Below are 72089 nucleotides of genomic sequence, written 5' to 3'. Positions count from 1 at the left end.
GATAAGTTTTGAATGAATCCCTCGTTAGGAAGAGAATGATAAAGGTTTCTGGAGATATTATCTTAGTCATCATTTACAGAGGGATGTTATACCATCCACTTTGCATCATCAGCCACAATCCCTTATGGAGAAGAACAGCAGCTTGGGTAGAACAGAATGAGTCAGTATGCGCTTTCTTATTCCCCTATGGCTTTTTCCGTCTGCTTTTTCTTTATTAGTGGGATTCTTAGTCATTAATAATAATAACAATCCTCTCAAAATATAACATCTTATAGTCCTATCAGCCTAGGTCAACTGTCCCCAACCATTAGATAATGATCTACTAGTAGATCTCAAAGCCTTACCTGGGTGGTCTCCAAGCCATGTAGATCAAGGGCTGAAAGGTTGATATGTAGGTCAGCTTCTCCAATCACATGTTCCTCTCTAAGATTTACAGAGAAGCCTACTGGAGGGAGGTTGCATGCAACAATCTGGTTCAGGGGTAACTAATCATTTAAATTAGCAACTCATATTTCCCTGCATGTCTGCAACCATCACAAACTTCAGTTAAATACAAGTGACTCCAAGAAATGGTTGCCATTTTATTCCTTTTAAGATGATTTTACAATCCCGAAAGAGAGAAAATAAAATTAGTGTGGTGAAGGTTCATTCCTGGAGGTCTTGATTACTATGACCAAAATAAGAAGAGGCAGAGCAAAAGTGAAAGATTGCTTTCACCAAAAATCACTCTCAAATTGTGGACAGTGGAATGACTGTTACTACCCAGTGATTAGGCACTACAAAAGATTTCAAGATATCCAGTACAATAGTCTCAGAGGGGGTTGGGAAATACTGGGTGATTGTTTGAAATACAAGTCAACTAATCACCCAGTCACATTTCCCAGGACATTAAATAGACAAGTGGGATGGAATTATGCTATTCTTATTAAGCCACTCAACTGGAAACTGATAAAACAAAGGATAGGCCAACAATGGATCCCTACAGCTCCCCTCCATCCCTTCCCTTGCATCCTTATTCAGAACAGGAAAGTAGGTAAAATGAACAAAATATTTCAGATTGGCAGCAAGCCATAGCGGAAGAAACATGCTATCTACAGATAAAATCAATGCCTTTAAACAGGAAGTTGCAGAAGAATGGAAACTTAACCAAATAGTAAATGAAGGTGCCCCTGCAGCTGATGAATCAGAAGATGAAGCTATTGCTTGGAATGATGAAAGAAGACAAAGAAAGATCAAGTGGTGCCTGTGGAAGAAGAGTCTATAACTGTTTGACGTAATAGAAAACTATATTAATGTTATCATGAGCTTATTTAAAAATATTAAAGCTCCATTGGACAGAATTCCAGGGATGTTCTCCTCCAAAAGTTACATATCATCAAATCTGTCAAATATTAAAAATATTCCAAAGCAAGTATGGTGAATTTATTTTAAACTCTAGTCATTCCCTGTTAAGTATTTACTTAAAGGTTTGCAAATAAAGAGGAAAGAATAGCCTAGTTTAAAGGCCACAAACAGAAAGCTGTCTCACGGGGAGGGGGAAGGGAAATCTGGGATGAAGTAAGAGAGTAGCATTGACATATATACACTACCAAATGTAAAATAGCTAGCTAGTGGGAAGCAGCTTCAGAGCACAGGGAGATCAGCTCAGTGCTTTGTGACCACCTAGAGGGGTGGGATAGGGAGGGTGGGAGGGAGATGCAAGAGGGAGGAGACATGGGGATATATGTATATGTATAGCTAATTCACTTTGTTATAAAGCAGAAACTAACACACCATTGTAAAGCAATTATACTCCAATAAAGATGTTAAAAAATAATAGTAATAAATTTAAAAAAAGAAAGCTGTGTCTCATAATAGTAGAGATTATGGATGTCACAGCACTGTCTACAAGAAGTGTTAATGAATAACCTCGATCGGGCCTCTCACCGCTGCGGCCCCCCCACCCCCCACCCCCTGCCGCGGAGCACAGACTCTGGACGCTCAGGCCCAACGGCCAAGGCCCACGGGCCCAGCCGCTCCGTGGCATGCGGGGTCCTCGAGACCAGGGCACGAACCCGCGTCCCCTGCATCGGCAGGCGGACCCCCAACCACTGCGCCACCAGGGAAGCCCCCTCGATTAACTTTTTTATGAAAATTGGAATTTTACATAAGCTCCAGCCTCAAAGAGCAGGAGCTGAGCTGGACAGAAGGGGAAGACAAGTCACCTATTTAGAAAAGTATTCACATGCTAAGTTAAATAAGAATTTCTAGAAGAACCAAAATAAAAGCTATACTGATTACAACTGCTCCAAGTTGAATATTAGGAGGTTGGGCACTCAGTTATAAGATTTTGGAATTTTAGGCAAGCATTTAGGAAACAACAAAATATAGCACTGAAGCAACATGCCTTAAACAAAATGGGAAATTATTTAATGGATAATTATTCAAATGTTACCCACTAGACTACCTGGACAAAATTTGCTATCCACACTCATTAGCCATCTGAAAGTACTGGGTTCTGAACTGTTGCAGAATTTTTAATACAAGATGCTCATGCCAATACCCAGAGCTATTGCAAAATATTTCTAGGTAATATTGTAAAAAACAGCACTAGACAGCACTGCTTTAAATTCCACCATGTGGACATTTACCATCTACTAAATAATTCTAGAAAATACCCACTCAAACTGTGACAAGAATAATATGAATGGTGAACAAGGTTGATTTTAAAGTAGCCAAAATAGGCTCGCTTGCCTATCTGGCGTGATTTACAAGACATTGGGAAAGGCATATGCCCCAAATTACCTCTTTAACTAATGGTTGAAATTCCATCCTTAAGGATTCACTAATAAAAGTTTTCCAAAGCTGGTAGTTTTCAGCACATCTTTTATCCCCAAACTGAAATGTAATTATTCCACAAGAAGGCCAAACACAGATCTTTTTATAATTATCAGTTGTTAACACCATAGTACTTTAACAGTTAAATTCACAAATGTGACTAGTTGAGAGTACTACACTCTATGGTGGAAAGGACCCTTAGGGCAAGATTGCAGCAGAAGATATTAAAATAAAGGAAGGAGGAAGAAAACTTCGCTTACTTGATTTGTTATTGGGCCAAAAGTCGGTCCTGTGTACAGACCTTGATAATAGGTGATGCAAAATTCCTGTAAAGGCAGAATAAGAGTAAAATTATGGACATGGATATAGGGGTTAGCAATGTAAATGAAGGAATGACACTTATTCCATAGCGAGAAAGGAATGTGGAAATGCTAGAGAGTGAAAAGATAGAGATTTGAGGTGAAGAGAAGAAAAAGGACTCATTTATACGAACATCCTGGCAAGGTCAATGTAAGGACTACTGAAAGAGAAAGTGAGTTTGGAGTTTAGGACTTAAGGATACTTACTAGTAATCATTTGGAAATAGGATAGAGGTTTATAAAGAATCTCAAGTTTTTTTGGTGACACTTGACTGCCGGCTTATAAGAATGGACAAAACAGACAGAAGTCTCAGACTACTAATGACAAAATATCATGTCTCACCTGAAAGCTGCAAATGAACCATAGGCTTTTCACATGGAGGCAAAGGAGAGGAATAATAAATATTGAAAATTTAAATTGCCCCCAAACTGTCACACTTGAAATAAACCTTTTAGGGCAAGTATGATTATAATCTATATAATAGTATTGAGGAAATGACTAGCTCTACACCACTAAAATAAGAGTGGGTGATGGTGTATTTGTTCCTTAATTATACTACAACAACCTAAGAGGAAAATCCACCTTGAAAACTGAGTTTCATTATTCTGATTTATATTGGCTTAGGCAATACTTTAAATGTAAAGCTACATCTAATTATCTTTTTTAAAAATTTATTATTTAATTTATTTTTGGCTGTGTTGGGTCTTCATTGCTGTGCACGGGCTTTCTCTAGTTGTGAGCAGGGGCTACTCTTTGTTGCAGTGCATGGGCTTCTCACTGCAGCAGCTTCTCTTGTTTCAGAGCACAGACTCTAGGCACATGGGCTTCAGTAGTTGTGGCACACAGGCTTAGTTGCTCCACGGCATGTGGGATCTTCCCAGACCAGGTCTCGAACCCGTGTCCCCTGCATTGGCAGGCGGATTCTTAGCCACTGCGCCACCAGGGAAGCCCATACATCTAATTAATCTTAAGGCTAAAAACAGATAGCTTGGTTAGTGACACTGAAGGGTTTGGTGATTTAGGATGATGGTCATTGAAAATAACATTCAGATCAAATTCTTCAGAGATTTATAAAAATACTATACAACATTTAGATAAACTAAAAGTTTCCATTTTGTTTTAAAAAGGAAGAGTGATTGAGGCACACATTTAACTTACAAATATATGTGGCAATTCTTAAATTATATTGACCAAAATAAAACTAATGGTCCCAAGATTCACCAGCAAATTAAGAGAGACTGACACGGAAAAATATAGGGTTGATTTTAAAACAAGAGACAAGACCTCACCACATTTGGTTCACCAATAATTATCTTTCAAATAAAGCTGATAAAAGAACTCTATGGCTATTTCTCATCATCATCATGAAATGCATTGGGGAGGAGCTATAACAACAAACCAATAAAGTCTGGCCAAGAGACAAAGACTTTGACCATTAAGCAAACCCTCTGACATAGTTCACTTGTTCACTTGTGCAATATTCAGATGTAGCTATTATGCTTACTATCTAAACTTTTTATAGTACTTTCACAGTTCACAAAGCCTTTCACAAACATCATCTCTGTTAGTCATTACAACCAATAATTTAAGTTTGGTTTCCCATAGACTAACTAGCTTGTGCAAGGTCACAGCAACAGAGCCAGAACATAAAATCTGACCTTCAGATTCTAAGTCTCTCTCATGCTGCTTTTCCACAGTTGTCTCTCAATACGTATATATTTAAAAACTTACATAAAAAAATAATTAAGAATGTAGCTTTAGTAAATGGGGAGATAAATTTCCAGGCATCAGTTTGGTAACTAGAGAGGGTTGATAAATCCTGGTTATAGATCATGTCCACGTGTGATCTACAAAATGACATTTATAGAGACTATTTCAAGTTATCAGGATATTTATATCCCCAAAGCAAATTACTGTAAGAATATTGGGCAACTGATTTCATGTTATGAAGAATTTACGCCAGATTAGCAACAAACAAAGAGCATCTCTTAGGAGATGGTTTCTTCCTGGGTGCTTGTATTTGGGTCCAGGTAGAGCTAAATTCTTCCAGTCTCATCATTAACAATCCAAGAGGATGAGGGGCTCCAATAACAATTCTGCCTTTTATTAATTTGTGACCTTGGATAAGTGACTTAACATATGTAAGCTTTACTTCTTTCAACTGTGAAATGGGGATTGTAATGAAGATGAATAGTTATAGCTTATATGAAAATACCTTGCATGTAATATGCCATTTTTATAAAATTAATTCTTAGTTTATTAATTAATTCATAGTCTGTAGATCAGACAAAAGACACTCCCTTGTGCATAAACAGGAGGTAAGAGGGGCAGAACTAAGGCACTCCCTCTCCTTGTGAACATAGTGGCAGTAAGTATAGCTGATCTTAAAATAACATGAAGCATTGAACACTTATACAAGGGTCTCAGCTATTAAGAACCCATGAATAAATCGCCAGGAAGCCAGTAGGAAGGAATATCAATCAGGAAACAATTTATGTACTTGTCTTTCATTAGTTCTTGTTTTCCAAAACCAGTCACATAAGCTAGGTTTGCTCTCATAAGATTTGGGGATCCAAATTTTAGAATAAATTAACTTCTGTACCTAGTTGTCTGAAGTTTTAGTTAGTTTGTTTACCATCATATAAATCTTTTCAGTTCCCTCTGTATACACATGAAAAATGCTTACAAAACAATAAATTCCTATTTCTAACATGTGTGACAGTTTCATAAAATCTCAGTACTGGAAAGAAACCAAAATCCCATCTTTCTCAATACTATGAAGTTATTTGTACTCTCCACAGCCTAAAAACTCTTCACAAACAACATTTGTAGAAATTTGTCCATACATCTTTATAACAAAGCTAATTCTATGGTAAAGTACATTTGACAGAGTTAAAGCTCAGGCAAACTGTTATAATAAACTTTGATAGGATGTGTGAAATGGAGATAACTGCAGAAGCCCTAATGACTCCAGAGAATTATACCTTACTCAGTTGGAACTACTAAAAGCAGTAGATCTATGGCAAAATTTAATTCACCTAATTAGAAGCTGGTCAAGAAAATGCCTTTGGGATTTTATCAGCTTAAATTGGCCTAAAGAACATACTCTCTTCAACAGTCAAGTATTGCTTAGAAATTTGCTATAACAATTGCTGTGATTCACAACAAGTAACCTACGTGAAGTAGCCTACACAGTATGATATACTTCCCTGCATTTTTTTATTCTGCACATATTACATGATCTTCAAGGAAAAAATGTATGTAGATAGAACACATCATCTAATCACATGGGTAGGCACATCCGTGAATCACACCCAGGCTCACTAACGATTTTTTAAAACATCTGATTGATGTGGCAGCTTAGAAACCAATTGTATCCTTGTAGCTTCAGTTGCAAAAATTAATTTTGCACTGATTTAACAGATTGCTTTGGTGTGGGAGAAACAGAGCAATCAATGGTGATATCAGCAGCCTCTTTGTCATGCAGACCTTAAGAAGTTGGCTATAATCGGTCTTAAGCACAGAGAAGCCACTGCTGTCATCATCAGCATTGAGTGCTCAGTTTCTCTGGTGCTAAAACGAGCTGATAAAAACAAAAGGAAGAAGACTTGCGCTTGAAACATGAAATGAAAGATGTGTATATTAAATATGTGAATTAGTGCTTAAATTGAAAACAGGAGAGATTTATAGAAAGAACATGGTTTATATTCTAAATACCATACAGAAGTGGATTGGAATTGTCATGGGGAACTCGAAGGGAAATGCTAGAGCTGGTGGCTGGGTAGGTAGAGGAAGGGAGGGCAGAATTCACCAAGTGTATTTGTAACATGAATATGAAAGACTATAGGCGTTACTATCTCTTCATTCAATAAGTCCTTTTCATGGAGACTATTTGATATACACTATTTCTGAAGATCTTTAAACAAGGTAAAAATGCAAGTTCATAATTATACAGGAATCATCCAGTTCGATCTTATTTTCATTCCTCATTCTTCCCAAGAGGCAACTTTATCACATTGTTCTGAATTTATAAAGAGTTTTTCTTCTAAGAATATTAAGCCATGTCAGATGTAGGATCACATTTCTTCCATCTCTATAAGGTAGCTGGAGGAAGGTATGTAAAGGGAGGTGGAAGGGCAGATCTGATTATTTCTATAAACATAGCAAACCTATGATTTGTAACAATTCACCCAGGTAATCGTAGGAAGTTGAATAAAAAGTACAGCCCAGAATTCAACACTGATTTCCAAGACAAAGAGAAAGAATGAAAGAATGCTCCCTGTGAGAATGTTTTGGGAAAGAGAAGTGTCATTTCATCCATGATAATGCTTATTTTCTTCATGAAATTCTTTTTTCAGACAAAGTGAGATTCTTCAGAGTAGCTAACAAGAATAAATAAATCGCTGAATATGATCTTAGGAAGCACTGCTTTTTTCAGACTGCCATATTAACTCTAATCTTACTTGATTGTATAAATTGGAGAGAATTATGTGAGCTCTAAACCCCAAGGCCTGAACCCTAACTCAGTTCCAGACAGAAAAACAAATCCCAGTCTAATTTTATTCACTTAGAAATATTTGAGTGCCTACCACATGCAAAGCACCAAATAAGAAGAGATAAAAGACATGTCCATGCCTGCTCATACTCTAAATAGTAGGGATAAGACATGCATACATACAAAAAAGTGGGTAGGTTAAGTTGGGTCAAGAGAAAAGGAGGCAGTTAGGAAGGTGTTACAATACTGCAGTAACCCACGTTAAAAACAAACAAACAAGCAACAAGAAAACAAAACCTAAAGCATGAATTAGTGCAGTGGCAGTAGAATTAAAAAGGGAGAGGCTGATGTGAAAGATGTTTCAGAAATGATGAATGTAGCAACTAATTTTATGTGATGCATGAGAAGGGGCAAAGAATGACTCCTAAGTTCCTAGTTTTAATAACTAGGAGAATGATCATATCATTTATAGAACCAGGTAGTTCAAGAGGAAAAGTAGATTCATAAGGGAAACAGAGGCATTTGATTTCAGGCATGATGAATTTCTGGCAAAAGTTCTCCAATCTTATTTCTTCATCCTCCAAACCACTGATCTTTAAACTTTGTACACCCTATCAGTAAATTTTGGATATGTGCCCCCTAAATTTGTAGGGGACAATCTAATTATATGTAAAACTTATACAAAAAGTAGAAAATGTAAAAGAGTGAGTTAAAAGTAACTATAAATAATTATACTATTGTTCTTACCATATTCCAATAGCTTGTTTTGCACAGCCCATGTTGCAGACCGCTTATCTAAATAATTTAGCTATACCTTGTCTTTCCAATTTGAAAAACTGAAAAAAAATATTGATTTGTCTAACCAAAGTTATTGATAAGAAATTCAGATTATAGAAAAAACATACTTTGAATTTCTAAGGTAAAAAAATAGTAAAATACTTATCATTAATAATGCTCTCTGAATTTCAAGCTTTGCCATCAATTCAAAAGGCATGGAGATTCCTACAACACTTTATCAGTTTCACATGTATATCCTGCACTAGTGAAACTTTACAAAATGGCAAACTAAGACTCTCCAAAAAGACAGTACCCAAAATTAGAAGAGCAGGAAAATAAGTCCCTGTTTAGTACAATTTCTCTTTGCTTTTATATTTTGTGAAGGAAGGATTTTAATCTTCACAAAAATTTATGAGGTACCATCCATCTGAAAAAAAGCAAAAACCCCAAAACCAGGGCTTAAAAGTATTAAATCACTTACCCAAGGTCACTTAGTTAATATGTACTAGAGTCTCATATTTGAGATCAAGTTTTTACCTCAAGTTACTCTCTATTTACTAGACCACAGCTGCCTTAAGTTATTTTGCTTCCTTTTGATGTTTAAGCCTGCTTCAATCCTCCTATTAACACACATACTTTAAATTCCCACCTGGTCTCTAACCCAAGCTTAAAATGGACAAAAAAAGTGACAGACTAGTATTTCTCTCCTTTTCTTTCCTATTAGACAAAGGTCATATTCTCACAATTTTCCAGCTTTCATTTCTATCACCCTGACTTCTGGGTCAGTTTTGTATCAAAAATGGCTGCTTCTGAAACATGAGCTCTGTCGACTGGAATTTTAGTTACACTTCTGGGGTTGGTTAGGACAGTCCAAGTGCTCTGAAGTCTGAGGGCATATAATTTATCCTTGTTAAATCCAGATAACTCAAACTGGCAAGACAGAGATCATTTCACCTTCAATAAGTTAGCAAGGGTTCACAAAGAACGAGTTGTGCCAAACTAACCTTATTTCCTTTTTGATAGTGTGAATAGTCTGAAAGATTAGATGAATGCTTTATAGCTAGCATATCTGAATTGAACAAAACATCATCTTCCTGTTGTTAGGACAGACAAAATGTGGCCTGAGGTAATAGAAGGATTTGTAGTTAGGTAACCAACCATTCCACCAAATGTATTAATTAATTAGTTGTTGACAAGAGTGGAAAGTTATAGGCTCTCCTATTTTATTCACATTGCTATCAGGGCCCCAAAATGAAAATAGAAAAGGAATGCTTTTAAACTTGGCAAATGACAAAACTGGAAGGGAGAGCACATGAATGTGATGCCAATCTGAAAGGATGGATAAAATCTAGCCACATGAAATGGAAAAAGTAATTAATGCAAAATATCTTAGTTTATGAAATTATCTATACAAGGAGACCTGCCTTAACAGCAGTATCAATATAGTGGTCACTGAAAGTTTTTTTGTTGTTGATTGTAAGCACAATAAGCCAGTATCTGCTGGAAAAAAAAATCCAGGAACAGAAAACACCACCACCAATACACAAAGCTAATGCAATTTAAAACAAAGTTAATGTCATTTAAAACAGTACAGTCCAGATCAAGCTCTTACACAGTTCTCTGAATGGAGCATACCATATCCACTGTGTAAATATTTGAGGGAGGGCACATTTGAAGAATCAGGACATTGGCAAACTGTATGTAAACAAAGGCAGGAAACCATCCTTAAGGAAGAAACTGGAGGGTTGGGAGGTGGGGAAGGGGATTGTGCGCCCAGTAGCAACTTTCAAAAGTTTTAAGGCCTGAGAAATAAAGACTGATTTATTCTCATTTTGATAAGGCTAATATCTAAATCATCAATTAATAGCACTGTCAGTGTTTCAATAACTGAAACATGAGACCCATGTGGGGTTATGTAAACCAGATTATTCCAGAGTGTTAAGTCACTACTTGTTTATATACATGATGTACTTTTGATATTTTCTCTTATTCTTTCAGATATTATTATTGTATGCTCTCATTTAGTTTTTTTTTTTAACATCTTTATTGGGGTATAATTGCTTTACAATGGTGTGTTAGTTTCTGCTTTATAACAGAGTGAGTCAGTTATACATATATATATGTTCCCATATCTCTTCCCTCTTTGTCTCCCTCCCTCCCACCCTCCCTATCCCACCCCTCCAGACAGCCACAAAGAACCGAGCCGGTTTCCCTGTGCCATGCGGCTGCTTCCCACTGGCTATCTACCTTACGTTTGTTAGTATATATATGTCCATGTCTCTCTCTCGCCCTATCACACCTCACCCTTCCCCCTCCCCATATCCTCAAGTCTGTTCTCCAGTAGGTCTGTGTCTTTATTCCTATTTTACCCCTAGGTTCTTCATAACATTTTTTCCCTTAAATTCCATATGTATGTGTCAGCATACGGTATTTGTCCTTCTCTTTCTGACTTACTTCACTCTGTATGACAGACTCTAGATCTATCCACCTCATTACAAATAGCTCAATTTCGTTTCTTTTTATGGCTGAGTAATATTCCATTGTATATATGTGCCACATCTTCTTTATCCATTCATCCGACGATGAGCACTTAGATTGTTTCCACCTCCGGGCTATTCTAAATAGAGCTGCAATGAACATTTTGGTACATGACTCTTTCTGAATTCTGGTTTCCTCAGGGTATATACCTAGTAGTGGGACTGCTGGGTCATTAGTTTTAAACAATAGTGATATAGCTCAGGAACTAGAGGGATTCAAAGTTAGGGCAACTACCAAATTTACTTCTATAGTTAGGGAGTTGCTTGATTCTGGAGAGAAGCTGAGCTATACCTGTAGTTACGGATAGATAGAAGGGCTTATTTATCCAATCTATCATATCTATCATAATTCATATCGCAATTATGAATGAGAAGAAAAGTAGGTAGGTAGTCTTCCTAGGTATGTCTGTGCTCAATAACTTTCTTAAAGTAGGGTCATCCCTAGGATATTGAGAGCCCTAGGGGAATCACTTGTTGTTCTCCCTCTCTCAACACTTGTGTTACAAGAAATAACAAGGAGTCTGAGAGTGAAAAAGTAGTCACTTAGAGGTCAGCCTCAGGGTGCAGGTATGGAGAGGAAAGGAAGCCACCCCTCGCTGCTGTAACTTGGAGCAGCAGGTGGGGGTGGCTGCAGAGGGGGAATGGGATGTTTATGTGTTTGCAACATATGCTTCAGGTCTTTTAGTACCAGTTGATGAAGTGCCTCCCTTACTTTCTATCTGCCCACAGGGGTACCTAAAATTTACAACCCCATGAAGATCAGCACCGCTTGTCATATTCTAGGGACAGTTCTGCCTACTGACTAGGGGAGAGAAAATGCCCATTTTTCAGCTCACCTTAACAACCAGAACAATGCTTGAAGTTAATGATTCAAAGAGAGATTACCTGCTTAATCTCTGTGTCTCTCTGTTTCTGAATGCCAATACTGGTGTACTTCTCTAGAACAGCAACCACACTTCAAATGGATGGCTGTGATCAAAAGACGGCCTAGTGGTCCTCACAAGGGGTGTATAAGACCTGCCTGTTTATTTCCAGTGCTCTGCAGGAAGAAAAATCAATGTTTGGCAAGGTTATCAGCTTGAATAGCAGAAATAAACATTTTCTTAAAAATGGAAGAATAAAAGAAAGCAATAACCAAGAACTGTCTGTTAGAAAAGAGATTAGAAAATGGATGCTAAAGAAAGCAAAGTTGAATTATGGAAAGCTCACTGCAGTGAAAGCACTGTCTTAACCACTGGACTTGCAGGGAATTCCCTTCATGGATTTTTAAAGTCAACAATTACTTCTCTAAACTCCCTTGATTATATTCAATATAAGCTCCTTTCCCAATCAAGACTATTATAATTCTTTTTTTTAATTTTACTGAAGTATAGTTGATTTATAATCAACTGTACAGCAAAGTGATTCAGTTATACATATATATCCTTTTCCATATTCTTTTCCATTATGGTTTATCACAGAATATTGAATATAGTTCCCTGTGCTATATAGTAGGACCTTGTTGTTTATACTTCTTATATATAATAGTTTGTGTCTCCTAATCCCAAACCCCCAATCCTTCCTTCACCCACCTGCCCTCCCCCTTGGCAGCCACAAGTCTGTTCCCTATGTTCTCTGAGTCTGTTTCTGTTTCATAGATATGTTCATTTGTGTCGTATTTTAGATACCACATATAAATGATATTATATGGTATTTGTCTTTCTCCCTCTGAATTACTTCACTTAATATGATAATCTCTAGGTCCATCCATATTGCTGCAAAAGGCATTATTTCATTCTTTTTTATGGCTGAGTAATATTCCATTGTGAATATATATATATATATATATATATATATATATATATATATGCCACATCTTTACCCATTCATCTATCGATGGACATTTAGGTTGTTTCCATGTCTTGGCTAACAATATTCTAATTGTTTAATATGCTCTGCCCCATAAAATAAAATAAGATATTGGACAGATGTACAGACATAGGCTGGTTAAGGCATAGGCTGGTTATGAAGGAAAGCAGATTCCAGAGGCTTAGAGGTCTGAAAGTTGTCAAGAGGATGAAAGATGTGTAATGTCAATTAGCTTTCATCTGAGAGCAACATCTATTTTTTTCTGGTTGATTTTAACCTATTTGCTGGGTGTGGTTGTACAGGTGTAGATCACAGCCAGAAGAAATTACAAAGATTATTGGTGAATTCTGCCCTTACTAGAAAACCAGTGTGGGAGATAGTAGAGCACTTCTGTCTCTTTTTACCTGGTCCCTTCTCTGAGAGGGAAAACAGTAGTCATTAAACATCTTATCCTGCAACTTAGTGACACCTCTTGGGGCCTATCTCTTGGCTGAGCTCACTCTTTGTATTTCCCCAAGTTTGCTGCCTTTTCCATCCTCCAGTTCCTCTTCCACTGACTGTTTTACTGTTTCTCCCCTTTCTGCCTAGCCCTCTGCCCCTCATTTCTTGCCTTTTCCTTGGCTCCCTGGGATATGTTGGCCTCACAGATCTATCACCAATCACTTTCTCTAAAGTCATTTTAAACCAAAATCTTTCAGGATGCCCTTGACCCATATTTCATTTATAAACCAATAAATATCAAGTTGACAGGAAAGACTGGACAGAATCAAACTCAAATCCAAATGTTGAGAAAAATTTTCCATCTTCTCATTTAGTATTTTTCTAGTTTCTCAGTGGTATTTTTCTTTATTCTAATTGTGAATTATGCAGATTTATTTGAAGGACATTTCTTCTTCTGTATTTTATATACTATATATTTTAAAATGTCTAACACTAACAATGTTCTAAGTAATAATAACAGCATTGAATACTATAATTCAGTTGTATTGGGGAGGACATGAGGATGCCTCAAAGAAACTCTTGATAAAGAAGCAGCCTAGGGTAGAGAAAACAGCACTGAACTAGGAGTTGAGGTCTCCATTCTAGTCCCATATGCATCATTTAATTCCTGTGTAACTTTAGGCAAGTTACTTTCCTTTCCCAGCATAACAGCAGCAAAAATGATAATAGTTTATGTGTATTGCCTATTTACTATCTGCCAAGTAATTAAAGAAGCACTTTAGATGCCCTATTCTATGTAATCTTTACAACACCCCTACAAGATATAAACTATTATAATTAATATTTGTAGTTTAGGTAACCGAAGCTCAGAGAAGTTGAGAAAATTGCCCAAAGTTTCACATAGCCTAAGGCTATGGACGTTTTCAGAACCAAAGTTCAAGCAGCTAGTAAGTATCAGAACAAGGATTCAAACTCAGGTACATCTGACTCCTTAGTTCACAATTTTAACCAGTAGGAAATGCTGCTGTTTTACAATAGTTTTTTGAGCCTTAGCTTCTACATTCATAAAAATAAGGGGATTGGGCTGATTTCTAGAGTCCCCTGTAGCTCTAACAGGTTAAGAGTCTCCCATCAAAGGAATATTGAAATCTCCAGTGGCAGCTAAAATAGCAGCTAAAAGCCAAAAACCCCACATCAGTTCTTTCCCTTACATTGCATGAAAGGGCCATGGCATGCCAATGCTTTTCTTAGTGATGTTGAGAAGAAGGAGGAATGTTTTGAGTCATAGGTCAAGGGAGGGAAGAGACTAGCCTTTTCATCAGGAAACTGAAAAACTGGGAGAAATGTGTGGCTTTTCAGTTCAGATATAAAACATTTGCCAGGGGATAAATAAATATTCTCTTCCAAGAGTGAAGGAGACCAACCCTGCACAAATTGGTAACCAGTAACAATATAGCAAACAGCCTCTGAATCTACTGAGAATTCAGCCAAAGGCCTGGTTTTCAAGGAGGGGAAGCCTTGATATATGAATTTCAGTGTCATAAATAACAACTTACTACCAGGGAATAATATTCCAGAAGAGAAATTCATGCCTTTGGTTGACACACCAAAAAGGCGTGGAGCACTGGAGACCAAGAGTTATTCTAGGAGTTATTCTCCCTCTACATTCTCTTCCTTTAAGATCTTGCCCACTAACATGGCTTCAACTATCATATCTATGTGGACAACTCCCAAATCTATATCTGCAGCCCTATCCTATCACACTAACTCCAAATCTGTATCACAGCTGCCTCCTGGACATTTCCACAGCGACATTTAGATGCCACTTCAAACCCATCAAACGTCAGATTTATCACCTTCTGTTCCAAGCCAGTTCCCAATAAAGTGGGAAAGATGTTTTGACATCTATAAGGACAAGTACAAATATAAAGTATTGTTTTTCTCATTCGGGGTCAAGGACAACATTGTTTACCCAGGCACCTAGGCCTGGGACTTTGGAGTACTTCTCCAAATCCAGGCACTTACTAAATCTATGAGATTCTTCCATTGTGAGATCTCTTGTATCTATTCCTTCCTTTCCATTCTCAACATCATTACCTCCAGACTGATGAATTCTAAATCTTTATCTCTCACCTTTCATAAATGAATGTAAATATGTAAAGTACCTGGCATACAGTGGTGATCAAACAGTGTTAGACTTTCTAGTACTTTTAAGTACTAGACATACTCAACTTAGATGTCCATCTGACACCTCAAACTCAACATGCTCTTAACTGAATGAATTTCCTTCCCTAAACCAGCTTCTCCTGATTTCCCAGTATCAGTTATTGACATCATAATCTACTCACTCAAGTCAGAAAACTGGGGGTGAGTTTTCTTTGAATTTTTTTCCCTCTCTTGGTACATACATGTAATTTCTAATAACGTCTTATCAGTAGTCTCTGGTATTTCTTTCAATATGTACCCTTTTTTATGTCCTCATAGGCACTGGCCTAAACAAAGATCTTTTTAGATCTGGATTTATCTCAACAACTTACTGTGAGATCTTGGGCAAATTATTTAACTTCATTGAATCTCAGTTTCTTCCTCTGTAAACATGGAGTTGCTTTCTGGATTAAATGAGATTATTGTATGTATAGCTTTGATAATAGAGTTACCTCTCAAAAATATATTCCCTTTCCCCTCTCACAATTTTCCTCTTCTTCAAGTTGTTTAAAGTGTAAAGTTGGGCAGCTGATTTGAGATATTAATGTAGGCATTTATAGTTACAAACATCCATCTGAGCACTGCTTTTGCTGCATCCAATAAATTTTGTTATTTGTATTTCCTTTTCATTAATCTCAAAGTATTTTCTACTTTCCCTAGGATTTCTTCTTTAACCCAGTGGTTGTTTAAGAATATATTGTTAATGAAAATAAAAAAGAAAGAAAGAATATATTGTTAATTTCACATATTTGTGAATTTTCGTTTTCCTTTTGTTATTGGTTTCTAGCTTCAGCCCACTGTTGAGGGAGAAGATACTTTGTAAGATTCCAATCTTTTTAAATTTATTAAGACTTCTTTTGTGGTCTAACTTATGGCCTAGGGAAAATGTTCAATCTGCACCTGAGAAGAATGCACAGTCTGTTGCTAGGCAGACTGTTTTGTATATGTCTATTGTGTTTAGTTGGATTATAGAGTTGTTCAAGTCTTCTTTTTCCTTATTGATTTTCTGTCTAAATATTCTAACAATTACTGAAAGTGTGATATTGAAGTCTCCAGCTATTCTTGTAGAACTGTCTATTTCTCCCCTCCAGTCTGTCAATTTTTACTTCATATATTTGGATCTGCTATTAGATGCATAAATGTTTATAATTGTTATACCTTCTAGCTGTACTGAACTAAACCTTTTATTAATATATAATACCCTTCTTTGTCTCTTGTAACTGTTCAGATTTAAAATCAATTTTTACTACATGGTTCAAAAGGATACATGTACCCCAATGTTCATTGCAGCACTATTTACAATAGCCAAAACATAGAAGCAACCTAAATGCCCATCGACAGATGAATGGATAAAGAAGATGTGGTACATATATACAATGGAATATTACTTAGCCATAAACAAGAACAAAATAATGCCATTTGCAGCAATATGGATTGACCTAGAGATTGTCATACCTCAGTGTGACATACCTCAGATGTAAGTCAGACACAGAAAGACAAATATCATATGATATTGCTTATATGTGGAATCTAAAAAAAATGGGTACAAATGAACTTATTTATACAACAGAAGTAAAGTCATGGATATAGAAAACCAACTTATGATTACCAAAGGGGTAAGTCAGGGGAGAGATAATTTGGGAGATTGGGATTGATATATACACACTACTATATATAAAATAGATAAGTAATAAGAACCTGCTGTATAACACAGGGACCTCTACTCAATACTCTGCAAGGCCTATATGGAAAAAGAATCTAAAAAACAAATAGTGGATATATGTATATGTATAACTGATTCACTTTGCTGTACACCTGAAACTAACACAACATTGTAAATCAACTATGCTCCAATATGATTTTTTTTTAAATCTTAAAAAAAATATTTCTCCTGTTACTTAGGTTATTAATTATAAACAGATATGTTAAAAGCTAAAAATATTCCCCAGAATAAATTAATAACTTCATGGCAACATTAAAAAAAAGAAGTGGTATATATATACACAATGGAATATTACTCAGCCATTAAAAATGAAATAATGTCATTTACAGCAACATGGATGGACATGGAGATGATCATACTATGTGATGTAAGTCAGAGAAATACAAATATCATATGATATCGCTTATATGCAGAATCTAAAAAAATTAATACAAAAGAACTTATTTACAAAACAGAAACAGACTAAAAGACTTAGAGAATGAACTTATGGTTACCAAGGGGAAAGGGTTGGGGGGAGGGATAGATTGGGAGTTTGGGATTGACAAGTACACATTTCTATATTTAAAATAGATAACCAACAAGGTCCTACTGTATAGCACAGGGAACTCTGTTCAATACTCTATAACAATCTAAATGGGAAATGAATTTGAAAAATAATAGATACACATATATGTATAACTGAATCACTCTGCTGTACACCTGAAAATAATGCAACATTTTTAACCAACTATACTCCAATATAAAATAAAATTTTTTAAAAAGTCAGTTTTTTTTTCTGATATTATTATAGATATCCCAGCTACCTTTTGGTTACTATTTGCATGGAATATCTTTTTCCATCCTTTTATTTTCAACCTATTTGTGTATTTGGGTGTAAAATGGGTAATTTGTAAGCAGCATATAGTGGGACTGTGTTTTTTGTCCATTCTGCCAGTCTCTGTCTTTTTATTAGTGAGTTTAATCCATTTACACTTAAAGTGATTACTGATAATGAAGGACTTTCTTCTGCCATTTTGCTGTTTTAACATATATCTTATATGTTGTTTTGTTCCTCTGTTCTTCCAATATTGCTTTTTTCTTTGTCTTTGTTAATTTCTTTTAGTGTAACATTTTGATTTCCTCTTTATTTTCTTTTCTACATGTTTTAGTTATGTTCTTAGTAGTTGCCATGGAGATTACAGTTAACATCCTAAATTTATAATAATCTAATTTGAAATGACACGAAATTAGCTTCAAGAACCATACCTTAACTCTGCTCCTATCCAGTTCCATCCCTCCCTTTATGTTGTTATTGTCAAAAATTAAATCTTTTTACTTTGTGTGCTCATTATCATAGATTTATAATTAACATTTTATGCATTTGTTTTTATAAATCATATAAAAAACAAAAAGAGAAGTTACAAACCAATAATACAATGATGCTAGCTTTTATTTTACCTATGTAGCTACCTTTACTGGAGATCTTTATTTCTTCATATGACTTTGAGTTACCATATAGTTTCCTTTCCTTTCAGCCTGAAGGACTCCCTTTAGCATTTATTGTAGGGGAGGACTACTAGCAACAAACTCCATTAGCTTTTCTTTATCTGAAAATGTTTTAATTTCTGCTTCATTTTGAAGGACAGTTTTCCTGGGCAAAAAATTCTTGGTTGACATATGACCAAGCAATTCCATTCCTAAGATTATATACAAAAGAATTGAAAGCAGGGACTTGAGAAAGTAACTGTAAATAGTTGAGAAAACAAATTGAGACCCCAAAACATCCTTTAAGAACTAATGTAAAGAGCAAGGAACTCAGTAGAATTGTTAAAAATCAAATTAATAAAATGAAGAAAAATTCTGGGGTAGTCACAGTGAATGAAAAGGATAAAGACAAATTAAACTAATTAGTTGCAAAATAATAGAGTTGGGATCAAAGATAATCTAATAATAATAATGCTGAAAGAGAATAACTTCTATTCTACAATAAAACAGAGAACATATTAGAAGATAAAACAGCAGAAAAATTTCCTGAAATAATCGAAGAACTGCATTTGCAAATCTAAAGACTATACTCTGTGTTCAAGGTGAATCTGACAGATATTTATTGGAATCAAGTCATATCCTGATTACATTATTAAACAAGGATAAAGATGGCAACCAGGCACAGAAGGCAAATCATATACACAAGGGGAAAATAAAAACAAACTTGTTGACATGGTACTTCTCCAGAGATACAGCTAATGCCAGAAGAAAATGGAAAAGAATTAAAGTGTTCTAAAAGACATTGTGATACAAGAATACCAGCAAAGTTTAAATGTAAATCTAACAGGCATACATTCTAAAGCAGGAAAGAACTCTGACTATATAACTAGCATGAGAACATTTTTTAGAGGGGGAGAACTACCAAATGATGAAGTATTTCATTAAAGTAAAAAACCCTACCAAATGATGAATGGCTGGTCAACTGAAAGAAGAGTGGAGAATCTGTAGGAAAAGGACTAGTATTAAACATTTATTCCATTTAATCATGTGTGTATATATATATATATATATATATATATATATATATATATATGTGTTGGTGAGGGAAAGGGCAAGGGACAGGGAGGGATGGGGATTGATTAATTGATTCATTCATTCAAAGGAATTGTCTCATGCAATTTTGGGGACTCTGCTTTCTGTCACTATAGTTTTACCATTCTCACAATGTCAATTAAATATAATCATACTGTATTTAGTTGTATGGATATATGACAGTTGGTTTCTTCATCTTTCAGCTGATGAACATTTGAATTCCTATATTTGGCATTTATGAATAATGTTGATATGAATATTCTTGTGCACATCTGAGTTGAACAAGTTTTCATTTCTCTTGGGTTGATACCTAGTAGAATTGCTATATATATATATATATATATATATATATATATCCATTCATCTATTAATAGGCAGTTTACTTCCAAATCCTGGTTATTGTTGGTAATGCTGCAATGAGCATAGGGGTGCATATAACATTTTGAATTAGCGTTTTTTTTTTCCTTTGGATAAATACCCAGAAGTGGAATTGCTGAATCATATTAGTAGTTACATTTTTAATTTTTTGATGTAGCTCCATACTGTTTTCCATAGTGACTGTACCAATTTGCATTCCCACCAACCGTGTAGGAGGGCTCTTTTCTCCACACCCTCTTCAGCATTTGTTATTTGTAGACATTTTATTGACGGACATTCTGACTGGTGTGAGGTGATATTTCATGTGGTTTTGATTTGTATTCCCTGTTGGTTAGGGATGTTGAGCATTTTTTCACGTGTCTGTTGGCCATCTGCATATCTTCTTTGGAAAAAGGTCTATTAGGTCCTCTGCCTGTTTTTTAATTGTATTTTTTGGTGTTTTTGATATTGAGTTGTATGAGATATTAAATATTTTAGATATTAACCCATTATTTGTTATATTGTTTGCAAATATCTTCTCCCAGTCAGTTGGTTGCCTTTTTGTTTTGTTGATGGTTTCTTTCTCTGTGTAAAGGCATATCTTTACAGGGCAAATTTCTTCCCATTGGGAGCTTCAAGAGCAGTGAAGCATGAGACATGTCCTGTTTTGCCACTTTACTAGCTATATGATCTGTGTATGTCACTTCCTCTCTGGAAGCAGACCTTAATTTTCCTATCTCTGGGGATATTCTTGATATTTGTGAATCTCTGATACCCATAGGACCACTTTTTCACCAAGGCTGAATCTAGAACAAAGCTTCCTAATCGGTAACTACTAGACATCCATTTCCAGGCATAATACTTGGCAAAAGTATGAAGTTGGCAAAGCTTATCTCTGGAATCCTTCCGTCTTCCTAATTCTGTAGGCACTTCTAATTTTCCTGCTTGTTTCAATTCCTCCCCCACTTCTTCCAACAGCTAACCTAAAGTTCTTCAAATGTTAGCTGATAATAGTTTAAATGTTGAAGGTGGGGAAGTGGGAAGGGATTAGGGAAGCATTTATGGAGAGGAGTGGTTAACTTCTGAAGTGTGACTATTTGGGGCAAAGAGAGTAGTCCATTTTGCTGGACACACAGAGTAGATTTCTGGGAGAGAAAAGTTAGAATGAGATCAGACTGTGTGCGGATTTATACCTCATGGTTGTGGCATTTGAAATTAATTTGATTGATAGTAGGGAGCCTTTGGAGGTTTTGTCCAGGGGGTGACTTGAACAGGATGAAGCACAATTCTCTAAAAAGCCTCAATTAAAATGCAAATTATGTTCCCTGGGAGGGTAATGCATTGGTTCATTAGCACTTATTAACACCTTAGAGAGAGATTTCTTATCGAGGAGCAAAGCGCCCTGAGGGACTGGGTCACAAGCACAAAACAGAGCAATATTGATTAGGAATAAAAAAGGAGTAAACAAGTTTCAGAGAACAAGTAGTACCTGAATGTACATTGTAAGGGGGCCCTGGGGAGATGGAAGGCAGCAGGAAAACAGCACTAGGCCTGGGGTGAGAAGACATAAGGGCACCAAGAGTTGGGGTGCCAGGCTAGGTCCTGGGTCCAAGTATAATGATCTGAAGACAGCCTCTGGCCCAGAAACAACTGTCTTTTCTGCTAGCTGGAAATCATACCATGAGAGATTCATTCTATAGGATCTGGAAAGGCATTTATTTAAAGATACTTTGAGAGCCCTAAGAAAACTCAAATACCACCAGGTAACAGCACCTAGTGCACATTTTTGGGCCCTAGTTTCATCACGTCTCACAGTCTCTCTTTTCACATCTGTAAAATGGGGATAGTGCTGTTTTGCCTTGCTCATATATTTGAGGTGAGAGAATGAGAGGATCAGATGAGATGATAGATGATAGAGAATGTTGTAAATGATAAAATGCTAGACCAGTATAAGAAAGGTTGAGTATTTTTTTTTATAGTTTTCCTTTTTCCCCACAGTTCTAGGCAGAGAGATGGACATTTTCACATATATACTTATTAAGACTGAATTGAAGTGAATTGCTGTACTTTAATATATTTTCACAAGGATTATATGAAGCTAAAGATCTTTAACAGCAACAACAAAGGAAAAAAAGCCCTATTTTAGGAAAACTAGTCCATGATCTATCTTAGATTCCAGAAGATATATTGCTTGAGAGAGAGCAATTATTTACCTTTATTTTTGCTGTAGCCTCTGCAAGATTTATGACTAGGCTGCTGAAGTCCAAATTTGCTTTAGACTATCACCACTTCCTAATTAAATGCAGGTTTAGAGTACTGCTCTATGCTATTTAACTTTTTTTTTAATGTAGGGTTTGTTATTTTATTATTATTATTATTATTTATTTATTTATTTTTGGCTGTGTTGGGTCTTCGTTTCTGTGCAAGGATTTTCTCTAGTTGCGGCAAGTGGGGGCCACTCTTCATCGCGGTGCGCGGGCCTCTCACTATCGCGGTCTCTCTTGTTGCGGAGCACAGGCTCCAGACGCGCAGGCTCAGTAGTTGTGGCTTATGGGCCTAGTTGTTCCACGGCATGTGAGATCTTCCCAGACCATGGCTTGAACCCGTGTCCCCCGCATTGGCAGGCAGATTCTCAGCCACTGCACCACCAGGGAAGCCTGCTATTTAACTTTTAAAAAGTGATCTAGTACAATTTGTTTATTGAAGCTATTTTTGTATATAATTTTAATATGAGAAAGTAGATAATTATTTTGCTCTAAATGCTTTATATGAGTAATTATTGATTTCACCTTATCTGGATATATTTTTTGCTGAAGCTCTTTGACCATTCCGAGACTTTGTATAAATTCAAAGGGAAAGTGTTAAAAGTCTTTAAATGTAAAAACGTATTCTCCTGATCTTGAAGTCATGGTCAATCTTATAGGGCCTAGGTCCTGGTATTTCAAAGCACTCTGCAATGGGTTTGAAATGCTTCTAGCTCTTAATCTTTCTCCTGGTCCTCTGCTTCCTTAACTACATCCCAATCTGGCTGGACAACCCCAACACCAATGAACCCTTTAAATTGATATAGGTCAGTGAAAGGACATAAGTGTAAGGGAAAAATAAGATTTACCTATGGAAATCTCAGTTTTCAGAAGAGCAAATAATAAAGTTTGAGTTAGCAGACCTAAGTTCTAGTCCTGCTCCAGATATTTACTGTATTCGGCAAGTCACTTTCCCTTTCAGGACCATAGTTCCTCTATAACTAAAATGATTTACTGAGCTATAAGATATCTAAGGTCTCTTCCACCTCCATCAATTGAATTTCCATGCCTGAGAATATAAGATACAATTCTTCCCATTGGCCTAGGTGGCCAAAGGGCATGCACATGCTAATTATTTCATTATGTTACATGGCTCTTTTAGCAAAATGTACTTGTCTAAGTACTCTCTTGGTTGTCAACTTTAGATACTGCACAAGGCCTCTCAGAGTACTTGGATTGGTTATCTAATCACCCACACAGCAACATCTCAAAAAGTGTAACCTGGGGTTACCCTCATTAGAATCACCTGGAATGCATGTTCTACGGTTCCATTCCAACCTGCTGTAAATAATAATATCCTGGGTCAGTGAGGACTAGGAATCTGCACCTTATCAAGGTCCTCAGCTGATTCTAATGTCCACTAAAGTTTGAGAATCATGGGGTACAAAGTTAGAGTTATTCAAGAATATGTCAGATACAGGGAGAAGCAGAATAATCATGCCTTGAAAAGAGTGCTTGCTGAGGTGGGAAGAGTGTGGGTGAGGAGATAGCACACTCAGTATGAGAAAAACAAATACCTGCTTATAAAAAAGAACATAGTAAGCTTGAAACTAAGCACAATATTACATGAGAATGAATCTTCATAGGGGAAAAATGAAATGTGAACATTTAACATTTAAAAAAATCACTCAAGTTAAATATATTACACTTGTAAAGAGTACTGGTAGTAACATCTTTAAGGTGTCCTGATTTTATTAAAGGGACTACTCACTACTTTTCCCCAGAGACCAGGAATGTGGCACTGGAGTTGTGGAATTTTCCCTTTGGAAAGTGGGATTTCCCTGGATCCTTTAAAAGCCAAATCATCAGGGACTTCTCTGTACTGTGAGGTGCCAAGGTTGGCAGGATAAATAATGGAAAGAGAACTAGAGGAAAAGGAAAATGTGAGAAAGAATATGGAAAATGACAGATGAGTCAGGGAAAGGACCTAATCAAAGAGAGAGAGTTTATGGGAAGAGAAAGAGAAGGCTAAGCCATGTAAAATATCAAATAGAGACTGGGATTGAACAAAGCTGGAAAGGAGAAAGAAAACTAGGTAGATGGTTTTCTGAGGAAACTCTAATTTGTCATATGAAAGGAAAAATAGTTTGATTCTGTACCTAATCTGGAATAGGGCCCACTGAAGACCTTTTTATCCATACAAATGACTTTCTCCTTGAAGTTGAAAGCTGGTTTCAAGGTTGTTCCTGACTTAAAACATCTTTAAGAATTGGTCTTTTTTTTTTTTTTTTAAGAGAAACATTCAGATGCCTTTGCTCATGGTTGGTCATATATTAATTTGTCAAACAGAAAAATCCTTAGAGATGGGTAACAGTGTTAGCCTGAGGTACAGTGATAGGCTCTATCTTGTGATTCGAGGTTAAAGGATTCCCACTCAGAACTTTATTCTTAACTAGCCTGGTCTGAAATTCCCAGGAAAGAATCACTCCAGTTCATTAGCTTTGTCTCAATAGTCTCTTTTAAAATGCAAATATCATTCCTGGAAGAGGTAACATATTAACCAGTTCACACCATTAACATTTATTAGTTTTCTCAGATTAGCTCTAGCAGGTTTGCTTGGAGCAAGGCCTGAAGGGAATGGGATAAATCCACAGAAGTTTAGACTTTTGAGGGTTTTTTTTTCTTTTTTTGGTGGGAAGGTAGTTAGAAGGGCAGGATTGTATTGGGGAAACCCCTGAGAACATGTTTTTTTTTTCTAATATTCCATCTAAGGTTGACCTGGGAAGGGATGGTGAAGTCCAGAAGAAACTGAAGGAGGAGGTATGAGATGGGCTCCTCAGAATCTAGTATTCATGGAATGGATATATAAGGTGGAGGAAGGTGTTGGAAAAAGGTATAGACACAAGAAGATATTTTGGGATGGGGAGATGAGGTGGAGGGAGAAAAAGCTCTGAAGACCAAACACTTGGTAAGAACTCTCTGGAGCTCAGTTTTCTCATTTGTTAAGATAAGGGGGATGGACTAGATAATATCAAAACTCCTTCTTAGGCTAACATTCTGGGATTTTTGCTTCACAATGTGATATAGGGCCTTTAGTTTCTGATAAAGTTGAGCTCCTAGTGTACTTACTGTTAACAAGCACTCTGATTGGGAATGTGAAACAAGTGAAAGACTTAAATAATAACTTGCTGGCTGGTCTGTTGGTAAAAACCCAATGAATCACACATTGGTTTTGTATTAGTGAAGGAACTGCATTCTCATAATGTCAAATGCCTATACATAGTGTTTAATAACTAGAAATAAAGTATGAGTTTTTGAAGTTTCAACTTTCTTTCAGAGAATGGGATTGATGAGAAGTAATGTCTCTCCCTGCGCAGGCAGTCAAGAAGAGAAAAGGTTCACAAATTTTCAATCTGTTGATGATTCACCACGATCTATTGAACGTAGAAGAAATGCCTTGACCATCATATGGAAGTGGTATCATAGGATAGAAAACCTCATTCTCACTAAACTATATATACATATACATATTTACAGATGTGCAGTAAAACCCTCCCAGCCCTTATAGTAACTTAGCAGAAAAAGGATGTGTTTTCAACATTTATTGATACCTAAGTAGAATGTCCTCCACTGAATTCATGAAAAGTAAGCAAAAGTTTAATAATCTTCAATCCTCTGTTACAACACGGAGGGCAAGGACCTATTGCCTACAGAGATGAGTTGGAAGGTTACTAGAGATCATTCAGCCCAACGCTCTCATTTTAAAATTGACAAGATGACTTGGCCAGGGTACTACAGTGATTTAGAGGCAAAATCTAGATGCAAAGCAAGTCTCCTGAGTGCCTACAGAGGCAGTGTGCCATCATGGTAGAGAGCATGGACTTTAGAACTGCAGACATGGGTTCAAACACCAAAAATACTACTTCCTAGCTATCTGACCTCAAATTAGTTAGTAAACCTTTCTAAGCCTTGTTTTTCTCATCTGTAAAATGGGCGTTAAAATAGCTCCCTTGTGGAGCTCTTGTGAGGATAATAAATATATAAACTCTAATTCACATGTCAAGAAACAGTGTAACGTAATAGTCAGGAATTCCCTGGAGGTCCAGTGGTTAGGACTCTGTGCTTTCAATGCCGAGGGCCCAGGTTGGATCCCTGGTCAGGGAACTAAGATCCCACAAGCCATGAGGTGCAGCCAAAAACAAACAAACAAACAAAAAACAGAAAGAGGAAGAAACAGTATAACATAATGGTTAAGGGCAAGTATTCAAGTACTCTGGAGCTAGATTGCCTTGGTTTGAATTATGACACAACCACTTAATCTCCGTGCCTCAGTTTCCTCATTATTAAAATGTCAATTAAATTAGTATTTACCTTATAGGTTTGCATGTACAAATATCTGACATATAGCAGTTCAATATAAATGGTAGCTCTTATTATTACCATCATCAACTCCACTTGCTCACCACCTCCTCCACCCCATTTACTGCTTCTTTTACGGTTATTAAAGTAGACTACCAAGGGTAGGGTCTCAATAATATCTACTTTTCCCACTGGCACACAGTGTGGCCTGGACGCAATATTGGTAGCATACCAGCTTTCAGTAAAGTCATTAAAGGCATCCATTAGCATACAAACCCTCTATCTGGGAGAGAGAACACTTAAGCCATTAGCACTTTAGTTAGAATAATAAGATTAGCTATTATCAAGGACTTTATTGTCAGGATCTGTGGAGTTTAGGGGGTGTTGGGGAACCCTACAAAGTTTGAAAACTAGAGATGGAAACCAAGGTAGAAATTCATAGGAAGATGTGTTAGACACCTCCATGGGGATGAGGTTGGTTATAAAACAAAGGGAGGGAATTAAGAAGGGTAGAAGGGTAGAGAGCAAATCCAGCCCTAGCCAAAACTGTGGATTTGTCAGTGCCACTTGTACACTTTCCCCCAGCTAATTCTTACTTCTTTTAATACCTCCTTCCCTCTGGTCATTTAGCAAACAAATACCCCTAAGGTGTGGGTGGCTTAATGTGTTGCTGTTCCCAGGAGTACAACTGTGCCTAATTTAACAAATCCTCTTCTTAAAGGTGTTTTTTTTACAAGCAAATACCATCTCAAGATAAATCAGGATACATGAAAATGGAATTCTCTGGAAAATGTAGCTAGGGGTAGCAGTTAAAGTAAGGGGGAGTTCTGGTTTCCAGCTTGTCTAATTCTGAGGTAGCCCTGGAAGCTGAGTAGGAGAAGCACCACCAGCAGGGAGTAGAGCACAGGGAAAACCACAAAAGGGGGAGGAGAAACCTCCCTATGGACTCAAGCCAGTTCCTTGGGCAGGGATTCTTTTCTGGAGTGAGATCCCCTCTGGAATTCCCATGTTCTGTAAGACACCCCTCTACTTCTTTTGCATGAAGTTTCTGACTCCTAGGTAGGTTATTAGTATTAATTTTCTCATTTTTAGAGGTATCTATGATTTCCATTAAAAAAGAAGGGACATTCCGAATGATATCACTCAGGCATCTGCCTATTGATATGCCTTACCCAGGCATTTAGTATGGGTTGCATACAGAAGTGGAAGGGCCCTGAGTATAACATTTCCTCACCTGATACTTGTGCCAGAGGTCAGCCAAATATTTAACTTAACAAATCAAAATGTGAAGATTCTCCTTTCCAACTCCTCTAAAGAGAGCTGTGGCCATTTTGAGAAGCGCTGTACATTGAGATCCAAGGTGGCTTGTGTTCAACCATTTCATTGGTTTTCAAGTGACTTACCTTGAAATGGAGCTCTGAACAGAAGATAATATATCAATGATATTCACACACACACCCCTCCACTATGTGTGTCACTGGCCTCACATTGCTATTTCCATAGACACCCCAAGTCTATCTGCTTCTTTCTCATTGCTTTAGTCATTACAACAAGGTGTGACTTCCCCTGAGAGTTGGAAATTGCAGCTCCTGCTGTAATTGACATACTTGTCAGATGGATTTAAGTCTTTCACTGTCCTGACTCAGACCAGAAAAACAATAAACTAAGCCAGTGGAATGGATATACCAACAAATAAACTTTGAGACTATGAAGTGTTAATATCTGTTATCATGTCACCACTCTTCCAAATGAGTTTTGTTTTATATCTGACCTGTGGACAAAAAATGTCACCTGCCATTTCAGTAAACAAAGGATGTTGTGGCCATAAAGCCATCAGCCACTGCAGCAGCCCCCAACAGTGTACCCTGAGGGGAATTCAGAATGTAGAAAAATAAGATTCTGGTCCTAGATTGTTAAGATGCATATCAAAGGAATAATTTCAATGAGCCCATACTCTTGCATCTTCCTATACATAGAACAGCACTAAAATCATTAACTTGAGAGGTCTGTTTTTTGTTATTAGCAGTAATCTTTTGATGTTCAACTACACTTTTTTTTTCCTCAGCAAAACTGAAATAAATAAATAAATAAATAAATAAATAAGTGTGTGTGTGTGTGTGTGTGTGTGTGTGTGTGTGTGTGTGTATTGTCTCCTCCATTACTTCTTCAGAATAGCTTCTGAGAGATAGCTGGGTGGCTGTGTCCCAGGCTATGGTCCTCAGTAATGCCCCAAATAAAACATAATTCTCAACTTTTAGGTTCTGCATCTTTTTTCAGTCAACAGACCTAAGAACCAAAATCAGCAATATACCTTTCCCCTCCACAAATCTATCTCTGATCTAGTCTGTGGTGTGAAAGGAAATTTACCACTGGAAAGTCAAAATAAAATTAAGGGACTCTAAATCCACTTATGTTTCTTCTGATTTTAAGAACTGTACTAATAAGAAGAAGGAGGATCATTTACGGTGTGATTTAAGGGTACAGTGAGAAAGCACAATTATTCTCAAAATGTCTTCCTCAATTAAACTGCTAATGCTCCAATATCTCTTTATTCATTCAATAAAACACAGTGTCTACCATGTGCCAGGCACATTCTCAGGAACATGAAAAATGTTGAGGGCATCTTCAAATAGGTGGAGGGGCATATAAAAAAGCACTTGGAAGCTGACCTGTGGGTAATGGGGTAGGGGAGTGAAAAAGGGATACGGCCAAGAGAAGGAAAAGTTCAGAAAGGAGAGAGCAACATATTTTCCTGATTTCTCAACTGTGGTCCCAATGGCAATATGCATATATGTCTCATTCACCGCTGCAATTAGCTACTTCAGTTGGTGATCATAGCTCTTAACCAGCTAGTACACTTCTTAGTTAGGGGAGAAAATTATTCTGAAAAAAGTAACATTTTACATTTAGGTTTTCTTTTTTTTTTCTTTAACATCTTTATTAGAGTATAATTGCTTTACAATGTTGTGTTAGTTTCTGCTTTATAACAAAGTGAATCAGTTATACATATATATATGTTCCCAGATCTCTTCCCTCTTTCATGTCCCTCCCTCCCACCCTCCCTATCTCACTCCTCTAGGTGGTCACAAACCACTGAGCTGATCTCCCTATGCTATGCGGCTGCTTCCCTTTAGCTATCTATTTTACGTTTGGTAGTGTATACATGTCCATGCCACTCTCTCACTTTGTCACAGCTTACCCTTCCCCCTCCCCATATCCTCAAGTCGTTTCTCTAGTAGGTCTGTGTCTTTATTCCTGTCTTACGCCTAGGTTCTTCATGACATTTTTTCCCTTAAATTCCATACATATGTGTTAGCATAAGGTATTTGTTTTTCTCTTTCTGACTTACTTCACTCTGTATGACAGACTCTAGGTCCATCCACCTCATTACAAATAGCTCAATTTTGTTTCTTTTTATGGCTGAGTAATATTCCATTATATATATGTGCCACATCTTCTTTACCCATTCATCTGATGATAGACACTTAGGTTGCTTCCATCTCCTGGGTATTGTAAATAGAGCTGCAGTGAACAATTTGGTACATGATTATTTTGAATTATGGTTTTCTCAGGGCATATGCCCAGTAGTGGGATTGCTGGGTCATATGGTAGTTCTATTTGTAGTTATTTAAGGAAGCTCCATACTGTTCTCCATAGTGACTGCATCAATTTACATTCCCACCAGCAGTGCAACAGTGTTCCCTTTTCTTCACACCCTCTCCAGCATTTATTGTTTCTAGAATTTTTGAAGATGGCCATTCTGACTGGTGTGAGATGATATCTCATTGTAGTTTTGCTTTGAATTTCTCTAATGATAAATGATGTTGAGCACTCTTTCATGTGTTTGTTGGCAATCTGTGTATCTTCTTTGGAGAAATGTGTATTTAGGTCTTCTGCCCATTTTTGGATTGAGTTGTTTGTTTTTTTGTTATTGAGCTGCATGAGCTGCTTGTAAATCTTGGAGATTAATCCTTTGTTAGTTGCTTCATTTGCAAATATTTTCTCCCATTCTGAGGGTTGTCTTTTGGTCTTGTTTATGGTTTCCTTTGCTGTGCAAAAGCTTTTAAGTTTCATTAGGTCCCATTTGTTTATTTTTGTTTTTATTTCCAATTCTCTAGGAGGTGGGTCAAAAAGGATCTTGCTGTGATTTATGTCATAGAGTGTTCTGCCTATATTTTCCTCTAAGAGTTTGATAGTGTCTGGCCTTACATTTACGTCTTCAATCCATTTTGACATTTTTGTGTATGGTGTTAGGGCATGTTCTAATCTCATACTTTTACATGTACCTGTCCAGTTTTCCCAGCACCACTTCTTGAAGAGGCTGTCTTTTCTCCACTGTATATTCTTGCCTCCTTTATCAAAGGTAAGATGACGATATGTGCATGGGTTTATCTCTGGGCTTTCTATCCTGTTCCATTGATCTATATTTCTGTTTTTGTGCCAGTACCATACTGTCTTGATTACTGTAGCTTTGTAGTAGTCCGAAACCAGGGAGCCAGATTCCTCCAGCTCCGTTTTTCTTTCTCAAGATTGCATTGGCTATTTGGGGTCTTTTGCGTTTCCATACAAATTGTGAAATTTTTTGTTCTAGTTCTGTGAGAAATGTCAGTGGTCGTTTGATAGGGATTGCATTGCATCTGCAGATTGCTTTCGGTAGTAGAGTCATTTTCACAATGTTGATTCTTCCAGTCCAAGAACATGGTATATCTCTCCAACTATTTGTATCACCTTTAATTTCATTCATCAGTGTCTTATAATTTTCTGCATACAGGTCTTTTGTCTCCTTAGGTAGGTTTATTCCTCGGTATTTTATTCTTTTTGTTGCAGCGGTAAATGGGAGTGTTTTCTTGATTTCACTTTCAGGTTTTTCATCATTAGTGTATAAGAATGCTAGAGATTTCTGTGCATTAATTTTGTTTCCAGCTAGTTTACCAAATTCACTGATTAGCTCTAGTAGTTATCTGGTAGCATCTTTAGGATTCTCTATATATTGTATCCTGTCACCTGCAAACAGTGACAGCTTTATTTCTACTTTTCCAATTTGGATTCCTTTAATCTCCTTTTCTTCTCTGATTACTGTGGCTATAACTTCCAAAACTATGTTGAATAAGAGTGGTGAGAGTGGGCAACCTTGTCTTCTTCCTGATCTTAGTGGAAATAGTTTAAGGTTTTCACTATTGAGGACGATGTTGACTGTGGGTTTGTCATATATGGCCTTTATTATGTTGAGGAAAGTTCTCTCTAGGCCTACTTTCTGCAGGGTTTTTATCATAAATGGGTTTTAACATTTGTCAAAAGATTTCTGTGCATCTACTGAGATGATAATATGTTTTTTCTCCTTCAGTTTGTTACTATGGTGTATCACATTGATTGATTTGCATATACTGAAGAATCCTTGCATTTCTGGGATAAACCCCACTTGATCATGGTTTATGATCCTTTTAATGTGCTGTTGGATTCTGTTTGCTAGTATTTTGATGAGGATGTTTAATCTTTGTTCATCAGTGATATTGGCCTCCAGTTTTCTTTTTTGTGACATCTTTGTCTGATTTTGGTATCAGGGTGATTGTGGCCTCATAGAATGAATTGGGGAGTGCTCCTCCCTCTGTTGTATTTTGGAAGAGTTTGAGAAGGATGGGTGTTAGCTCTTCTCTAAATGTTTGATAGAATTCACCTATGAACCCATCTGGTCCTGGTCTTTTGTTTGTTGGAAGATTTTTAATCACAGTCTCAATTTCAGTGCTTGTGATTGGCCTGTCCATATTTTCTATTTCTTCTTGGTTCATTCTCAGAAGGTTGTGCATTTCTAAGAATGTGTCCTTTTCTTCCAGGTTGTCCATTTTGTTGGTATAGAGTTGCATGTAGTAATCTCTCATTATCCTTTGTATTTCTACAATGTCAGTTGGTAATTCTCCTTTTTCATTTCTAACTCCATTGATTTGAGTCTTTGCCGTTTTTTTTTTAACACATTTATTGGAGTATAATTGCTTTACAATGGTGTGTTAGTTTCTGCTTTACAACAAAATGAATGAGTTATATATATATATATATATATATATATATATATATAGTAGGCAGTTAAAAATTATGATGGTTTTGGTCACATCAACATAGTCTAGTTCCCATATCTCTTCCCTCTTGCATCTCCCTCCCTCCCACCCTACCTATCCCACCCCTCCAGGCAATCACAAACCACGGAGCTGATCTCCCTGTGCTATGTGGCTGTTTCCCACTACCTATGTACTTTACGTTTGGTAGTGTATATATGTCCATGCCTCTCTCTCACTTTGTCACAGCTTACCCTTCCCCCTTCCCATATCCTCAAGTCCATTCTCTAGTAGGTCTGTGTCTTTATTCCCATCTTACCCCTAGGTTCTTCATGACATTTTTTTTTTCTTAAATTCCATATATATGTGTTAGCATGCGGTATTTGTCTCTCTCTTTCTGACTTACTTCACTCTGTATGACAGACTCTAGGTCTATCCACCTCATTACAATAGCTCAATTTCATTTCTTTTTATAACTGAGTAATATTCCATTGTATATATGTGTCACATCTTCTTTATGCATACACGCAATGATGGACACATAGCTTGTTTCTATCTCCAGACAATTGTAAATAGAGCTGCAATGAACATTTTGGTACATGACTCTTTGAAATATGGTTTTCTCAGGGTAGATGCCCAGTAGTGGGATTTCTGGGTCATATGGTAGTTCTACTTGTAGTTTTTTAAGGAACCTCCATACTGTTCTCCATAGTGGCTGTATCAATTTGCATTCCCACCAACAGTGCAAGAGGGTTCCCTTTTCTCCACACCCTCTCCAGCATTTATTGTTTCTAGATTGTTTGATGATGGCCATTTTGACTGGTGTGAGATGATATCTCATTGTAGTTTTGATTTGCATTTCTCTAATGATTAATGATGTTGAGCATTCTTTCATGTGTTTGTTGGCAGTCTGTATATCTTCTTTGGAGAAATGTCTATTTAGGTCTTCTGCCCATTTTTGGATTGGGTTGTTTGTTTCTTTGTTATTAAGCTGCATGTGCTGCTTATAAATTTTGGAGATTAATCCTTTGTCAGTTGCTTCATTTGAAAATATTTTTTTCCCATTCTGAGGGTTGTCTTTTGGTCTTGTTTATGGTTTCCTTTGCTGTGCAAAAGCTTTGAGGTTACATTAGGTTCAATTTGTTTATTTTTGTTTTTATTTCCTTTTCTCTAGGAGGTGGGTCAAAAAGAATCTTGCTGTGATTTATGTCGTACAGTGTTCTGCTTATGGTTTCCTCTAAGAGTTTGAAAATTTCTGGCCTTACATTTAGGTTGTTAATCCATTTTGAGCTTATTTTTCTGTATGGTGTTAGGGAGTGATCTAATCTCATACTTTTACATGTACCTGTCCAGTTTTCCCAGTGCCACTTATTGAAGAGGCCGTCCTTTCTCCACTGTACATTCCTGCCTCCTTTATCAAAGATAAGTGACCATATGTGGGTGGGTTTATCTCTGAGCTTTCTATCCTGTTCCATTGATCTATACTTCTGTTTTTGTGCCAGTACCATACTGTCTTGATTACTGTAGCTTTGTAGTATAGTCTGAAGTCAGGGAACCTGATTCCTCCAGCTCCGTTTTTTGTTCTCAAGACTGCTTTGGCTATTCAGGCTCTTTTGTGTTTCCATACAACTTGTGAAAATTTTTGTTGTAGTTCTGTGAAAAATGCCAGGGGTTTTTTGATGGGGATTGCATTGAATCTGTAGATTGCTTTGGGAAGTAGAGTTATTTTCACAATGTTGATTCTTCTAATCGAAGAACATGGTATATCTCTCCATCTATTTGTATCATCTTTAATCTCTTTCATCAGTGTCTTATAATTTTCTGCATACAGGTCTTTTGTCTCCTTAGGTAGGTTTATTCCAAGATATTTTATTCTTTTTGTTGCAGTGGTAAATGGGAGTGTTTTCTTGATTTCACTTTCAGATTTTTCATCATTAGCATAGAGGAATGCAAGCGATTTCTGTGCATTAATTTTGTATCCTGCTACTTTACCAAAATCATTGATTATCTCTAGTAGTTTTCTGGTAGCATCCTTAGGATACTCTATGTATAGTTTCATGTCATCAGCAAACAGTGATAGCTTTACTTCTTTTATGATTTGGATTCCTTTTATTTCCTTTTCTTCTCTGATTGCTGTGGCTAAAGCTTCCAAAACTATGTTGAATAAGAGTGGTGACAGTGGGCAACCTTGTCCTGTTCCTGATCTTAGTGGAAATACTTTCAGTTTTTCACAATTGAGGGCAATGTTGGCTGTGGGTTTGTCATATATGGCCTTTATTATGTTGAGGATAGTTCCCTCTATGCCTACCTTCTGCAGGGTTTTTATCATAAATCGGTGTTGAATTTTGTCAAAAGCTTTCTCTGCATCTATTGAGATGATCATATGTTTTTTCTCCTTCAATTTGTTAATATGGTTTATCATGTTGATTGATTTGCCTATATTGAAGAATCCTTGCATTCCTGGAATAAACCCCACTTGATCATGGTGTATGATCAATTTAATGTGCTGTTGGATTCTGTTTGCTTGTATTCTGTTGAGGATTTTTGCATCTATATTTATCAGTGATATTGGCCTGTAATTTTCTTTCTCTGTGACATCCTTGTCTGGTTTTTGTATCAGGGTGTTGGTGGCCTCGTAGAATGAGGTTGGGAGTGTTCCTCCCTCTGCTATATTTTGGAAGAGTTTGAGAAGGATAGGTGTTAGCTCTTCTCTAAATGTTTGGTAGAATTCGCCTGTGAAGCCAGCTGGTCCTGGGCATTTGTTTGTTGGAAGATTTTTAATCATGGTTTCAATTTCAGTGCTTGTGATTGGTCTGTTCATATTTTATATTTCTTGCTGATTCAGTTTTGGCACATTGTGCATTTCTAAGACTGTGTCCATTTCTTCCAGGATGTGCATTTTATTGGCATAGAGTTGCTTGTAGTGATCTCTCATGATCTTTTGTGTTTCTGCAGTGTCAGTTGTTACTTGTGCTTTTTCATTTCTAATTCTATTGATTTGAGTCTTCTCCCTTTTTTTCTTGTTGAGTCTGGCTAATGGTTTATCAATATTGTTTATCTTCTCAAATAACCAGCTTTTAGTTTTATTGATCTTTGTTATCGTTTCCTTAATTTCTTTTTCATTTATTTCTGATCTGATTTTTATGATTTCTTTTCTTCTGTTAACTTTGGGGTTTTTTTGTTCTTCTTTCTCTAATTGCTTTAGTTGAATGGTTCAGTTATTTACTCGAGATGTTACCTGTTTCTTAAGGTAGGACTGTATTGCCATAAACTTCCCTCATAGAACTCCTTTTGCTGCCTACCATAGATTTTGGGTCGTCGTGTCTCCATTGTCATTTGTGTCTAGTTATTTTTTGCTTTCATCTTTGATTTCTTCAGTGATCACTTCATTATTAAATAGTGTATTGTTTAGCCTCCATGTGTTTGTATTTTTTACAAATATTTTCCTGTAATCGATATCTAATCTCATAGCATTGTGGTAAGAAAAGATACATGATACAATTTCAATTTTCTTAAATTTACCAAGGCTTGATTTGTGACCCAAGATATGATCTATCCTGGAGAATGTTCCATGAGCACTTGAGAAAAAAGTGTATTCTGTTTTTTTTGGTATGCAATGTCCTATAAATATCAATTAAGTCCATCTTGTTTAATGTATCTTTTAAAGCTTTTGTCTCCTTATTAATTTTCATGTTGGATGATCTGTTCATTGGTGAAAGTGGGGTGTTGAAGTCCCCTACTATGAATGTATTACTGTTGATTTCCCCTTTTATGGCTGTTAGTATTTGCCTTATGTATTGAGGTACTCCTATGGTGGGTGCATAAATATTTACAATTGTTATATATTCTTCTTGAATCAATCTTTTGATCATTATGTAGTGTCCTTGTTTGTCTCTTTTAATAGTCTTTATTTTAAAGTCTATTGTGCCTGATATGAGAATTGCTACTCCAGCTTTCTTTTGGTTTCCACTTGCATGAAATACCTTTTTCCATCCCCTTATTTTCAGTCTGTATGTGTCCCTAGGTCTGAAGTGGGTCTCTTGTAGACAACAAATATATGGGTCTTCTTTTTGTGTCCATTCAGCCAATCTGTGTCTTTTGGTGGCAGCATTTAGTTAATTTACATTTAAGGTAATTATCGATATGTATGTTCCTATTCCCATTTTCTTGATTGTTTTGTGTTCGTTATTGTAGGTCTTTTCCTTCTGTTGTGTTTCTTGCCTAGAGAAATTCCTTTAGGAGTTGTTGTAGAGCTACTTTGGTGGTGATGAACTCTCAACTTTTGCTTGTCTGTAAAGATTTAATTTCTCCATGAAATCTGAATGAGATCCTTGCTGGGTAGAGTAATTTTGGTTGCAGGTTTTTCTCCTTCATCACTTTAAATATGTCCTGACAGTCCCTTCTGGCCTGCAGAGTTTCTGGTGAAAGATCAGCTGTTAACCTTATGGGGATTCCCTTGTGTGTTATTTTTTCTTTTTCCCTTGCTGCTTTTCATATGTTTTGTTTGTATTTAGTGTTTGACAGTTTGATTAATATGTGTCTTGGAGATTTTCTCCTTGGATTTATCCTGTATGGGACTCTCTGTGCTTCCTGGACTTGATTAATTATTTCGTTTCCCATATTAGGGAAATTTTCAACTGTAATCTCTTCAAATATTTTCTCATTCCCTTTCTTTTACTCTTCTTCTTATGGAACCCCTAAAATTTGAATGTTGGTGCATTTAATATTGTCCCAGATGTCTGTGACTGTCCTTAGTTCTTTTCATTCTTTTTTCTTTATTGTGCTCTGCAGTAGTTATTTCCACTATTTTATCTTCCAGGTCATTTATCTGTTCTTCTGCCTCAGTTATTCTGCTATTGATACCATCTAGAGTATTTTTCGTTTCATTTATTGTGTTGTTCATTATTGTTTGTTTCATCCTTAGTTCGTCTAGGTCCTTGTTAAATGTTTCTTGCATTTTGTCTATTCTTTTTCCAAGATTTTGCATCATCTTTACTATCATTATTCTGAATTCTTTTACAGGTAGACTTCCCATTTCCTCTTCATTTGTTAGGCCATGTGGGTTTTTATCTTGCTCCTTCATCTGCTGTGTGTTTTTCTGTCTTCTCATTTTGCTTATCTTACTGTGTTTGGGGTCTCCTATTTGCAGGCTGTAGGTTCGTAGTTCCCGTTGTTTTTGTTGTCTGTCCCCAGTGGCTGAAGTTTGTTCAGTGGGTTGTGTAGGATTCCTGGTGGAGGGGACTAGTGCCTGTGTTCTGATGGATGAGGCTGGATCTTGTCTTTCTGGTGGGCAGGTCCACGTCTGCTGGTGTGTTTTGGTGTGTCTGTGGACTTATTATGATTTTAGGCAGCATCTCTGCTAATGGGTGTGGTTGTGTTCCTGTCATGCTAGTTGTTTGGCATAGGGTGTCCAGCACTGCAGCTTGTTGGCCATTGAGTGACGCTGGGTGCTGATGTTGAAATGGAGATCTCTGGGAGATTTTTGTCGTTTGATATTATGTGGAGCTGGGAGTTCTCTTGTGGACCAGTGTCCTGAAGTTTGCTCTCCCAGCTCAGAGGCATAACACTGACTCCGGGCTGTAGCACCAACAGCCTTTCATCCACCCAGTTCAGAATAAAAGGGAGAAAAAGTGGAAAGAAAAAATTAGTAGAAGTAGAAAGAAAGAAAGGAAGAAAGAAGGAAGGGGTGAGGGAGGGAGTGAGGAAGGAAGGAAGGAAGGAGGGAAGGAAGGAGAAAAGAAAGAAAGAAGTTAAAGTCAAATAAAATAAAGACAAAATATAATAAAGTTATTAAAATAAATAAATAATTATTAAGAGAAAAGAAAAAAAAAAACAGTGGACGGATAGAGCCCTCGGACAAATGGTGGAAACAAATCTATACAGACAAAATCTCACATGGAAGCATACACATACACATTCACAAAAAGAGGAAAAGGGGAAAAAATCATAAATCTTGCTGTCAAAGTCCACCTCCTCAATTTGTGATGATTCATTTTCTAAAGGAGGGAAGCAAGGAAAGAAAGAATGAAGATAAAGTAAAATAAAATAAAGTTATTAAAATGAGAAGTAATTATTAAGAAAAAATTAAGAAATAAACAAAAACAAAAGGATGGATAGAACCCTCGGACAAATGGTGGAAGCATAGCTATACAGACAAAATCTCACACAGAAGCATACACATACACCCTCACAAAAAAAGGAAAAGGGGAAAATATTATAAATCTTGCTCTCAAAGTCCACCTCCTTAATTTGGGATGATTCATTGTCTATTCATGTATTCCACAGATGCAGGGTACATCAAATTGATTGTGGAGCTTTAATCTGCTGCTTCTGAGGCTGATGGGAAAAATTTCCCTTTCTCTTCTTTGTTCTCACAGTTCCCAGGTCCTCAGGTTTGGATTTGGTCCCACCTTTACGTATACATCACCTCAGGGCGTCTGTTTCTCGCTCAGACAGGATGGGGTTACAGGAGCAGCTGATTCGGGGGCTCTGGCTCACTCAGGCTGGGGGGAGGTAGGGGCATGGAGCGTGTGGCGAGCCTGCCACAGCAGAGGCCAGTATGACATTGCACCAGCCTGAGGCACACTATGCGTTTTCCCAGGGGAGTTGTCCCTGGATCCCGGGACCCTGGCAGTGGCAGGCTGCACAGGATCCCCGGAAGGGGGGTGTGGATAGTGACCTGTGCTCGCACCCAGGCTTCTTGGTGGCGGCAGCAGCAGACTTAGCGTCTCATGCCTGTCTCTGGGGTCCACACTTTTAGCCATGGCTCGCGCCCGTCTGTGGAGTTCATATAAGCAGCGTTCTTAATCCCCCTCCTCGCGCACCAGGAAACAAAGAGGGAAGAAAAAGTCTCTTGCCTCCTCAGCAGGTGCAGACTTTTCCATGGACTCCCTCCCAGCCAGCCGTGGCGTACTAACCCCCTGAAGGTTGTGTTCATGCCTCCAACCCAAGTCCTCTCCCTGCGCTCCGACCGAAGCCCAGGCCTCAGCTCCCAGATCCACCCGCCCCAGCCGGGGGAGCAGACAAGCCTCTCGGGCTGGTGAGTGCCAGTCAGAACTAATCCTCTGTAGGGGAATCTCTCCAGTTTGCCTCCCGCACCCCTTTTGCTGTGTTCTCCTCTGTGGCTCCGAAGCTTTACCCCTCCGCCACCCACAGTCTCCACCCGCGAAGGGGCTTCCTAGTATGTGGAAACATTTCCTCTTTCACAGCTCCCTCTCACTGGTCCAGGTCTCGTCCCTATACTTTTGTCTCTGTTTATTCTTTTTGTCTTTTACCCTACCCATGTACGTGGGGGGTTTCTTGCCTTTTGGGAGGTCTGAGGTCTTCTGCCAGCATTCAGTAAGTGTTCTGTAGGAGTTGTTCCACGTGCAGATGTATTTCTGGTGTATCTGTGGGGAAGAAGGTGATCTCCACGTCTTACTCTTCCACCATCTTCCCGGAAGCCCCCCTTTTTTTCTTGATGAGTCTGGCTAATGGTTTATCAATTTTCTTTATCTTCTCAAAGGCCCAGCTTTTAGTTTTATTGATCTTTGCTATTGTTTCCTTCATTTCGTTTTCATTTATTTCTGATTTAATCTTTATGATTTTTTCCTTCTGCTAACTTTGGGGATTTTTTGTTCTTCTTTCTCTAAATGCTTTAGGGGTAAAGTTAGGTTGTTTATTTGAGAGGTTTCTTGTTTATTAATTTAGGATTTTATTGCTATATAGTTCCCTCTTAGAACTCCTTTTGCTGGATCCCAGATGTTTTGAGTTGGCGAGTTTTCATTGTCATTTGTTTCTAGTTATTTTTTTTTATTTCCTCTTTGATTTCTTCAGTGATCTTTTGGTTATTAAGTAGTGTATTGTTTAGCCACCATGTGCTTGTATGTTTTACAGATTTTTTCCTGTAATTGATATCTGGTCTCATAGCATTATGGTCAGAAAAGATACTTGATATGATTTCAATTTTCTTAAATTTACTGAGGCTTGATTTGTGACCCAAGATATGATCTATCCTGGAGAAAGTTCCATGAGCACATGTGAAGAATGTGTATTCTGTCATTATTGGATGGAATGTCCTATAAATAACAATTAAGTCCATCTTGTTTAATGTATCATTTAAAGCTTTTGTTTCCTTATTTATTTTCATTTTGGATGATCTGTACATTGGTGAAAGTAGGGTGGTAACATCCACTACTATGACTGTGTTACTGTTGATTTCCCCTTTTAAGCTGTTAGTAATTGCCTTATGTACTGAGGTGCTCCTATGTTGGGTGCATAAATATTTACAATTTTTATATCTTCTTCTTGGATTGATCCCTTGATCATTATGTAGTGTCCTTCTTTGTCTCTTCTAATAGTCTTTATTTTAAAGTCTATTTCATCTGATATGAGTATTGCTACACTATCTTTCTTTTGATTTCCATTTGCATGGAATACCTTTTTCCATCCTGTTGCTTTCAGTCTTTATATGTCCCTAGGTCTGAAATGGGTCTCATGTAGATAGCATATATACGGGTCTTCTTTTTGTATCCATTAAGCCATTCTATGTGTTTTGGTGGGAGCATTTATTCTATTTACATTTAAGGTAATTATCGATATGTAGGTTCCTATTCCCATTTTTTTAATTGTTTTGGGTTTGTTATTGTAGGTCTTTTCCTTCTCTTGTGTTTCTTGCCTAGTGAAGTTCCTTTAGCATTTGTTGTAAAGGTGGTTTGGTGGTGCTGAACTCTCTCAGCTTTTGCTTGCCTGTAATGATTTTAATTTCTCCATCAAATCTAAATGAGATCCTTGCTCTGTAGCGTAATCTGGTTGTAGGTTTTTCTCCTTCATCACTTTAAATATGTCCTGCCACTCCCTTCTGGCTTGCAGAGTTTCTACTGAAAGATCAGCTGTTAACCTTATGGGGATTCCCTTGTGTGTTATTTGTTGTTTTTCCCTTGCTGCTTTTCATATGTTTTCTTTGTATTTAATTTTGATAGTTTGATTAATATGTGTCTTGGTGTGTTTCTCCTTGGATTTATCCTGAATGGGACTCTCTGTGCTTCCTGGACTTGATTAATTATTTCGTTTCCCATATTAGGGAAATTTTCAACTGTAATCTCTTCAAATATTTTCTCATTCCCTTTCTTTTACTCTTCTTCTTATGGAACCCCTAAAATTCGAATGTTGGTGCATTTAATATTGTCCCAGATGTCTGTGACTGTCCTCAGTTCTTTTCATTCTTTTTTCTTTATTGTGCTCTGCAGTAGTTATTTCCACTATTTATCTTCCAGGTCACGTATCAGTTCTTCTGCCTCAGTTATTGTGCTATTGATCTCTTCTTGAGAATTTTTAATTTCATTTATTTTGTTGTTCATCATTGTTTGTTTACTCTCTAGTTCTTCTAGGTCCTTGTTAAACGTTTCTTGTGTTTTCTCCATTTTATTTCCAAGATTTCGGATAATGTTTACTATCATTATTCTGAATTCTTTTTCAGGTAGACTGCCTATTTCCTCTTCATTTGTTAGGTCTGGTGGGTTTTTTCCTTGGTCCTTCATCTGCTGTTTGTTTCTCTGTCTTCTCATTTTGCTTAATTTACTGTGTTTGGGGTCTCCTTTTCGCAGTCAGCAATTTTGTAGTTTCTGTTGTTTTTGGTGTCGGTCCTCAGTGGCTAACGTTGTTTCAGTGTGTTGTGTAGGCTTCCTGGTGGAGGGGACTAGTGCCTGTGCTCTTGTGGATGAGCTTGGATCTTGTCTTTCTTGCTAGCAGGTCCACAACTTGTGGTGTGTTTTGTGGTGTCTGTGGTGTTATTATGATTTTAGGCAGCCTCTCTGCTAATGCGTTGGGTTGTGTTCCTGTCTTGCTAGTTGTTTGTCATAGGGTGTCCAGCACTATAGCTTGCTGGTTGTTGAGTGAAACTGGGTCTTGGCATTGAGATGGAGATCTCTGGGAGTTTTTTACCATTTGCTATTATGTGGAGTTGGGAGGTCTATTGTGGACCTGTGTCCTGAAGTTTGCTGTCCCAAGAGCCTTTCATCCACACAGCTCAGAATAAAAGGGAGAAGAAATAGAAAGAAAGAAAGAATATAAAATATAATAAAGTAAAATAAAATAGTTATTAAAATGAAAAATAATTATTAAGGAAAAGAAATTAAAAAGTAAAAAAAATGGATGTACAGAACCCTAGGACAAATGGTAAAAGCAAATCTATACAGACCAAATCTCACACAGAAGCACACACATACACCCTCACAAAAAGAGAAAGAGGGGAAAAAATATATACCTTTTCTTCCAAAGTCCACCTCCTCAATTTGGGATGATTCGTTGTCTATTCATGTATTCCACAGATGCAGCGTACATCAAATTGATTGTGGAGCTTTAATCCGCTGCTCCTGAGGCTGCTGGGAGGAATTTCCCTTTCTCTTCTTTGTTCGCACAGCCTCCGTTGTTCAGCTTTGGATTTGGACCCACCTCTGTGTGTAGGTCGCCTCAGGGCGTTTGTTCTTCGCTCCGACAGGACGGGGTTAAAGGAGAAGCTGATTCGGGGGCTCTGGCTCACTCAGGCCCAGGGGAGGGTGGGGTACGGATGCCGGGTGAGTCTGTGGCGGCAGAGGCCGGCGTGACGTTGCACCAACCTGAGGTGTGCTCTGTGTTCCCCCAGAGAAGTTGTCCCTGGATCACGGGACCCTGGCAGTGGCAGGCTGCACAGGCTCCCCGGAAGGGAGGTGTGGATAGTGACCTGTGCTTGCACACAGGCTTCTTGGTGGTGGCAGCAGCAGCCTTATTGTCCTATGCCCTTCTCTGGGGTCTGCACTGATAGCTGCAACTTACACCCGTCTCTGGAGCCCCTTAATCCCCTCTCTCGTGCACAAGGAAACAGAGGGAAGAAAAAGTCTCTTGCCTCTTTGGCAGCTCCAGACATTTTCCTGGACTCCTTCCTGGCTACCCGTGGTGCACTAGCCCCCTTCAGGCTGTGTTCACACCACCAACCCCAGTCCTCTCCCTGGGATCTGAACTCTGAAGCCCGAGCCTTAGTTTCCAGCCCTGCCCGCCCCAGCGGTTGAGCAGTCAAGCCCCTTGGGCTGGTGAGTGCTGGTTGGCACTGATCCTCTGTGTGGGAATCTCTCTGCTTTGCCCTCTGCATCCCTGTTGCTGCTCTCTCTTCCATGTCTCCAAAGCTTCTCCCCTCTGCCATCCACAGTCTCCACCCGTGAAGTAGCTTCCTAGTGTGTTGAAACCCTTCCTCCTTCACAGCTCCCTCCCACTGGCGCAGGTCCTGTCCGTATTCTTTGTCTGTGTTTTTTCTTTTGCCCTTTCCAGGTACGTGGTGAGTTTCTTGCCTTTTGGGAGGTCTTAGTTCTTCTGCCAGCATTGTGTATGTGTTATATAGGATGTGTTCCACATGTAGATGTAATTCTGATGTATTTGTGGAGAGGAAGGTGATCTCCGCATCTTACTCTTCCACCATCTTGAAGCTTCTCTAGGTTTTCTTTTTTTACTTTTAGGTTTTGGAATGATTGTTGAACAGGCAATTTATTATTTTATCTAATTTAAGGTAAATTAAATTCAATTCAGTAATTAAATATTCACCCATGTTGTTAGCATGTAACTGATTCAGCACTCTTTTTTGAACATGAGAGAGCAGGTAAGTATTTTGGCATAGCTTATCAATGTTTTTCCTCTAAGTTTTGTTTCTAATTCCTGATCACACATTACTCTAGGGTATATATATTTTTGTCAACCAAATTTGAATGTATTCAGGGATCACCCATTACACATCGTTGGCATTGACAATTTTCCACAAGGACTGACATTGTTTTTACCAGCATGTTTTACATGATTCCTAAGACCTGTAGGCAATGATACCAATAATACTTCTGGACCACACCAGTAAATTATACCTACCCTGCCATAGAAATTGCACAGCCTGAGATGGCTGACATTTGAAGATTAGAAATTTGCTTTCTAAACCTTTACTCTCTACTTAAGTAGACAATCAACAGATTTCTTCCCCTGAAATATAAACGATTCATTCCTTAGTAGACTTGATACCATAAAAATTCAAAAAAAATTAAAAGCATAATCAGGGAATTCCCTGGCTGTCCAGTGGTTAGGAATCTATTCTCTCACTGCTGAGGGCACCACAAAAAAGTATAATCACAATAAAACATTTATCTAGGTTATGAAATATTACCTTAGTTTGTGTGTAATGTACTATTGCTGTTTAACATAAGATCAAAACCATAGTGATGGTACATTTTATGTGATATTTTTTAGTGATGTTAAAGTTGTAAATTTACAATACACTATCCAAAAAAGTACTATTGACACCAGATCAGTTTATTAGATTAAGTTTTACTCACTTGGGAGTTTTCAATCAATAGTTCTTCAAAATAATTCCCTGTTCAATTAATCTGTTTTGGAAAATTGTTATGTCCTGTGAAGGGAGAAATTTGTTTACTGAATTTTGAATGGAAAATATTCATATAGGAAACCAAAACATTCTGGTTTTTATTGAATGAAAGATATTTGTTTAGAAAAACTAAGAAATTAATGTTGAAACAATACTATTTATTGTACAATACATACATACTAATCTATGGACCTTTTATGAATTCTATCAATTTTTATAGGAATACACTTTTTCTTCTCTAGGAGGATCCCATATTCCACTTAGTTGTCATGTCTTCTGTGTCTCCTCTGGTCTATGACATTTCCTCCATCTTTACCTGTCTTTCACGACCTGCTCATGATTAGGTTGAGATTATGTATTTTTGCATGAACACCACAGAGTTGACATATCCTTCTCAATTCATCATAATATGTCTTACACTGGTCATGTTAACTTTGATCATTTGGTTAAGGTGATGTCTGAGAGATTTCTACACTGTATAGTTACTATCCATCCCCTTCTAACTAATAATATCTTGTGGGAGAGGTACTTTGAAATTATGCAGATATTCTGTTTCTTATTATACTTTTGCCCATTGATTTTAACATCCATCTAAGATTCTTGCTTGCAGCAATTATTACTGTGATGTTTACCTAAGTGAGTTTTTAAATTTCCCTCATTTCTTCTACATGTATTGATTAAAATTCATCTGAAAGGAAGAGTTACTTCTTCTTTCTCATTTATTTGTTTATTTATCCAATCATTTATTTACACAAGTATGGACAGAGGGATATTTATTTTATGCTATGGGTTATAATCCAGTAGTATCATTATTTATTTTGTTGTTCAGATTGTTCTAGTTCGGGCTATTGGGATCTCCTTCAGCCTGGCTCCTCTGTACCATTGACATGCCTTCTTCCTTTATTGAGCAGTTCATTACTTTCTGGGACAACAAGATGCTACACACTCATTTTTTGTATTCCCTGCCCCAGCCCTGGAATCAGGAATTTCTCCATGGAGTCTCGGCTCCTTTTATTAGAGAACGGTAATTAGGAACCAAGATCTGAAAACTACGTATACTCATTGCTACTGGGGTTCACTGCTTCTAGGTGCTCCTTGGTGCACAGCTCTATAATTATTTCAGTGTCTGTCCACCTGTATACGTATTAAACAAAACACAAGTTCATTTTGATGTCTCTGACTTTCATCCCCAATTCCAATCCAACACAACAGGGTTCATTCTAGCCCTCTCCATTTCTTATTTGTAACTTCTTTCTCTCACAATGAGAAGCTTGGCTCTCATTATCCACAATCCTCTATATACACAAAGTAGTTTCAGTCTTTTCTGGACTTTATATTTTATTGTATAGATTATTTTTTAAAGTCCAATTGATAACATAAGGATAAGAATGGCTTACTTTACAATAGGATTAGTATAGGAAAATAAGATTGGGGAAAGCCTCCATCTTGACTGCATGCATCACATAGACAAATGTCCCATGTGTTGTGGACTCTATTTTCTCCTTTACATGCAGTGGGCTAACTGTTAAATCCCTTTCTGTGTTCACAGGAAAACAATATGGGGAGTTTCCTTGCTCTGTCACTCATCTACATGGTAATCAGCTTACCAGCAAGACTGATGCTAACTTATTACAATAACAATAACAGCTAACAAACACACATGATTTCCTGTGCAAAGCACTATGCTAATAGTTCTTCATGCATTTAACCTTCACAATAGTCCTCAGTCATGCAAGAATATAATATTCTCTTTCCAATTTTCAGACAAGGAAAGTGAGGCTCAGGGAGGTAATATGCTCAAGATCACACAGCAGAAATGGTCACACAGGTCTTTTTGATTCTAATATAAGCACTCAACGACTATTTTATATTGCCTCACTACAGTAAAGCATACTGGTAGGTTGAGTGCATTTGGACATAGTTTGGTCACAAATCTCATGCCAGGTTTCCCAGTATGGAACAATGCACCCCTTAATTTCTTAAATATATGGCAAATATCTGATTCCACAAGTTTGTCAGCCTGCATCCTCCAATCAGGGAGAATCTGATTCTACAATAAATATGCATTCTCTCTCAGAAAGTTATCGAAAGTCTAGTCATTTCTTTTTCTCAAAGCTCTTTGCAGCCTTGAGGGAAAATGAAATGCTCTTGTCTTCTGTTATTTTATAAGGGCTGTGGAGTATCTGTGAAAATCTAACAAACAGTTAAAACTAATAAAGAAGCTTGTACCTCAACTTTTAGCATTTTTCCTAAAAGCTATATAAGACTTGCAATAGCAGGTGTTTTAGAGGAACACAAAACCTCAGGATTATGAAGACAGAGAGAGATGATTTAGGCAGGGTTAAGGTTCAAAACTTGTAAGATGAAATCATTTCTTGTTAAATCTTCATGTAGCTAAAACCATAAACTCACAAACCACAAAGAGTTATACTTGTTAGTACATTTTTAAATATAATCCACCCATAGAATTGACTGGTCCAACATTTTATCCTACACCACTCCCTTGTTACAGGAAATCTACCAAATCATTGCTTTGGGGCAGCAGCTTCCACAGGGTAGTCTGCTTTTTCAAAAGCCATCCAGTGGTCCTACAATTCCAACAGAAACAATACAGTCTCTTTTTGACATCTCTAGATCTGGTTACCAACTATCGCAATCAACCTATAGACTTGTAGCAGGCAAAGAAAGTTATTGGAGCCTCATATCAGGTTGTCCATGCTGTGGATCCATCCAGATGCAGATTTACTGTGAAGCTAATAAAGTTGAAGCTCCAGGGCCCCTCACTTGCATAGGTGCTTTCCAAGGCTGTGAGAGGCACCTTAGCAATGTGTTCACATGCTTGTGTAAAATTTGCAAGTAAACTGCACATATTATTTTCTTAAATAGGGAATGTCATGTTATAAACATTTCAGGCCCTACAAAACTAGATCTATTCTGTGTCTGCCATATCACAAGCATGCTCTAGCTCCTAAGTAGTTAGAACCCTGTGGACTGGATTCCAAATAGACACTCTTTTACCATATCCTGCTTAGAGTGAATAACCTTAGTTACCTGAAGTGTGACTCACCAGCTTGTAGTTCTGAGTTTGCCAGAATACACAGGAAAGAAAAAAATCTTCTTTTTGCATTTGATAAATTATTTTCTTCACTTCACTGCTTTGAAGGCAACTGTAGGTTGTTTTCTGCCCTTTGGAGTCACAGAGAGAGAAATGGCTCGTGCAAATAGCTATTTCACAATTCTCCCTTTTTTTTTTTTTTTTTTTTTGCCGTACACGGGCCTCTCACTGTTGTGGCCTCTCCCGCTGTGGAGCACAGGCTCCGGACATGCAGGGTCAGCGGCCATGGCTCACAGGCCTAGCTTCTCCGTGGCATGTGGGATCTTCCCCGATCAGGGCACGAACCCGTGTCCCCTGCATCGGCAGACGGACTCTCAACCACTGTGCCACCAGGGAAGCCCAATTCTCCCTATTTTTAAGCTGTTTCACTACCAACAGGAAGGGTCATGAACCTGGCCCAAGCTTTGCTTTCTTTTCTGTGCTAGTTATCAGTATTTAATCATGTTCTACATTAGATGAATGCATTTAGTAGCCTTCATGAAAGGCTAAATTTAGCACAGCAACACACACTAGTGTTCCAATCTCATCTTGAAGCAAGGCCAACTTTATTTACCTCCTATTCTGTGAGCAGTGCTTCTAGAAAATTTTTCCATGCAAAGAACTTGCATCAGTATTTAATATCTACAATGATGAACAGAATAGTGCCTGAAAATATGCCTCAAAATAAAATTACTTATAATGATCAGAATTTTGGGCTTTCATTCTGTTAAGGCTTCCAAACTACCTGCTTCAGTAACATAAAAAATAAAAAATACTTCTTGAATATTCACTGGCTGCATGATATTATACTAGGTGCTCCCATGATTTGATGCTGTTTAAGAAAAATGGGCCTCCAATTCTTTGGGTAGCCCTAATCAAGAGTTAGAGCTTCGCATAGCTAAGGTTAGGTCAGAAGAGACAATACAATAAAGTCAGAACTGAAAATTTCTCTTTAAAAGTTAACTGAAACAAAATAAAGAATTGGGATGTTGAATTATAAACCATTGTACATATAATATAAGAATGAGGGGCTTCCCTGGTGGTGCAGTGGTTGAGCCTGCCTGCTGATGAAGGTGACACGGGTTCGTGCCCTGGTCTGGAAGGATCCCACATGCCGTGGAGCGGCTGGGCCCGTGAGCCATGGCCACTGAGCCTGCGCGTCCAGAGCCTGTGCTCTGCAATGGGAGAGGCCACAACAGTGAGAGGCCCGCGTACAGCAAAAAAAAAAAAAAAAAAAAAAAAGGGAATGAATGAGTCCATGCTGATATAAAAATTATTTAATAAGTAAAAAAATGGGAGAGAAGAGAAAGCTCATATCTACTAGTAGATTTTCAGCTAGCAAATGTAGAAAAAATGATGGAAATAGAAAACCACTATCTGCCAAACACCACAATAATAACATAGTTTCAAAGCATCCCCCCAAACAAGGTAATTATTGGTTATCCAAATAAAAAATAATAAATTTAGAGTGGAGAAATCCTCAACCAAATGATCAAAGTTAACAATATCACCAGTAATGGGACAAAAGGACATGATATGATTCCTGATATGATCCACCGAGAAGCATGCATTACTTCTATGCTATTTCCACCAAAATGTATAAACTGATCAAAAACCTAAATTGAGGACCATTCTACAAAAAAACTGCCAGTACTTTTTAAAGTTCTCAAGGTTCAGAAAGACAACGAAAGACTAAGACAGGTTCCAGTTTAAAAGAGACTTAAGAGACATGACAACTACAAATGTAACATGTGTTCTTTTTTTCTATTACCATCTTTTTTTTTTTTTAACATATTTATTGGGGTATAATTGCTTTACAATGGTGTGTTAGTTTCTGCTTTATAACAGAGTGAGTCAGTTATACATATATATATGTTCCCATATCTCTTCCCTCTTTGTCTCCCTCCCTCCCACCCTCCCTCCAGACAGCCACAAAGAACCGAGCCGGTTTCCCTGTGCCATGCGGCTGCTTCACACTGGCTATCTACCTTACGTTTGTTAGTATATACATGTCCATGTCTCTCTCTCGCCCTAACACACCTCACCCTTCCCCCTCCCCATATCCTCAAGTCTGTTCTCCAGTAGGTCTCTGTCTTTATTCCTGTTTTACCCCTAGGTTCTTCATAACATTTTTTTTTCTTAAATTCCATATATATGTGTTAGCATACGGTATTTGTCCTTCTCTTTCTGACTTACTTCACTCCGTATGACAGACTCTAGATCTATCCACCTCATTACAAATAGCTCAATTTCGTTTCTTTTTATGGCTGAGTAATATTCCATTGTATATATGTGCCACATCTTCTTTATCCATTCATCCGACGGCGGGCACTTAGGTTGTTTCCATCTCCGGGCTATTGTAAATAGAGCTGCAATGAACATTTTGGTACATGACTCTTTCTGAATTCTGGTTTCCTCAGGGTATATACCTAGTAGTGGGATTGCTGGGTCATATGGTAGTTCTATTTGTAGTTTTTTAAGGAACCTCCATACTGTTCTCCATAGTGGCTGAACCAATTCACATTCCCACCAGCAGTGCAAGAGTGTTCCCTTTTCTCCACACCCTCTCCAGCATTTATTGTTTCTAGATTTTTTGATGATGGCCATTCTGACTGGTGTGAGATGATATCTCATTGTAGTTTTGATTTGCATTTCTCTAATGATTAATGATGTTGAGCATTCTTTCATGTGTTTGTTGGCAGTCTGTATATCTTCTTTGGAGAAATGTCTATTTAGGTCTTCTGCCCATTTTTGGATTGGGTTGTTTATTTTTTTGTTATTGAGCTGCATGAGCTGCCTGTAAATTTTAGAGATTAATCCTTTGTCAGTTGATTCATTTGCAAATATTTTCTCCCATTCTGAGGGCTGTCTTTTGGTCTTGTTTATGGTTTCCTTTGCTGTGCAAAAGCTTTGAAGTTTCATTAGGTCCCATTTGTTTATTTTTGTTTTTATCTCCATTACTCTAGGAGATGGGTCAAGAAGGATCTTGCTGTGATTTATGTCATAGAGTGTTCTGCCTATGTTTTCCTCTAAGAGTTTGATAGTTTCTGGCCTTACATTTAGGTCTTTAATCCATTTTGAGCTTATTTTTGTGTATGGTGTTAGGGAGTGATCTAATCTCATACTTTTACATGTACCTATCCAATTTTCCCAGCACCACTTATTGAAGAGGCTGTCCTTTCTCCACTGTATATTCCTGCCACCTTTATCAAAGATAAGGTGACCATATGTGCATGGGTTTATCTCTGGGCTTTCTATCCTATTCCATTGATCTATCTTTCTGTTTTTGTGCCAGTACCATACTGTCTTGATTACTGTAGCTTTGTAGTATAGTCTGAAGTCAGGCAGCCTGATTCCTCCAGCTCCATTTTTTGTTCTCAAGATTGCTTTGGCTATTCGGGGTCTTTTGTGTTTCCATACAAATTGTGAAATTTTTTGTTCTAGTTCTGTGAAAAATGCCAGTGGTAGTTTGATAGGGATTGCATTGAATCTATAGATTGCTTTGGGAAGTAGAGTCATTTTCACAATGTTGATTCTTCCAATCCAAGAACATGGTATATCTCTCCATCTGTTTGTATCATCTTTAATTTCTTTCATCAGTGTCTTATAATTTTCTGCATACAGGTCTTTTGTCTCCTTAGGTAGGTTTATTCCTAGATATTTTATTCTTTTTGTTGCAATGGTAAATGGGAGTGTTTTCTTGATTTCACTTTCAGATTTTTCATCATTAGTATATAGGAATGCCAGAGATTTCTGTGCATTAATTTTGTATCCTGCTACTTTACCAAATTCATTGATTAGCTCTAGTAGTTTTCTGGTAGCATCTTTAGGATTCTCTATGTATAGTATCATGTCATCTGCAAACAGTGACAGCTTTACTTCTTCTTTTCCGATTTGGATTCCTTTTATTTCCTTTTCTTCTCTGATTGCTGTGGCTAAAACTTCCAAAACTATGTTGAATAAGAGTGGTGAGAGTGGGCAACCTTGTCTTGTTCCTGACCTTAGTGGAAATGCTTTCAGTTTTTCGCCATTGAGGATGATGTTGGCTGTGGGCTTGTCATATACGGCCTTTATTATATTGAGGAAAGTTCCCTCTACACCTACTTTCTGCAGGGTTTTTATCATAAATGGGTGTTGAATTTTGTCAAAAGCTTTCTCTGCATCTATTGAGATGATCATATGGTTTTTCTCCTTCAATTTGTTAATATGGTTAATCACATTGATAGATTTGCGTATATTGAAGAATCCTTGCATTCCTGGAATAAACCCCACTTGATCATGGTGTATGATCCTTTTAATGTGCTGTTGGATTCTGTTTGCTAGTATTTTGTTGAGGATTTTTGCATCTATGTTCATCAGTGATATTGGCCTGTAGTTTTCTTTCTTTGTGACATCCTTGTCTGGTTTTGGTATCAAGGTGATGGTGGCCTCGTAGAATGAGTTTGGGAGTGTTCCTCCCTCTGCTATATTTTGGAAGAGTTTGAGAAGAATAGGTGTTAGCTCTTCTCTAAATGTTTGATAGAATTCGCCTGTGAAGCCATCTGGTCCTGGGCTTTTGTTTGTTGGAAGATTTTTAATCACAGTTTCAATTTCAGTGTTTGTGATTGGTCTGTTCATATTTTCTATTTCTTCCTGATTCAGTCTTGGCAGTTTGTGCATTTCTAAGAATTTGTCCATTTCTTCCAGATTGTCCATTTTATTGGCATAGAGTTGCTTGTAGTAATCCCTCATGATTTTTTGTATTTCTGCAGTGTCAGTTGTTACTTCTCCTTTTTCATTTCTGATTCTATTGATTTGAGTCTTCTCCCTTATTTTCTTGATGAGTCTGGCTAATGGTTTATCAATTTTGTTAATCTTCTCAAAGAACCAGCTTTTAGTTTTATTGATCTTTGCTATTGTTTCCTTCATTTCTTTTTCATTTATTTCTGATCTGATTTTTATGATTTCTTTCCTTCTGCTAACTCTGGGGTTTTTTTGTTCTTCTTTCTCTAATTGCTTGAGGTGCAAGGTTAGGTTGTTTATTCGAGATGTTTCCTGCTTCTTAAGGTGGGCTTGTATTGCTATAAACTTCCCTCTTAGAACTGCTTTTGCTGCATCCCATAGGTTTTGGGTCGTTGTATCTCCATTGTCATTTGTTTCTAGGTATTTTTTAATTTCCTCTTTGATTTCTTCAGTGATCACTTCGTTACTAAGTAGTGTATTGTTTAGCCTCCATGTGTTTGTATTTTTTACTGCTCTTTTCCTATAATTGATGGTTGTTAGTATTTGCCTTATGTATTGAGGTGCTCCTATGTTGGGGGCATAAGTATTTACAATTGTTATATCTTCTTCTTGGATCGATCCCTTAATCATTATGTAGTGTCCTTCTTTGTCTCTTCTGATAGTCCTTATTTTAAAGTCTATTTTGTCTGATATGAGAATTGCTACTCCAGCTTTCTTTTGGTTTCCATTTGCATGGAATATCTTTTTCCATCCCCTTACTTTCAGTCTGTATGTGTCTCTAGGTCTGAAGTGGGTCTCTTGTAGACAGCATATATATGGGTCTTGTTTTTGTATCCATTCAGCCAATCTGTGTCTTTTGGTGGGAGCATTTAGTCCATTTACATTTAAGGTAATTATCGATATGTATGTTCCTATTCCCATTTTCTAAATTGTTTTGGGTTCGTTATTATAGGACTTTTCCTTCTCTTGTGTTTTTGTCTAGAGCAGTTCCTTTAGCATTTGTTGTAAAGCTGGTTTGGTGGTGCTGAACTCTCTCAGCTTTTGCTTGTCTGTAAAGGTTTTAATTTCTCCATCAAATCTGAATGAGATCCTTGCTGGGTAGAGTAATCTTGGTTGCAGGTTTTTCTCCTTCATCACTTTCAGTATGTCCTGCCACTCCCTTCTGGCTTGTAGAGTTTCTGCTGAGAGATCAGCTGTTAACCTTATGGGGATTCCCTTGTGTGTTATTTGTTGTTTTTCCCTTGCTGCTTTTAATATGCTTTCTTTGTATTTAGTTTTTGACAGTTTGATTAATATGTGTCTTGGCGTATTTCTCCTTGAATTTATCCTGTATGGGACTCTCTGTGCTTCCTGGACTTGATTAACGATTTCCTTTCCCATATTAGGGAAGTTTTCAACTATAATCTCTTCAAATATTTTCTCAGTCCCTTTCTTTTTCTCTTCTTCTTCTGGAACCCCTATAATTCGAATGTTGGTGCGTTTAATGTTGTCCCAGAGGTCTCTGAGACTGTCCTCAGTTCTTTTCATTCTTTTTTCTTTATTCTGCTCTGCAGTAGTTATTTCCACTATTTTATCTTCCAGGTCACTTATCCGTTCTTCTGCCTCATTTATTCTGCTATTGATCCCATCTAGAGTATTTTTCATTTCATTTATTGTGTTGTTCATCATTGTCTGTTTCATCTTTATTTCTTCTAGGTCCTTGTTAACTGCTTCTTGCATTTTGTCCATTCTATTTCCAAGATTTTGGATCATCTTTACTATCATTATTCTGAACTCTTTTTCAGGTAGACTGCCTATTTCCTCTTCATTTGTTAGGTCTGGTGGGTTTTTATCCTGCTCCTTCATCTGCTGTGTGTTTTTCTGTCTTCTCATTTTGCTTATCTTACTGTGATTGGGTTCACCTTTTTGCAGGCTGCAAGTTCGTAGCTCCCGTTGTTTTTGATGTCTGTCTCCAGTGGCTAAGGTTGGTTCAGTGTGTTGTGTAGGCTTCCTGGTGGAGGGGGCTAGTGGCTGTGTTGTGGTGTATGAGGCTAGATCTTGTCTCTGTAGTGGGCAGGTCCACGTCTGGTGGTGTGTTTTGGGGTGTCTGTGGACTTATTATGATTTTAGGCAGCCTCTCTGCTAGTGGGTGGGGTTGTGTTCCTGTTTTGCTATATGGTTGGCATAGGTTGTCCAGCACTGTAGCTTGCTGGTCGTTGAGTGAAGCTGGGTGCTGGTGTTGAGATGGAGATCTCTGGGAGATTTTCGCCGTTTGATATTATGTGGGGCTGGGAGGTCTCTTCTTGACGAGTGTTCTGAAGTTGGCTCTCCCACCTCAGAGGCAGAGTCCTGACTCCTGGCTGGGGCAGCAAGAGCCTTTCATCCACTCGGCTCAGAATAAAAGGGAGAGAAAGTAGAGAGAATTAGTAGAAGTAGGAGGAAATAGGAAAGAAAGAAAGCAAGCAAGAAAGAAAGGAGGGAAGAAAGGAAAGAGGGAAGGAAGAAAGAAAGAAAGAAGAAAAGAAAGGAACAATGCAGGAAGGAAAGAAAGGAGGGAGGGAGGGAGGAGGAAAGGAAGGAAGGAATGAGGGAAGGAAGGAAAAAATACAGAAAGAAAGAAGATACAGTAAAATAAAATAAAGTATAATAAAGTTATTGAATTAAAAAAATAATTATTTAGAGAAAAAAAAAAGGGACGGATAGAACCTTAGGACAAATGATGGAAGCAAAGTTATAGAGACAAAATCTTACATAGAAGCATACACATATACCCTCACAAAAAGAGGTAAAGTGGAAAAAATCATAAAACTTGCTCTCCAAGTCCACCTCCTCAATTTGGGATGATTCGTTGTCTCAAAAAGGGAAGGAAGGAAGGAAAGATAGAAAGAAGGTAAAGTATAATAGAGTTCTTTAAATTAAAATTAATTATTAAGAAAAAAATTTAAAAAAAAAAATGGTCCGATAGAACGCTGGGCCAAATGGTGGAAGCAAATCTATACAGACAAGATCTCACACAGAAGCATACACATACACATTCACAAAAAGAGGAAAAGGGGAAAAAATCATAGATCTTGTTCTAGAAGTCCGCCTCCTCAATTTGGGATGATTTGCTGTCTATTCATGTATTCCACAGAGGCAGGGTACATCAAATTGATTGTGTAGCTTTAATCCGCTGTTTCTGAGGCTGCTGGGAGAGATTTCCCTTTTTCTTCTTTGTTCTCACAGCTCACAGGGGCTCAGCTTTCGATTTGGCCCTGCCTCTGCGTGTAGGTCGCTGGAGGGCATCTGTTTTTTGCTCAGACAGGACGGGGTTAAAGGAGCCGCTGACTCGGGGGCTCTGGCGCACTCAGGCCGGGGGGAGGGAGGGGCACGGAATGCGGGGTGGGCCTGCAGCGGCAGAGGCCGGCGTGACGTTGCACCAGCCTGAGGCGCGCCGTGCGTTCTCCTTGGGAAGTTGTCCCTGGATCCCGGGAACCTGGCAGTGGCGGGCTGCACAGGCTCCCCGGAAGAGGGGTGGGGATAGTCGCCTATGCTCGCAGACAGGCCCCTTGGTGGCGGCAGCAGCACCCTTAGCGTCTCCCGCCCGTCTCTGGAGTCCGCGCTTTTAGCCGCGGCTCGCACCCGTCTCTGAGGTCCGTGCTTTTAGCCGCGGCTCGCGCCCGTTTCTGGAGTTCCTTTAGGCAGCGCTCTTAAAACCCCTCTCCTCGCGCACCAGGAAACACAGAGGCAAGAAAAAGTCTCTTGCCTCCTCAGCAGGTGCAGCCTTTTCCCCGGACTCCCTCCCGGCTAGCCGTGGCGCACTAACCCCTTCGGGCTATGTTCAAGTCGCCAACCCCAGTCCTCTCCCTGAGCTCCGACCGAAACCGAAACCGAGCCTCAGCTCGCAGCCCCGCCTGCCTCGGCGGGTGAGCACACAATCCTCTCTGGCTGGTGAGTGCCGGTCGGCCCTGATCCTCTGTGCTGGAATCTCTCCGCTTTGCCCTCCGCAGCCCCGTTGCTGTGCTCTCCTCCACGGCTTCAAAGCTCCCCGCTCCGCCTCACGCAATCTCTGCCCGCGAAGGGGCTTCCTAGTGTGTGGAGACCTTTCCTCCTTCACAGCTCCCTCCCACTGGTGCAGGTGCCGTCCCTATTCTATTGTCTCTGTTTTTAATTAATTTTTTCTTTTGCCCTACCCAGATACGTGGGGAGTTTCTTGGCTTTTGGGAGGTCTGAGGTCTTCTGCCAGCATTCAGTAGGTGTTCTGTAGGAGTTGTTCCACATGTAGATGTATTTCTGGTGCATTTGTGGGGAGGAAGGTGATCTCTGCGTCTTACTCCTCCGCCATCTTTCCACTGCCCCCCTCTCTATTAACATCTTAATTGGAGTATAATTCATTTATAATGGTGGGTTAGTTTCTGCTTTATAACAAGGTAAATCAGCTATACATATACATATGTGTCTCCTCCCTGTATCTCCTCCTTCTTGCGTCTCCCTCCCACCCTCCCTATCCCACCACTCTAGGTGGTCACAAAGCACAGAGCTGATCTCCCTGTGCTATGCGGCTGCTTCCCACTAGCTATTTTACATTTGGTAGTGTATATAGCTATCTATTTTACATTTGGTAGTGTATATTTGTCAATACTACTCTCTCACTTCATCCCAGGTTACACTTGCCCCTCCCCGTATCCTCAAGTCCATTCTCTACCTCTGCATCTTTATTCCTGTCCTGCCCCTAGGTTCTTCAGAACCATTTTTTAAAAAAATTCCAAATATATGTGTTATCATATGGTATTTGTTTTTCCCCCTCTGACTTACTTCACTCAGTATGTCAGTCTCTAAGTCCATCCACCTCACTACAAATAACTCAATTTCATTACTTTGTATGGCTAAGCAACATTCCATTGTATATATGTGCCACATCTTCTTTATCCATTAATCTGCCGATGCACATATGTTGCTTCCATGTCCCGGTTATTGTAAATAGAGCTGCAATGAACATTGTGGCACAAGACTCTTTTGAATTATGGTTTTCTCAGGGTATACACCCAGTAGTGGGATTGCTGGGTCATATGGTAGTTCTATTTTTAGTTTTTTAAGGAACCTCCATACTGTTCTCCAGAGTGGCTGTATCACTTTACATCCCGCCAACAGTGCAAGAGGGTTCCCTTTTCTCCACACCCTCTCCAGCACTTATTGTTTCTAGATTTTTTGATGATAGCCATTCTGATGGGTGTGAGGTGAGAGCTCATTGTAGTTTTGTTTTGCATTTCTCTACTGATTAGTGATGTTGAGCACCCTTTCTTGTGTTTGTTGGCAATCTGTATATCTTCTTTGGAGAAATGTCTATTTAGGTCTTCTGCCCATTTTTGTATTAGGTTCCTTGTTTTTTTTGGTAATGAGCTGCATGAGCTGCTTGTATATTTTGGAGATTAATCCTTTGTCAGTTGCTTCATTTGCAAATATTTTCTCCCATTCTGAGGATTGTCTTTTGGTCTTGTTTATGGTTTCCTTTACAGTGTAAAAGCTTTTAAGTTTCATTAGGTCCCATCTGTTTATTTTTGTTTTTATTTCCATTTCTCTAGGAGGGGGTTCAAAAAGGATCTTCCTGTGATGTATGTCATAGAGTGTTCTGCCTATGTTTTCCTCTAAGAATTTGATATTGTCTGGCCTTACATTTAGGTATTTAATGCATTTTGAGTTTATTTTTGTGCATGGTGTTAGGAAGGGTTCTTATTTCATTCTTTTACATGTAGCTCTCCAGTTTTCCCAGCACCACTTATGAGGGGACTGTCTTTTCTGCATTGTATATTCTTGCCTCCTTTATCAAAAATAAGGTGACCATATGTGCATGTGTTAATTTCTGGGTTTTCTATCCTGTTTCATTGATCTATATTCCTGTTTTTGTGCCAGTACCATACTGTCTTGATGACTGTAACTTTGTAGTATAGTCTGAAGTCAGGGAGCCTGATTCCTCCAGCTCCATTTTTCATTATCAAGATTGCTTTGGCTATTTTGGTTCTTTTGTGTTTCCATACAGATTCTGAAATATTTTTTTCTAGTTCTGTGAAAAATGTCATTGGTAGTTTGATAGGGATTGCTATGAATCTGTAGATTGCTTTGGGTAGAATAGTGATTTACACAATGTTGATTCTTCCAATTCAAGAACATGGTATCTCTCTCCTTCTGTTTATATCATCTTTCATTTCTTTCATCAGTGTCTTCTAGTTTTTGGCATACAGGTCTTTTTTCTCCTTAGGTAGGTTTATTCTTAGGTATTTTTTTTCTTTTTGTTGCAGTGGTAAATTGGAGTGTTTCCTTAATTTCCCTTTCAGATTTTTCATCATTAGCATAGAGGAATGCAAGCGATTTCTGTTCATTAACTTTGTATCCTGCTACTTTACCAAATTCATTGATAAGTTCTAGTAGTTTTCTAGTAACATCTATATGATTCTCTGTGTATTGTATCATGTCATCTGCACACAGTGACAGCTTTATTTCTTCTTTTCCAATTTAGATTCCTTTTATTTCTTTTACTTCTCTGATTGCTGTGGCTAAAACTTCCAAGACTATGTTGAATAATAATGGTGAGAGTAGACCACCTTGTCTTGTTCCTGATCTTAGAGGAAATGGTTTCAGTTTTTGACCATTGAGAATGATGTTGGCTATGGGTTTGTAATATATGGCCTTTATTATGTTGAGATAAGTTCCCTCTATGCCTACTTTCTGCAGGGTTTTTATCATAAATGGGTGTTGAAATTTGTTGAAAGATTTTTTGGCATCTATTGAGATGATCATATGTTTTTTCTCCTTCCATTTGTTAATATGGTGCATTGCATTGATTGATTTGCATATATTGTAGAATCCTTGCATTCCTGGGATAAATCCCACCTGGTTATGGTGTATGATTCTTTTAATGTGCTGTTGGATTCTGTTTGCTAGTATTTCGTTGAGGATATTTGCACCTATGTTCATCAGTGTTATTGGCATCTAGTTTTCTTCCTTTTTGACATCTTTGTCTGGTTTTGGTAACAGAGTGATGGTGGCCTCATAGAATGAGTTTGGGAGTGTTCCTCCCTATGCTAGAGTTTGGAAGATTTTGAGAAGGATACTTATTAGCTCTTCTCTAAATGTTTGATGGAATTCGCCTGTGAAGCCATCTGTTCCTGGGCCTTTGTGTTTTGGAAGATTTTAATCACAGTCCAAATTACAGTGCTTGTGATTTCCCTGTTTATATTTTCTATTTCATCCTGGTTCAGTCTCCAAAGGCTGTGCTTTTCTAAAAATTTGTATATTTCTTCCAAGTTGTCCATTTTATTGGCATAGAGTTGCTAGTAGTAATCTCTCATTATCCTTTGCATTTCTGCAGTGTCAGTTGTTACTTCTGCTTTTACATTTCTAATTCTGTTGATTTGAGTCTTCACCCTTTTTTTTTCTTGATGAGACTGTCTAATGGTTTATCAGTTTTGTTTATCTTCTCAAAGAACCATCTTTATTTCTATTGATCTTTGTTCTCATTTCCTTCATTCCTTTTTCAACTATTTCTGATCTGATATTAATGATTTCTTTCCTTCTGCTAACTTTAGGTATTTTTTGTTCTTCTTTCTCTTATTGCTTTAGGTGGAAGGTTAGATTGTTTATTTGAGATGTTTCTTTTTTCTTGAGGTACGATTGTATTTTTATAACCTTCCCTCTTAGAACTGCTTTTGGTGAATCCCATAGGTTTTGGGTCATCATTGTCATTTGTTTCTAGGTGTTTTTTTTTATTTCCTCTTTGATTTCTTAAGTGATCACTTGGTTATTAGGTAGTGCACTGTTTATCCTCCATTTGTTTGTGTTTCTTACAGTTTTTGTTTTTTTTTTTCATGTAATTGATATCTAGTCTCATAGCGTGGTGGTCGGAAAGGAGGCTTAATATGATTTAAATTTTCTTAAATTAACCAAGGCTTGATTTGTGACCTAAGATATGGTCTGTCCTGGAGAATGTCCCATGAGCACTTGAGAAGAAAGTGTATTCTGTTGTTTTTGGATGGAATGTCCTGTAAATATCAATTAAGTCCACCATGTTTAACGTATCATTTAAAGCCTCTGTTTCCTTATTTATTTCCATTTTGGATGATCTGGCCATTGGTGGAAGTAGGGTGTTAAGGTCCCCTACTATTATTGTTTATTATTGTGTAACTGTCAATTTCCCCTTTTATGGCTATTAGCATTTGCCTTAGGTATTGAGGTGCTCCTATGTTGTGTGCATAAATATTTACAATTGTTATATCTTCTACTTGGATGGATCCCTTGATAATCATGTAGTGTCCTTCTTTGTCTGTTGTAATAGTTTTTATTTTAAAGTCTCTTTTGTCTGGTATGAGAATTGCTACTCCAGCTTTCTTCTGATTTCCATTTGCATGGAATATCTTTTCCCCTCCCCTCACTTTCAGTCTGTCTGTGTCCCTAGGTCTGAAGTGGGTCTCTTGTAGACAGCATATATATGGGTCTTGCTTTTGTATCCACTCAGCCAGTCTATGTCTTTTGGTTGGAGCACTTATTCCATTTATATTTAAGGTAATTATCAATATGTATGTTCCCACTTTCTTAATTGTTTTGGGTTTGTTATTGTATGTATTTTCCTTCTCTTGTGTTTCTTGCCTAGAGAAGTGCCTTAAGCATTTGTTGTAGAGCTGGTTTGGTGCTGCTGAATTCTCTTACCTTTTGCTTGTTTGTCAAAGTTATAATTTCTCCATTGAATCTGAATGAGATCCTTGATGGGCAATCTTGGTTGTAGTTTTTTCCATTTCTTCACTTTAAATATGTCCTGCCACTTCCTTGTGGCTTGCAGAGTTTCTGCTGAAAGATCAGCTGTTAACCTTATGGGGATACCCTTGTATGTTATTTGTTTTTTTTCTTTGCTGCTTTTAATAATTTTTCTTTGTATTTAATTATTGATAGTTTGATAAATACATGTCTTGGCATGTTTCTCCTTGGATTTATCCTGTATGGGACTCTCTGTGCTTTCTGGACTTGATTGACTATTTCCTTTGCCATGTTAGGCAAGTTTTCAACCATAATCTTTTCAAATATTTTCTCAGTCCCTTTCTTTTTCTCTTCTTCTTCTGGGACCCTTATAATTCGAATGTTTGTGCATTTGATGTTGTCCCAGAGGTCTCTGAGACTGTCCTCAGTTCTTTTCATTCTTTTTTCTTTCTTCTGCTCTGCAGTACTTATTTCCACTTTATCTTCCAAGTCACTTATCCGTTCTTCTGCCTCAGTTATTCTGCTATTGATTCCCTGTAGAGAATTTTAAATTTCATTTATTGTGTTGTTCATCATTGTTTGTTTGCTCTTTAATTCTTCTAGGTCCTTGTTAAACGTTTCTTGTATTTTCTCTATTCTATTTCGGAGATTTTGTATTATCTTTATGATCATTTGTCTGAATTCTATTTCAGGTAGACTGCCTATTTCCTCTTCATTTATTTGCTCTGGTGCATTTTTACCTTGTTCCTTCATCTGTTGTGTGTTTCTCTGTATTCTTATTTTGCTTAACTTACTGTGTTGGGGTCTCCTTTTTGCAGGCTACAGGTTCATAGTTCCTGTTGTTTTTGGTGTCTGCCTCAGTGGTTGAGGTTGGTTCAATGGGTTGTGTAGGCTTCCTGTGGAGGGGACTGGCGCTTGTGTTTTTGTGGATGAGGCTGGATCTTGTCTTTCTGGTGGAAGGACCACATCTGTCTGTGTGTTTTGGGGTGTCTGTGACTTTTTATTATTTTAGGTAGCCTCTGCTAATGGGTGGGGCTCTGTTCCTGTTTTGCTAGCTGTTTGGCAAAGGGTGTCCAACCCTGTAGCTTGCTGGTCATTGAGTGGAGCTGGGTCTTAGTTTTGAGATAGAGATCTCTGGGAGAAATTTAGACGTTTAATATTACGTGGAGCCAGGAGGTCTCTGGTGGACCAATGTCCTGAACTTGGCTCTCCCACCTCAGAGACACAGGTCTGACACCTGACCAGAGCACCAAGACCCTGTCAGCCACACACTCAGAGAAAAAGGGAGAAAAAAGGAAGGAAGAAAAAAAATAAAATAAAGTTTTTTAAATAAATAATTATTAAAAATTTTAAAATTAAAAAGTATAAAAGAAAGAAAAAATAAGAAAGAAGAGAGCAACGAAACCAAAAAACAAACAACCAATGACAGCAAGCGCTAAAAACTATACTAATAAACAAGCAAAGAAATAAAAAAATGGACAGACAGAACACTAGGACAAATGGTAAAGGCAAAGCTATACAGACAAAATCACACAAAGAATACACATACACAGTCACAAAAAGGGAAAAGGGGAAAAAAATATCTATATATAAGAAAAAAAAAAAGAAAACAGCAGGAGGAAGTGGGCAACCAAATCAAGAAGCAAATCTACCAATGGTAATAAACTCTAAATACTAAACTAAAATAAACTTAAAATCAGAAACAATTTAGATGAAGAAAGCAAACCCCAAGTCTACAGTTGCTCCCAAAGTCCACCGCCTCAATTTTGGGATGATTTGTTGTCTTTTCAGCTATTCCACAGATACAGGGTACATCAAGTTGATTGTGGAGAATTAATCTGCTGTTCCTGAGGCTGCTGGCAGAGAATTCCCTTTCTCTTCTTTGTTCACACAGCTCCTGGGGTTCAGCTTTGGATTTTGCCCTGCCTCTGCATGTAGGTCACCTGAGGGCATCTGTTCCCTGCCCAGACAGGATGGGGTTAAAGTAGCAGTTGATTAGGGGGCTTGGCTCAATCAGGCCTGGAGGATGGAGGGGTATGGAATGTGGGGTGAGCCCGTGGCGGCAGAGGTCGGCATGATGTTGCAACAGCCTGTGGCTGGCTGTGTTTTCTCCTGGGAAAGTTGTCCCTGGATCACGGGACTCTGGCAGTGGCGGGCTGCACAGGCTCTTGGCAGGGTAGGTGTGGATAGTGACCTGTGCTTCCACACAGGCTTCTTGATGGTTGCATTAGCAGCCTTTGAGTTTCATGCCAGTTTCTGCTGTCTGTGCTGATAAACGCAGCTCATGCCCATCTGTGGAACTCGTTTCAGTGGTGCTCTGAATCCCCTCTCCTTGTGCACCCTGAAACAATGGTCTCTTGCTTCTTAGTCAGTCCCAGACATTTTCCTGCACTCCCTCCTGATTAGCTGTGGCACACTAGCCTCCTTCAGGCTCTGTTCATGCAGCCAACCCTAGCCCTCTCCCTGGGATCTGCCCTCCCAAGCTGCAGCCGCAGCTGCCAGCCCCCATCCGCCCTTGTTGGTGAGCAGACAAGCCTCTCAGGCTGGTGAGTGCTGGTCGGCACCAATTCTCTGTGTAGTAATCTCTTCACTTTGCCCTCCGCATCCCTTTGCTGTGCTGTCCTCGTAGCTCTGAAACTTTCCCCACTGCCACACCCCTGTCTCCACCAGGGAAGGGGTTTCCTAGTGTGTGGAAACTTTTCCTGCTTCACAGCTCCCTCTCAGAGGTGCAGGTCCCATCCCTATTTTTTGTCTCTGTTTTTTCTTTTTTCTTTTGCTCTACCCAGGTACATGGGGGGTGGTTTCTTGCCTTTTGGGAAGCCTGAGGTCTTCTGCTAGAGTTCAGTAGGTGTTCTGTAGGAGTTGTTCCACATGTAAGTGTGTTTCTGGTATATTTGTGGGGAGAAAAGTGATCTCCACCTCTTACTCCTCCGCCATCTTGAAGGTCTCATTGGGGAAAACTCTTTAAAAATAATGAAAATAAATTTGTTGGCAGGGCGTGTAAGGGCAGGCTGAAGCTGCTCTGGCGTGAGGCGATCGGACGTAACATGTGTTTCTGAATTAGATGCTGGATCAAACAAAGCACATTAGTGGGGTCACTGGTAAAATTTAAATAAGGTCTGTAGGTTAGATACTACCATTGGATCATTGTTAATTTCCTGATTTTGATAGCCATGCTATGGCTATGTATGATGAATCTGATGAAGGGTACTTGGTAATTCTTTGCAACTCTTTCTGTGAGTCTGAAATTGTTGTAAAATGCAAAGTTAAAATAAAACTTAGAAATTGGTTCATATTTCTGAACACAGCAGATACTTTTGTTCTTTTATTAACTTGCTATCACATTTCAGAGAGATAAAATGCTCCTTAATATTGGCTTGTCATGTCAATGACATGTCAATATGTCATGTATTGATCACATCCCATATGATAGGTAATGGGAAATGTGGAAGACACTAAAATAAGTAAGACCTAGTCTCACGTCTCAGGGTAATAGAAAAAAAAAGACATACTCAACCAAGATGAAGAGCTGTGGATACTGTTCTAAGAGAAAGGCAGATCACATGTTACAGGCACTCAGAAGACAGAGAGCTTATTTCCTGCTTTAGAGTATCAGAGAAAATGTAATTGTGAAAATAATCTTTGGGCTAGGCTTCGAAGGAGGGCAGGATTTTGACAAGCATGATTTGGGGATATTGTGGTAAAGTATATATAATGTTAAGAGAATAGCATGAATAAACCTCAGAAGAAGAAAGAAAATTCAAAGAAAATTCAATGGCTCCAACACAGCACATTTGTACATTTTGTTTTGGGTCACCTTACTGGGATATTGTTTGATTATTATAATTTTTGATTGCTCATGAAAACTATAGGCTCATATCCACAATATACCAGATTTAGAAGGTACCTTAGAGGTATTCTTACCCAGCTACTTCATTTTGGTGCTGGAGAAAATGAAGAGGCTCTTTCTTCTAAGGATTCACACAGTAACAGAAGTAGAACTAGGACTCAGAGCTTTTACTTCTAATTTTAGTATTCTATCTACTCTAACATTGTGAAACTTATAAATAAGCATTGTGATATCAGCCAGACACATTACCATGCAGATACAGGAATTCTCCAGATTCTATCACCCCCAGAATCTAGTCATACTGCAATTCTGTCCTCCTTTTCCTTTGCCCCTCCTATTTTCCTTATGAAGTTTTATACTGAAGATTGGGCAGAGAGGCACAGTTTCAGGGTGCTCTGTGACAGCCAGCAAGTAGCCAGCTATTAGCTAACTTTGATGGGGCTGAAGTTCTATTCTCATGTAAGGCCACTCATGTGTTCATTTCTTCTGGCTATAATTGGTTGATGAATCATTCCTTAGTCTGAAACAAAACAATCAACAGAAAGCCAAATTATCCTGTCATTTGTATCTTTTCAGGTAAAGCCTTCATAACCATCCTACACACCCTTCCTTCAGATTCACGTGTTTTCCTTTTTGAAGAGACGACATGAATTCTAAAAATGCATTTGCTAAAATAATAATATCCTCAGAAGGCATGAAGCCATGCCAGGGCACCAGAGAAGGAGAGTGAGGGAATTAGGTCAGAGGCTGGGAATTAATACTTTCTACTCCTTACACATGCAACTGACTGTGTCTTCTCTGAAGGCCCATCAGACAATTTGTTCCTCACTGTAAAAACCTCCCTATTATCTTCATGAGTGTAGGTAAAATTTGTGCACATAGCTCAGTCAATTGGGAGAAGGAGGCAATGGAGACTTAGAGATCTTCTCACCTTACTGCTCACTAGGCCTGCAGGGTCAAAGGGAGGCCTAGAGACCCTTTTGGAATTCTAAGCAGTCTGCTGGTAAATCTTAAGATTCATAGTTCAGTGGAACTAGCCTCAGTCATGCCTAAAGTCAAGGTTAAATCCATTTAAGTTTGATCCCAAGAAACCAAGCTGGTGGTGAATAGCAATTAGAAAATAACAAACAGATGACGGGGATGGAATCAGAACTTGTCATTTCTCAGCAGAAGAAACGTTGAGGTTTCCATTGTTAATGGGTTATTAAAGAAGGGGGAAAAAAGCAGCTAGCTCTGTAACTCTCCCATTCAGGAGCAGTTTCTTTATGATCAGGATCACAGCCAGAGTATCAGAAAATCCTGACTTCCAGGCTGATGTGCATGTATCCCCAAAATTAGTATGTTCAAGAAGGTAAATTGAGGACAGATATGGTGAAGGAGGTCAAGATTAAAGTTTTATGTTACCATTCTTGTTTTTGTAGATCTCCAAATTTTCCATGCCATCTACTTCAGTTCTTTTCCACTGACAGAAATGCCTGGGGAAAAAAATACTCATTTCCAATTTTCTCTTCCTACTTAACACTACTGTCAGTTCCTTTCCCTCCAACCACCAATATTTGCCTATCCTCTGTCACAATTTCTCAGAATCCTGCTCAAAGAAAAACTAGTTGAGATGGTTGAGACTAATGATTGTAATTAGTCAATCACTAATCTCCTTCCCATTTTGGGTAACATTTATATTCTAACAATGGCTTTTAATCCTTTGTTGATGGAAGTAGCAAGCTAAGGAAGGGGCAACAATTTGGGGATGGGATGCCTCTTACTGCTCTTCATATCACTGCATGAAGCTGGCCATCTATTTCACTCTATGTGTAAGGCTGCCCAGTATAGTAGGGAGCCATCTGGATAGTGCTAACAACAAGGACACTACAGGCAGTTTCCCATTCTATAGTCCATGGGTATAGCTTAATGAGTTAATAATGCAAAGAACAAACATATCAAGCTGAGTTTTTAACATGTGGCTAGATTCAGTGAGGAAAAGAGTTACTAATTTGAGTTTTTCTAAAATTATCCCCACCCTCCCCATACATATATCCCCTTGCGATCTCCCCTAGGATTGCTAAAATAATTTCCAACATAATATTCATTATTTAGCCTTTTCTAACCCACCCCACTCTGGATTCTGTTATTTAGTCATCTTTATGGATGGGCACCATCTGAGAATTATGAGAACAACCGTGAGGTATGGGACTTTTAATCTTTATCTCATGTAGCTGCTTTCTATATGGTTCTAGCCATTCTGAGCCAGGGAAAGTATTCATAATTCAGATGCTATCATATGAATAGGATTTTCTGCTTTATATATTGGCTACAAATTTGTTTTTGAAATGGTAAATCAGAAACTGGGAGCCACTTTAAACAAATTAAACAGCACCATAGTCAATTTGTTATTCATTTCTTTCCACTGTTCCTGTAATAGGTTCAAAGTAACAGAGTTGTGCATCTCAGCCCTGGGGAGGCAAATTGTCTCCAGGGGTAGCATGACATTCTCTAAAAGGAAATTATATTTAATTCTTAACAGAAAGAAATAAATATAACCCAGAAAAACATTTTTTAGGAAACAGGTTGGGCCATGAGTTTAGTAAAATCAAACAGATGACAAGGTTGTCCTGACTTCCCCCAAATCAGAAATAAATGCAAGAGTGTATATGTGAAGCGTGCAGGTGGTGAGAAAGCAGAAGACAAAGTACTCTCAACTAAGTCTTTCAATACACCAGACTCAGGGGAAAGCTGGACTAATAATATGTGTCTTACACCATCCCCTGAAGGTCAGAGCCCCTGGCAGAGAGTTCTTTTGCAGCAGGAAATTCCAAAAGCATAAAAACTATTTTGACTCAAGGTAGAGTAGAACATTTTCAGGACCTGAGGAGTGACAGGTGTATCTTCTGGGTGACAGCATGATTAGAAATACCCACTGCACAGCTGTGTGTGTTAAGGGAGGATCAAAGAATGAGAGATCCTTGATTCTCCTATAAGGAGATGACAGTTGACTAAGTATCTAAGGGGTTCCATTTTGATATTTTGCTCAAGGGCCTGGATTTAAATTAACTGTTATAAGAGGAAGGGGAAAGCATCTCAGAGTTGTGCAGTAGGAAAAAGTCAAATGTTAACACTTTCAACATGTTCATGAACAAAGTTGTATAGTTCCCTTGCAAGGCAACTTAGGGTATTAGGAAAAAAGGGCTAGTCTAGGTGAAAGAATATCTGAGTGCTAGTCCTGGTCTCTGCTATTGGTTAGCTATTTGCTCTTGGACAATTTTCGTCTTCTTTTTGGGCCTCAATTTCTTTAATTTATTATTATTATTATTATTATTATTTGTGGTACATGGGCCTCTCACTGTTGTGGCCTCTCCCGTTGCGGAGCACAGGCTCCAGATGCACAGGCTCAGCGCCCATGGCTCATGGGCCTAGCTGTTCCTTGGCATGTGGGATCTTCCCAGACCGGGGCACGAACCCGTGTCCCCTGCATCAGCAGGCGGACTCTCAACAACTGCGCCACCAGGGAAGCCCGATTTCTTTAATTTTTAAATAATTTATTCTCTCTTTGTATTTTTCAGACCTAATAAAATGGTGGGGTGCAAATTTGGGGTTGCTTAATTTTTATCTTACCAATAAAGATACTTTAGAAGATAATTTAAAAAATACTCTACCATCTACTATTGCCATCATCAAGAAACCAGGAAAAAATGGTACTTACCTCATAGGGTTGTTGTGAGGATTAAATGAATTAATATATGTAAAGTGTTTAGAACAGCACGTGGCACATAGTAAACATTTAATTTATATGATTATTATCATCATTATCATTAATTCAATACATAAAAGATATTTAAACAAAATTAATAAGATTAATAAGAGCAAAATTATAGGAAAAAATAATTCTCAAAGTTACTTAAATTCAGGTTTATGAACAATTGAATTTGTCTTTGTATTTCTCATAGAAAACTCATAGATTAGGACAGGTCTCACTTTTGGTAATCAGTGGTCTGGATGATATTAAAAAGTCACTTCTAACACTAATATTTTATTCAGGGGGACATTTAAAATGTAAAAGATAACTAATTGATAATATAACATATTGAACTTCATGGGTCTTCATAAAGATTTACCAGTAAATTTTTTAGGGGAACCGCTGACTGAAACTGCCCGCCCTGGCCAGGCAAGATAGTAGCCATTTGCATGAGTTATCTTAACAACAGGAGGTCCTGGTAAGGAATGCGGAACTGACAAGCTGCCACCAACTGGAAAAATTCGGGAAAGGTCAAAAGGAGAGAGGAGACGCCAGCCCATATGTCCTACCAACCGCCCAGAATCCTTCTCACTGTAATCCATCTTGGCTGAGAGATGCATGCACCACCAGGAAAGACCCTGAGTCAGAATGATTGGACAGAGACAACCCGTAAACTAAACCCATCACCATAAAACTGGATACTGCGAGCCATGTGGCAGAGCAGTCCTCCTGGGTTCCCTTAACCTTCTGCTCTCGACCCAAGTGCCCCTTCCCAAAAAAGTTTCTTGCTTTGTCAGTACGTGTGTCTCCTCAGATAATTCCTTTCCGAGTGTTAGACAAGAGCCCACTCTCAGGCCCTGGATGGGGTCCCCCTTCCTGCAACAAATTCAAGCAAATTTATGACAATATTGAGAAATTTACAAATCAATTTTTGGTGCCCCCTTCCAAACTTTAGCAGATCCCTTTTGTCTTTGTCTATCCAGAGCTTGTTCTGCCATACATTCTCACTAATTCCTGGTAAAGATTTTATATCACTAAAACTTTAGCATTGTCACTCAGGCAAGGATGCTGGCTAGCTAGTTGAATTGAATCTCCTGAAAAACGCAACTCTTGTGGCAAAGGTAGGGGGTGGAGGGTAGTCCATTAAAGGCTTGATTCACAAAGTTAGTTGGGTGAATGTTTGTCCATAGGTCATCATATTGCTATAAGTGATGTAGCCAAATGAAAAAAAAATCCTCCAAAAATTAAATATTACAATAAAGATCTACTTTCTTTGCTAATTACTGTAGTATCTTATTGAACAAAGTATCTTCCATAGAAAGTTAATTAGTTCTAACATTCCAGTCTTGCCTCCCAATTCTTCCTCACATGAAACTTCCATTTGGCCAAAATTGACCCCTTAATGTTCATGCTTTTGATCTTCGTTTATGCCATTTTTTCTCTTTGGAAAATGCCAGCCCCATCACTTTCCATCTCTGTCAATTAGAATTCTACTAATTTTTCAAAGTTTGTCTTTATTTATTTATTTAACATCTTTATTGGAGTATAATTGCTTTACAATGGTGTGTTAGTTTCTGCTTTATAGCAAACTGAACCAGCTATACATATACATATATCCCCATATCTCTTCCTTCTTGAATCTCCCTCCCTCCCACCCTCTCTATCCAACCCCTCTAGGTGGTCATAAAGCACTGAGCTGATCTCCCTGTGCTATGGGGCTGCTTCCCACTAGCTATCTGTTTTACATTTGGTAGTGTATATATGTCCATGCCACTCTCTTATTTCATCCCAGCTTACCCTTCCCCCTCCCTGTTTCCTCAAGTCCTTTCTTTCCATCTGCATCTCAAAGTTTGTCTTAATCACCATTTTTTACCATGAAGCTTTTCTTAATTCCTTCTCACTGGATGTGATAGTCTCCTTCTTTGAGTCTTCATGATACTCTTTAATGTTATTTCTCTTTAGTTTAACACAATAATTAATCCTAATTTTATAAGCCATACAATTATCATGAGGGAACAGAAATAAAAATGAAGTACAAATTTCTTTTCACTAAAAGAGTAATGAGCAATGTAAAAGCTAAGTCTGTGATGGTTAGTTGTGTTTTTCACCTTTCCTTAACAGTAGATTATTAGTTCAAACGCTAGTACTAGGAGCCTAGGCACAAGGAATTTCCTCTCCTTGGAAGTTCTCTGAACAATTCCACCTGTAGGGGAGTAGAATTTGCCACCCCAAAATATATATTCTTGGCATGTTAATTATTTTAAGCTGGTTATTATCTAAGAAACAGCAGCCACATGGGAAAAATTCTGAAAACCAAGTAGGAGTTACTCTTTTGTAAGAAATGTTTACACTTATAAGAAAAATCTCCATTTGTAAGCATGTCTCCCTCTCTGTACCAGGAAGAGGAGAATGACCAAACCTCTAGAAATCTATCAGAAAAAGCAAGGACAAATCTGAATAACAAACTTAACCTTGTTTACTGTGCTTTTTTCCTGATGGCATTCCATAACTGACTCCTCACTCTCAACATCCCCTTTTGTCTTTAGCTGAGGATGGTATTTAAGGTGAGGGCTTCAGTCATTTTGGTGAGTTACTCAGTTTTCCTACATCTCTCCCATGTATACATGTTATAAAAATTTTGTGTGATTTCCTCCACTTAATCTGTCTCATGTCAGTTTAATTCTTAAGCCAACCAAAAGAACCTGGAAAAAGGGAGGAAAGATTTTTCCATTACACACCCCACCCACACTCTGACCTTATTTTCAAAGAAAGTGTAATTTTCTAAGTTGTTCTCCGAAAGTCAGATGGACTTTGCACTAAAGGTCAGCCTGAAAGTCATACTGGAAACTTTT

This window comes from Lipotes vexillifer, unplaced genomic scaffold (genome assembly GCF_000442215.2).
Source record: "Lipotes vexillifer unplaced genomic scaffold, Lipotes_vexillifer_v1.1 scaffold286, whole genome shotgun sequence".
Classification (NCBI taxonomy): domain Eukaryota; kingdom Metazoa; phylum Chordata; class Mammalia; order Artiodactyla; family Lipotidae; genus Lipotes; species Lipotes vexillifer.
Note: the sequence above shows the minus strand (reverse complement) of the source record.